This window comes from Mytilus trossulus, chromosome 6, assembly GCF_036588685.1.
Source record: "Mytilus trossulus isolate FHL-02 chromosome 6, PNRI_Mtr1.1.1.hap1, whole genome shotgun sequence".
NCBI lineage: Eukaryota > Metazoa > Mollusca > Bivalvia > Mytilida > Mytilidae > Mytilus > Mytilus trossulus.
Genome location: NC_086378.1, coordinates 52,073,670 through 52,145,758, shown reverse-complemented (window position 1 = coordinate 52,145,758; position 72,089 = coordinate 52,073,670). Strand labels below are relative to the sequence as shown.

The following is a 72,089-nucleotide window of genomic DNA, read 5'->3' as shown; positions in this document are numbered from 1 at the left end:
TTTTGTTTATTGATAACGGCAACAAAATTGCATGTAAACCGCTGTTTTATAGTTACTGTAATAAATCGATAAAGCAAAAACAAATCATGATCATACCAAACCCAGAAAACACATCAACTGCAAAAGAAAATTAATGAAACAATATAAACACTGAACTCCTATATAAAAACAAAAATACCAACATAGAAACCACAAAATAACAACGGAAACAACTCGCATGAATTTACTTATACATTTTTACTTTATAAGATGTTTGTACTGTTGAACATATACGTGTACAAATAACGCTACGGCGAATACTACTTGCATTGATTCAAGATAACAATATCTCATTTAAATAATTAAATTGCGTTTTAGCAGCACGCAGACACGCTGATCAAATTCAAGTTGCATTGATAATGTCACATATTTGTACAGACCTTTTGTTTGTGTTAATGTGTCGTGTAAGTACTGGTAAGTTTTAATGATGTAATCGCGATTTTAAGTTACTAAAGTAAAAAAATATTTATGTTTTGATTGCTGATGACGTGTAATTTTTGAACTAGGATTTTTAATCAGCCTGATTGAAAATAACACTATCAACATGATCAATATCGGACATCCGGAGCAATTTTATTGATTGACCTGTATCGGGAATGCTGAACCTCAAAAAATTGAAAGTCAAAGATGTAAACATACGACCACACGGTACCTAACAAATATCAAACTTCCTTAAAAGTCAACGTTGACTGTCGGTGAAGGACCTTAAGTGGCTTAACTTATTAGGTATCCAAGAGCTTAATGCAGCTCCTATTCAGACTTTGTAAAACGTCACCAGTGTCTGAGCAGAAAGATGATGAACCAGGGGTATGTCAAAGAACGTCTCGTCCTTTTTCTAAAAAAGTTTATCGGAAGATACCCTGAACTCGTTGATAAATATTCCGTATCAACTTCACAAATAATAAAAGATGGTCTTGAAGTATAGATTTTGCGTACTGACGTTGGTTATCATCTTAATAACGTGTTATAGTATTTTTTTTTATTAATCTTTATTAATATTACTTGTACTGTTTCTGAGATATTCTTTTGAATTGACTCTGTGGTTATATAAAAACATCATACTTTGAAAGACAAAATTATTTCATTTTCTCAAATTACTTTTACTTATGGATCTTGACATACTATGAATGACAAAATTATTTTATTCAATTATAATACTTTTTCTGTTAAGTCTTTTTTCTTATGTTAAACATTTGACGTGAAACTGTACGTATGTATCCCGTCATAATTTGAACCACACATTACTTTATTTATTATTATTACATTTAATGTTGAGTCTGTTGTTTGTTATATCAACTTTACGTGACTATGCATGTATATATGCCTTCATACTTTGAACGACAAAATTATTTTTATGTCTACCTGTGCGAATTTCAAACGCGCAATTGTACACCAGCAATGAAAACCTTCTATCCTTTACGGGTAGACTTTATATAGATAAATTAAGTGGTATAGGAAAAGCAAAATGAGTATGTTAAATTTGATGAGCGCTTTTCTGAATTCAACTTTATCAGAATAGATCAAATGAAAATATCTGAACGCTTTGGATATCCAACAAAAAATAGGTGATACCCACTAAACACATAACGTTTAAAGAACGTTGTGGATTGGTTCCTGTAAGGTTATTTCTGACCTTAACGTTACACGAACGTTGTAAGAACGTTAAAATGACACGTTACAATTACACGTTCTAGGAACGTTTTGTTTTAACGTTGTGCGGAAGTTTCAGTTTGGTTATGTTACAAATAATACGTTGTAGAAACGTTAAATATTGGTTACTTTTTATCGTTACTTTACTAACATTCTTAAAACGTTCGAATAATGTTCCTCATTTTTCTTGAAAAAATAAAAAATTATCAATTTAATAGAAAAAAATGCTAGTAAGATGTTTGCCGTTTTGCATGTTAATCAAACCTTTATTTTGTTTCACATGTTTCAGAAAGACAAGTTTTTAAAACTCAAAAACCGACACTGTATTAAGAACAAAATAATTATTTATTCCTTAAACATTTAGATTGCTTGATTAAAAGTTAAAATTCATTATTCTCATTATTTATTATAACTTTTTCATTCAACTTTAATTTGTGAAACATGATTATCAATTATAAACAGAATGATATTTGATACAGCTATTATGTTAATCAAGCATATTCTGATAAGGTTGACCTATAGAATGATGTTGACCAGACGTTAGACAAATTTCAAAGATAGTTGCTATGGTAAATAAGGTTATAGGAAATCTAAGTGTAATGGGATAGTCACTTTTGAGACGATTTCCTGTCGTGTATTTGTAAGAAAGCAGTAATAATAAAGAAAACAAAAGAGAAAATTGCATCATCTAAAGAGAAAGAAACATGTAAGTTGAGTGTTACTTTTAAAAATCTATTATACGTATATGATTATGAATGACAAATAATACATGATTTGTAACCACAAATAAAACTTATTTTATTTCTGAAATCTTTGTTAAATGTGAAGATTGCATTTATAACACTTATCAATGGGAAAGTGTATTTTCGAATTTTTCTTGTTACACACTGTTTCAGAGTGTTGTTTAATTATTTCTAGTTCATACAAATTTAAAAGAATTGGACAAAATGCACAATAAATACTTTAAGTTAGTAACATAATAGCAACCCTTAATGCCTTCGGATTCGAAGATTGCAAATATATATGCATAATTGAAATGTTAATTATTATAATACCGATAATGCTGTTGTATTTAAATTTTACTTCATATTTGTTTCACTAGAGTTGTTCATTTATTTAGATTTTTTTTTACACGGTCCTGTTTCCTGTATCCATACATGTATCTACCCTCAATTTTCCGGCTAAACTTAGCTAGCACAGTGAAGTCTAACAATCTAAATAAATGTTGGAAGATGAGGTGTGAGTACCTTATCCCTATTGCATCGCCTTGTATAGTCTAGTTTTAAATAAGAGTCTTTTAGGATTTATTATTTTCATAAGAAGTATACTTTGAGTGCTCATTTGTTCATTTCTTTATCACAGGGGCAGTGAAATAATTTTTATGAAGATTTGCTACACTGGATAAAAATTAAACAAAAGACGGATTCAAAAAAAGTACCAAAAGAAAGTGCAGCAGAAAACAGAAGGAACACTCTTTTTGAATACATCCCATGTTAGATTACAAAACTATTAAATAACTGTATAAACCTAATGAAGTAAAATTACAGAACTAGGAAGTAAGTGTATGAACATGATGAAGTGAATTACAAAACTAGGAAATAATTGTATGAACCGAATGAAGTGAAATTACATAACTTGGAAATAACTGTATGAACCTAATGAAGTGAAATTACAGAACTAGGAAGTAATTGTATGAACATGGTGAAGTGAAATTACAGAATTAGGAAATAACTGTATGAACCTGATGAAGTGAAATTACAGAACAAGGAAATAATTGTATGAATCCGATAACGTGAATGACAGAACTAGGAAGTCATTGTATTAATATGATGAAGTGAAATTATAGAACTAGGAAATAACTGTATGAACCAAATTTTAGAAGTGAATTACAGAACTAGGAAATAACTGTATGACCCTGATGAAGTTAATTACATTTACAGACATGAAACACCATGAATATACTTTTATAATTTTCATTCTAGATCTGATGTTGCAGCGTGTGTTTACATAAAATTAAACTTTTAAGAATTTACTCCTTGTCTAGATTAAATAAATTATGTATTAATTGGTATTCATATCTTTGTATTCATTTTTTGAGAAAAATAGGTAACATGGATGTGTTGATTTAATTCATTCAAATATAGGTACAACTCCTAAAGAGAAAGATTAATTGATTGTTATTTGCTAAAACGTTCATTGACAAAATGTTCATGCATGATCAGGAAGATGGAGAGAAAAACAATGTTGAACCAATGAATGTAGATACGTTGGGCCATTGTTGTGCCAACATACAAATGGTGTTTGGGACTAGGCTAAATTTGGGTTCCAGATTGGTAACACATGATTATATTTAGGTTCAAGATTGGTTACAAAAGGTTCTATAAAGGTTCCAGATTGGTTACACAAGGCATAAGACATGAATACGTTCAGAAAGAACTTTATTCCAACACAGTCAAATGTATCTGATGTCAAACTTACCTGAAGGAATTACCTGTACCAAGTCAGGAATATGACAGTTGTTATCCTTTCGTTTGATGTGTTTGGACTTTTGATTTTGATTTTGGATTTTCCTTTTTGAATTTTCCTATTGACCCAATGCGTCCAAAGTGCTTTTCTGAATTCAACTTTATCAGGATAGATCAAATGAAAATATCGGAACGCTTTGGATATCCAACAAAAAATAGGTGATAAGACATGAATACGTTCAGAAAGAACTTTATTACAACACAGTCAAATGTATCTGATGTCAAACTTACCTGAAGGAATTGCCTGTACCAAGTCAGGAATATGACAGTTGTTATCCTTTTGTTTGATGTGTTTAGACTTTTGATTTTGCCTTTTGATTTTGGATTTTCCTTTTTGAATTTTCCTCGGAGTTCAGTATTTTTGTGTTTTTACTTTTTTTTTTTATATATTTCTCAATGTATCAAAGATCAATTTAAGATATTATTTGGGGTATAAATCACGGTAGTATGACGCACCGATTACTGAATTAGTGATACTCTCAGATACTTATAGTCCAATAGCAGTGGTATCAACTCAATGCCAGTTAATGAAAATAACACTATTGACCCGATGCGTCCAAAGCGCTTTTCTGAATTCAACTTTATCAGGATAGATCAAATGAAATATCTGAACGCTTTGGATATCCATAAAAAAATAGGTGATAAGACACGAATACGTTCAGAAAGAACTTTATTACAACACAGTCAAATGTATCTGATGTCAAACTTACCTGAAGGAATTGAAAGCTTAGTTTCTAAACATAAACTACATGATTTCTTGACTTATTACAAAACAGTTTAAGAAAAGATGTTATATATTACAGAACCTAAGCAAGTAAGTTTCTATGCAAACCATCTCAAATGTGGTTATAATAATTTTGTGTCTTTCTAAATAGCTTTTATTAAAAATAAAATCATGGTTGTAAATTGTACACATATACCAACTACACACATATGCCAACTACTACATAGTGTACATTAGTTTAACAATCGTCAGTTTTATTGAGCGAAGTTGAAGAAAAAGCAATGAATACCGGATGGAATATATATCTCAATTTCTTTTTGTATTTGAAAACAAATGAATATTTTATTCATAGATTCAGTCGAATATATTTAGATTTGGTTCATTATGAACAAAACATATATAATTGTCGTATATACACATTGAATTTGATACAACTGTCATACAAGTCAGAGGTTTAGCTACATATGAAATCAGGTTCAATCCACTAAAGTCAGGAATATGACAGTTGTTGTTTGATGTGTTTGAGCTTTTGATTTTGCTATTTGATTTGAGACTGTCCGTTTTAAATGTTTTTGGAAGTTAAGTAGTTTTGTGATTTTCCTTTACAACACAAAACAATAAATAATCGTACCTTACTGTTTGATGCATTTTGGCCAAATTTGTACTAAATCCAGCTACACAGTTTAGTGTTAAATCTTTTGATACTTCCTCAACACAAAATAAAATACAAAAGGCCAAATCTAAACTATATACTAAAATATACAAAATATATATATTTAAATTTCTGAAAACTGCTAAATCTTTTAATCTTAACTGATGTTTAAGTTCTTGTTCAACCGTTTATAACTTCTTGGTCTGCCTTTTAATCTCAAAATTTAAAAAAAAGACATTAGGTTTTGAAATCATCTGTATGAATGCTTTCCTCAAAATATGAAATTATTAACATTTTGCATTATTTATCTCTATTTGAATTTTTCTTATATATTATTTGTAAAACATTTGTATAATTTTCTCCCATTTTGATGCAAGATATGACAAGAAATCGATTTAACATCATGTTCTTTGTCAAATATTGCGATTTATTCATGTTGTTATTTTTTTTATGAATAATATAATTTAATGTAAGGGAGTCATGTTGTTTTATTTCTGTTCATAATTAATGAACAATGCATAATTATTGATGAAAATAGAAACAAGTAAACAAAATGTTATGTTAATTCCTAAAACGAACACCAAGTGTACATGATATCCAGTCAACAGACTAACAGTGGGCCAACGTTGGCAAATGGTGGGCCCGTTGGTGTTGGCTTCACAACATTGGCCCAACGTTGGCACATTGTCGGTCCGTTGGTCGCAAGTTTATGTTGGCTGCACAACATTGGCCCAACGTTGGCAAATTGTCGTTACATTGGTCGCACGTTGGTGTTGGCTGCACAACATTGGCCCAACGTTGGTCTGTCGTTGTAAATTCATATTAAAATATCTCATGTTGGTTATAAATAATCGGGCACATGTTGGCCTTATGTTAGTAGTAACATAGGGCCGATATGAAATTTTGTTTAAGAATTGATTATATCATATTTTACGCTTTGTTTCTCTTGGGAGGCGGATAATTTCGATTGCAGCAGGCTTTATGAAAAGTTAATGTTGTACCGAAAGTGTTTATCAACTGAAATTACGTTTACAACTTTATGTTAGGCCAATGCTGGGCCAACGTTGATCATATATTATACTCTTTATACAAGTCAGGTAAAATGTATACTGGAATATCATTACTGTAATAAAAAAATGTATATCGTACATAGATTGTCTGGTTAAAAATTAAAATTTATTGCAATCATTATTTATAATAAATCTATTCATTAAACTTTGTGAAACATAATAATAGCAAGTATATATGCAGAGTGATATTTGATACAGCCAGTCTGTTAATCAAGCCCATTCTGATAAGGTTGACCATATGTTCGACAAATTTCAAAGATAGTTGTTATGGTAATTTAATTTATAGGAAATCTGAATGTAATGGGATGGTCACTTTTGTGATTATTTCCTGTTGTGCATTTATAAGAAAGCAGTGAGACGAAGAAAACAAAAAGAGAAAATCATGCCATCTGAGATTCAAAGAGAAAGATAGTAACATGTAAGTTGTAACTTTAAAAAATCTGATATATATATACGATTCAAAATGACAAATACAATATGATTTTTTAATCTGAGGGATGTTGTTAAAAATCAAATAAAATTGAGAATGGAAATGGGGAATGTGCCAAAGAGACAACAACCCGACCAAATAAAAAACAACAGCAGAAGGTCACCAACAGGTCTTCAATGTAGCGAGAAATTCCCGCACCCGGAGGCGTCCTTCAGCTGGGCCCTAAACAAATATATACTAGTTCAGTGATAATGAACGCCATACTAATTTCCAAATTGTACACAAGAAACTAAAATTAAAATAATACAAGACTAACAAAGGCCAGAGGCTCCTGACTTGGGACAGGCGCAAAAATGCGGCGGGGTTAAACATGTTTGTGAGATCTCAACCCTCCCCCTATACCTCTAACCAATGTAGAAAAGTAACGCATAACAATATGCACATTAAAATTCAGTTCAAGAGAAGTCCGAGTCTGATGTCAGAAGATGTAACCAAAGAAAATAAACAAAATGACAATAATACATAAATAACAACAGACTACTAGCAGTTAACTGACATGCCAGCTCCAGACTTCAATTAAACTGACTGAAAGATTATGATTTTATCATATGAACATCAGGCACAATCCTTCCCGTTAGGGGTTTAGTGTCATACCATCATAACATATATGAGAAGAACATAACCCGTGTCATGCCAACAACTGATTTTAGAATAAATGTGTTTAGTTCCGACGCAAAGACATTATCAGTGACTCAATATTAACGCCAAAATATGCAATCTTTAATGACTTGACAACCGTATCGTAATTATATCCCTTCTTAATAAGTCTATTCAAAGGTTTTGTAAGTTTCTGAGGTGAATACTGACACCTTTGTGCTTTATACAGAATATTTCCATAAAAAAATTGGATGTGAAATACCTGAACGTATAAGAAGTCTGCATGTTGAGCTATATTTACGAATGATGTCTTTATACCGATGATAAAATTTAGTAAATGTTTTGACTAGTTTGTGATATCGAAAACCCTGGTGTAATAATTTATCAGTAATACATAAATTCCTCTCGTTAAAATCTAAAACATTGTTACATACACGACCGAATCGTACAAGTTGAGATTTATAAACACCGTAAGATGGTGACAAGGGAACGTCACCATCTAAAAAAGGATAATTAACAATAGGAAATGAAAAATCATCCCTTTTATCATAAATTTTAGTATTCAGCTTTCCGTTAGTGATATAGATATCAAGATCGAGGAAAGGGCGGTGGTCATTGTTAGTATTAGCTTTATTTAAAGTAAGTTCAGCAGGATAAATTTCATTAATATACAAACTGAAGTCGTCATTATTGAGAGCCAAAATATCATCCAAATATCTAAAAGTATTATTAAATTTGTTTATCAGATGTTGTTTTGATGGGTCTTTGCTTATTGTTGTCATAAATTGTAACTCATAACAATACAAAAAGAGGTCCGCAATAAGTGGTGCACAGTAAGTCCCCATTGGAATTCCGATAATCTGACGATATACGGAATCCCCAAAGCGAACAACAATGTTATCTAGTAAAAATTCAAGGACATATATAGTATCAAAGCATGTCCAATTAAAAAACATATATTAATTTCTATCATTGTATAATGCTGATCCTGAAGTTTATACGTTTCGGGCGAAATATTTTCTAGATTTTAAATCATTTCAATCTATTAATTATCATGAAATATTTGCCACTGAACATTATTATCTTCAAACAAATTGTAAATTACCAATATTTTAATACTTTTTTCTAAAATCTATAACGACAACATGTATGATCATTACTGAAGTTAATGGAATAAAATTGTCTTAAGATGTACATGTTTCTTATTCTGTAATGTTTCAAAAATGTGGTATAATGATCGATTTCTGACTTCATTAAAATATAAATGAATTTGTTAGTTTTATTGTATTTCTAAATCGCATGCAAACAGATACGATATATTTGTGAAACCTGATCATATACACACTCGCATGTGTAACAGTGTTTTGTATATCAAATATATAATTGTTCATTAATACATATCTAAATCATTCTTATATATCATGTCTATTACGAATATATAAAGTATGATACCGAATTCTGAAATGATAACAATAACCGTTTGTTATACCAACAAATCCTTCTAATACTAATGAATTTCTGACCATTAGACAAAAAACCAATATTAAAAAAAAATGGTTATTGAAGATTTTATTTTGTATTAAATAGTGTTTAAAATATTTAGAATATACATTGTACATAAATTTATATTACATATCTAGAAGGGAGATTACGCACGCATGCATTAGGCAAATACACAATTCAAGTTTACTTATAACTTTATTACAGAGTCGGTTAGAAAAAAAAAAACATAGCTGGAAAGAGTCTTCTGATAAGGAGATAGAAGATGCAGCTAAAGATTGGCTGCGATTGAGCCTTGACAGAGAAGGTGGCAAGAAACAGAGAAGGAAAAAAAGAATAACATATATATAAATAATAATGACACTGTTGAAGTTCAAATTGAGGAGGACACTACTCGTGGTGACGACCAATGATATCAAATTTAAAATAAATAAAGTTTCATCTTCTGACTTATTTAATTTTCATTCTGGATCTGGAACCATTAATGCAACTAAAATTACATCTCCGAAAAAACTATTTGTATGATCGCCTAACCATAATCCATACGTCATTTGTTCTGTTAAAGGAATAAATGAAATTGATATGAAGAAAGAAGATGTGGTATGATTGCTAATGAGACAACTCTTTACAAGAAACCAAATGACACAGAGTTTATCTGGTCGATCCATCAAACATTGCCAAATACATATCTAAGTGTCATACAATAAATAAAATCAAAGAGGCAAAGTTCATGAAAAAAACAAGGACAGTAACAACAATTGGTAATACAAAAATACAGAATTGCTACCTTAAACTTTGGCAGTTTGGAACATAAAAAAAGATCAAATGTGTTCCGGAGTATTTATCATATCCAGCTCCTCATACCGAGCATCTAGTGTAATTTGGTTGATACAATAGACCAACCTATTGCCAACATAAAATTGAGAAATATCTACCTTGGACCAACATAGTGCCAACATAAGAACAGATATTTCTACGTTGGTCCAACGTTGTGCCAACATGGATTTCGTTACAGAGTTCGATGTACAACCGTAACGTATACTATGTGTCGAATGGAATACCATTGCTTTTTTTTTCCATTTCATTAGACATTATCTAATGCAATCTTGCTATAAAAATTGAACATTCTAAATGGAATAAAAGATTTTTTGATAATAATTTCAAAAATCTGAAAATTTAGGAACCAAATGATGTTGTGATCATAATTTAAATGAATTTAAAGTGTGTTCACTCTTATTTAATGCCTAGATAAAAAAATTATAGATGCATTTGTTTACAAAATGTATTTATATAAATTTGAAGCGCTTATCAAGACTATTGCGCCAACAAGAAATCAAGAACGTTGATAACTTGTATTTAGACATAAAGAAATAGAGTTTCAACATTTGTCTAATAATTAAATTTTGACACAACTATCCAGTTTGAAGATAAACCAAAGCATTTATATTTTATGGAATAGAACTCACTCCAATAAACCTGATTTGCAACATGTAGATACATGTATTATGTAAATTATGTCAGATGGACAAGCGCCTAAATTTTACTTTACGAGTATAATATATTCACCCTGCCAAAAAAAAAAAGATGATCAAAAATATTTTAAATATCACAATTGACACAAATCATGAAGGGACATTAAACTAACTCCCATAACTGATATGGTAAGCTTTTATACCTAACATCATAATTATTTATTGTCAAATGTGATGGCCTTGTAGTTTATAGTTCAGGGGTTGTCGGTTGTTCATATGTGTACTGAGTAAATTGTTTTGTTATAAAACTGGACGTTAAGATTCCCCATAAAATTGTTTGTTATTGTTCATACTATCACACTTAACCCCGCCACATGATGCATGTACCTGTTACAAGTCCGGAGCTAATGATTTAGTAGTTTTCCCATATTTTTAATTCGTTATTTGTTCTTTTTACAACAACAACCAGAATTAATTTACATTTGTCATTTCGATGATTTTTATGGCTGACTATGCAGTTTAAGTTTTTCCCATTGCTAAAGGTCGTATGATTATCTTTAGTTGTTTACTTGTATGCCATTTGGTCTATAGTGGAGAGTTGTAAAGGTGACAGTTATATCCCATCTTCTTATTTTTATATTGTTTAAATCATCAATTTAACTGATATAATGAGTCTTCACTAGACACTAAAGTGCAATTCTTGCCTTAATTTGTTTAATTATTTTACAAAATCGTGTTACAGATTTATACATTCTTAATGATATCGCCATATAATTTACATTGTCGGGATACGTTTGACAAGTATTGATTAATGCAGCTAAAAATATTTGATTCGGGTCAGTCCTAGGATATGTCGCTTGCAACTTTGACAATTTTGGCCACGAGCATCACTGAAGAGACATGTATTGTCAAAACGCGCATCAGGTGCAGGAAAATTAGTACCGATAATGTTATTAACCCCGATTTGTTGAATTCTGGAGGGGGGGGTCTGTTACGGGCTTAATTGTTTATCGAAAATTTACGTTATTAAAAGCGGACGTACATACGATCTTTGGTTATAATCAATAACCACAATATAAGAATGAAAGAACATATGCGTGTACCGTTTTGTATTGATTGAATGAAACTTCTTAATATGTGAAATTATCTAAAAATATATATTTTAGAATTAATTTTATAAATTTTTGCTGAGATTGTTCCATAAAGTATATATTGAACCTTTTTAATGATATTGGACTGATCCGTTATAACTTTGATTACCATTTCAATGCAAAACATATGTGAACATAGTGAGTATACTATTTTGTAAAGTCATTATTGATTTGTCGATTTGAGGAGACTTCGTTTGAATTTTACATTGCAGCAATTTAGCCTTAGCCGTTCACAGGTGTGAATGTTGTCATTTTGAATGGATCAACAGAAAGGGTATAGCGTGTGTTATACACGAAGATAAAATATCCGATGACAATAGAGAAAAATAATTCACTTGACTGTATAAATTAATTGAAAATAAACCTTCATTTCTTAATAATTCTGGAAGTGTATACAATATAACAGTAGAAAAATTTTCGATTACGTTCTATACAATTTGCATAGAATTAGAATATAAAGTTAACAGAATACTACTTTTAATCTTAAAAATTAAATGTTTCGTTTCCCAAATAGTGATAACTGCTCATCTGTTTGATTTACACCACCGGATTTCTTTAACTTGTTTTTTTAATCTGGCGATTTTAAAATGTTTACAATCTTATAACTATCTCAATATTTAAGATTTTACTTGAGAAAAAAAATACAACTGTACAACATGCGTGATTTTTTTCAATTTTCGGTTTTTAAAATATTTCTGCCATTCACCTAAATGAACTTTTTGTAAAAAATATCGTTTATTTCATTAATAGATATACATACATTATGTATGCTTGGATCAGCATCTCAAAACCTTACAGGTCTACATAACATAAAATATACACATAACACAAAAAACAAATGACAGTCACAATACAAGTACATGTAAAAGAGGGACGAAAATACAAGAGGGAGAGTCAAACGCTTAGATAGAAAATAAACTGACAACGCTATGACTAAAAATAAACTGACAAACAGAAACAAGACACATCATAAAAAACTAAAGACTAAGCAACACAAACCCCACCAAAACTGGGGTGATCTCAGGTGCTCCGGAAGGGTAAGCAGATCCTGCTCCACATGTGGCACCCGTCGTGTTGCTTATCTTATTACAGATCCGGTGTAAATAGTAACTTACTCAAACAGAAGGTACAAAAACCTATCTTTAAAAAAACCTGCTTAACACATAGGAGAAAAAATATTCTGAATAAAATTATGATTTTTTTTAAATCGGACTTGGTGGGTAGGTATTCCAAGAAATATATTTTTAAGTCGAAAAACGTAATAAGTGATTGTTTAAAGAACACTGTATTTGTCTTTCTTGAAGAGACCTTTCATCCTCATCGAATCTATATATTTTTCTTATCAACGAGATCTTCTAATATAAGGATTTTAAAGTATAGATATCGGAACTGCTAGGTATTTTGTTTTAAATAAAAGTATAATTACCATCCAAACTTCCTCGAAACAAGATTGTTGAAAATGATCTTCACACATCAACTTGTGGTTGAATAGATGCATCTATTTGCCGTTAGTTTAATGTTGTACAAACATGTCTGATACAATTCTATCTTTTTTTTTTGTGGGATTAGGAAATATTGAAACTTTTGTCAGAAACTTGTCAGACAGAACAACCGTACGCTTGACAAGACATTTTCACACTGAGTGATCGTCTACGGTAATCCGCGATTGATGATTGGAGTTTTTAACCAACGGTCGGTAAATCTCTGATTCATTTTGGACAGTGTGGTTTATAGATATCACGTGACTTTTTTGATCGAACATGCCAATAAGATGGCGATATGGCGAGTAATTCATTATGCCCCACCTACGATAGTAGAGGGGCATTCTGACTTCTGGTCTGTGCCTCCGTTCGTCTGTCCGTCTGTGCGTCCGTCCGTCTGTCCCGCTTCAGGTTAAAGTTTTTGATCAAGGTAGTTTTTGATAGAGTTGAAGTCCAATCAACTTGAAACTTAGTATACATGTGCCCTATGATATGATCTTTCTAATTTAAATGCCAATTTAGAGTTTTGACCCCAATTTTACGGTTCACTGAACATAGAAAATGATAGTGCAAATTTCAGGTTAAAGTGTTTGGTCAAGGTAGTTTTTGATAAAGTAGAAATCAAGTCGACTTGAAACTTAGTGTACATGTTCTCTTTGATAACATAATTCCAATTTTAATGCTAAATTAGAGAATTTATTCCAACTTCACAGTCCACTAAACATAGAAAATGATAGTGCGAGTGGGGCATCCGTGTACTGTGGACACATTCTTGTTTTGATCTCTTTTCATAGAGAATAAAAGTTTTTTATTATTTTTTTTGTGTTCTGAATGAACAAATTATCAAATTTTTTTTTTGCAGAGTTTCCCTTTACCAAGATATGCATGTACACACATTTTGAAAAAAAACAACAACAAAAGAAATCATTATAATTTGAAGAAAAAACAAATCCGGGTTACAAACTAAAACTGAGGGAAACATATTAACATAAGAGGTGAACAACGAAACAACATTAAAATGTAACGTAGAAACGAACTAAGCATTAAACAAAATCCGATGAGAATAACAAATATAACATCAAAACTAAATACATGAATCTGGGATTAAAAAAAAAGTACCGTCCAAATACCATACATATGAAATGCAAATGTCTCTTTTCTTTACTAAAATATATCAGTAATTCAAATAAACACTTTAGACATTGGCCTTCTTCAAAACAATTTACAGACAAGGATATCAATAAACGCTATTATTCATAACAATGTGTTGCAGAACATGAAAAAAAACAACAACTGTTAATACGTAAGCAGGTACATATTTTCATGTTAATTACGTATTCAAATTAAATTTTACTCAATGACTGTATAAGGAATTTTACATGTACTTTTGTAGTGTACTTCATGAGCTATGCTGTATCGTTTGTGCGGACTTTTAAACGAACATAAAATTATTCAAATTCTAGACACATGATTTCTCCAGAGTAGTTTTGCAGGAAAATCACCTCTCTCTCTCTGTTTTATATTGTTTTAAACAGAATATTTTTGAAATATTTAGAAAGTACAAATGAAATTCATGCAATGGAATTCGTGGTCTCTTTAAGGCTAATATAGGCACAGATACAGACAAACTTATATATTTCTTTATCCGTCGAACCATTCGAATCCACAAATCTATTCACCCTTCTACAAATAAAATGTAGTGTATAAATCTCTGCAACGGATTTGAGTTTCTAAATGATCATGTCAGGAAGCGTATTTGCATTTGATGGGATTTTGAATATATTACAAGATACGATTGTCATATCAAATAGACTATTATTATCAAGTGGGATTCATGATATGGTAAACATCTTTAATAAAATGTGAAATTTCAAATAAAATCTTAACCATTACATTATCAGCAAACTGGTGTTGATTGTCAATAACTGAGTGGAAGATTAGGGGGAAATAGCATTTAATCAAAGAGGCGGAGACTAAACACAAGCATTAATATACAATCGAAGATGGTCACACTTGAATGAAATAACCAAAACAACGATTCAGATCCCTGGATAAATCAACCGCCCACATAATATTGATCGCAAAATTTGCATACTAAGCATGTAAAATATCAACGTGGTTGCACACTTTGAATAAATTAATGATTTACATGACTATAAAAAAACATAATAGGATCAGATTCAACAATTTAGAAAAAAAATACGAGCAGGTAAGCTGATATTTATATTTCAAAATCTCAAATAATGTTATTTATCAATACACAAAAGGAGTGGTATACATGACAATACTAAGTATTCTATTTGATGAAAGCTAACTAAAATTATTGTGTTGTAATAATTGAAGTCATGCGTTGAAGCACTATTCCAGTTTCACCTTCATTTAGAAACATTCAAACAAGGAATATTTTACTCTTCTTTGGCATTCGTTCCGTGGTTTAATACAGTCGAATGCTTGGTGTTGTCTAGCATGTCTAGTGTTTGTCATTTTTTGTGAGTGTATCTTTGAGTTTTTTTGTTTTAAAATTTGTTTGTTACTACATATTTAATTTATAAGATGTTTGTATTAGTTATACATTGAGGGCTTTTAACGAATGGAAGTTTCTAATTCACGTCAAGAAATTATTGTCCATGACGAGTGATAATTTTCAATAATTAAGTAAGAGGGTCTTATAGACATTCAGCATATGTTGTTGAAAAGATAAATGCAGAGAATGTAACGACATGATACGATATTCATGTAACGGAATTATACTTGCTATGATCCAAGCTAAAACTATATTAAAGTTTATATCTATATATATAATGGTAGCACTTTTCTTCTTTTGCAGATACGCTTATCAACTGTCAATTTAATTGATGATGTCACCAATTATAACATGCATCTTGTTTGTGTTGATGTGTCGTGCAAGTAATGGAACCAGTAAGACTGTATTTTAATCATGTTCACGATTTTAGCTACAAAATGTCAATTAATTTATGTTCGATAGCTGATGGAGTTTTTTTTTAATAATCAAAATAAATCGGCCTTAAAGAAAATAAAACTGTTTTCTATTAATTACGGGTATACAAGGCGCTTTTATGACACGTACGATCAAACAGGACCCAACACATATCAACATGTCTCGAAACTCATTTAGGGTCCTTCTCCGATATTCAACGTTTACTGCTAAGCAAATATTTTGTAATCATTGATCGATTCCACAAAGTCGATATTTAAATATCGAGTTAAAACGCTTGACAGAATTATATAATTCGTAAGTCAGCTAATAAAAAAAACCAATGTCTATGAATTAAACGCTTACTGTAGATATTATAACTTTAAAGGATGTTTCAATTTCTGTCTAGATTGATACGTTATGAACAACTTAGTTTAAATATAGTGGATTGGGAAACAAGTTTTACAACTTATATTAATCCCTTTCCACTTTGCGGGTGCGAGTGCTGCATTGTAGCGGTATTCGCCTACTCTTTTTCGAAATCTACAAGGGTGTCTTTAACATGAAAGAGATATGGCTCTCTCTTAACACGGACCTGCCATTTATCGTCCCCGTCCGACGGACTATCATCGTTTCCTCAAGACCATACTCGCAAATGGTGTCAAGGGAGAGCCGAAAATTGAGTTCCTGAAATTTTCATCCCAAACAGGAATCGAACCAGGAACCTTTGTGTTAGTAGTCCGATGCACTAACCACTACACCACGGCTCTCTATGAAAAACTTGACTAGACAATTTTAGGAAACGTTCTTGATTGTAGTTGTTTCTTGTTTTTTAAATTCGTATAAATTATAAACACTTGAATATTAAAAATCTTAATTTTTGCAGATCTTTTTAACATTAATAAAAAAAAGTTTAATTTTATTTTAACAGAAATTATCTACTGCAAATAAAAAAAGCAATGCCATTTGAAATCTATAATACGTTATAGCTGTTTATCAAATTCTATATCACATTAAAAAAAACAAATCTGCATCACATAAGATTTTATAAACATAAGTTGGAAAACATTGAGAGAATTAAGTGATGCACCCAATACAAAATGTGCCTTTGTATCAACAAAACTATTATGGTAAATATTCAGAATTTATAATTATTTACATTGAACATTACAAAGTACAATAGAGAGTTTGAGTAATGTCTTTTTATTCTAAAGAACTGTATGTGCGCATATTTTTATGTGTATATTGTACCTTTTTTTACGATTTATAAATCTGTTTTTTTCAGCTGGATTTACAGCAACATTACCTTTAGGTTTTAACCCAGTTGCGATAAACAGTAAAGTCAATTACAATCAGATCCTTCTTAACAAAGGCGGAGACTATACCTCAGGTCTTTTTACGGTTAAAACGAAAGGTCTTTACCACGTGTCTGTGTCCATGATGTCAAGCCTTATAACCTCCCACCTTACTCTAAGAAAGAATAATGGTATTTTGGTATGGCTATACACTTCTAATGAATATGATATGGCTTCCCAAGTTATCAACCTTGAACTGGATGTAGCAGACGTGATAAGTGTACATGTGAACACTGGGTCGAACATTTGGAGTGTTTATAACACTTTCAGCGCAATTTGTATAGGCCAAGGTAGAGGAGGAGGTTAAAATTGGGCTACACTTACAGGTGAAGATGTAGTAAGCTAAACTATGTTACGTTTGAAACGAAACAAATGTAAGCAATAAATGCTCATAAATACACTTCTCCATTTTGTTATTGTTGGACTTTTATTTTGAACTTTGAAAGTTATAAGAAACCTCAAATTAAATAAAATATGCTTATGTTAAATGGAAAGTGTTCATTATACAACTTATGCACATATGCACATATACTTTTTTCTGAGAAAAAATCTTTAATTTGTCCACATTTAGAAGAAGTTTACTTACTTTTAATTGCTTGCTTCCAGGAAGCAATTCGCCGAAAAATGTTCCGTATGCATAGTGACCTGAGCGTAACCCTCCCCGTAAAAATCCGGTGATCGCAATACGCATGGATCTGTCATTAAAATAAACAATTATCTGATTGTACATGTTGAACACGTGCTCAATATCCATGCTTTTTGTTATTTTTTTACTATAAGGTGACAATCGTTAAACTTCGGTCTCAAAACATGGCATTTAATGAGCAGCCATATTTGTTAAATCATAACAGACAGAGAGTAAACAAATTGACGATTATACGATAAATTTGCGTAAAAAATGATAAAATCGTGCACAGAGGACTAAGTTAATGATATATATATTCATTGGTTCAAGAATTGGATTAACATTTTTTTCACCACTAACTCGTTTATTATGACTTTAAGGTGACGGAATTTGAAAATATCCGAAAAGTCCGAAACATAAAATTGTCATCTCCCCCCCCCCCCCCCCCCCCCAAAAAAAAAATAAATGTTGATATGAATGAAGTTAAATGAGTTCTTCCAATTAAATATAGTACATAATATAGATACTTCCAATTTTGGCTAGATTAAATATTACTTGATGTGTGTACATTTGTGAATTGTTCATTGGAGAAATTACAATTTATTGTTGAAATGCTTAGAAGATAAGGGTAATCATTTTCAATATTTGCAGAATTTATCATATTAATGATACCCATCTCTGTTTTTGAAAGAGCGCCTAATCATACTGCATGTCAATAGACATGAACACAAATAAAGGCAACAGTAGTATACCTCTGTATGAAATTCATAAATCGATTGAGAAAAATAGTTTTTCGCAGTTTTTGAAAATCATGCAAAATTAATTGAGAAATTGTAAAAATATTGGAAGTCTAAAATAATAATTTTGAGATTGAATATAAAAACAGATTTGGTATGATTGTCAACGAAACAATTACTCACCAGAGACAAGGCGATTAACCATTTGTTTCATTAAAAGGTATTGACGGCAATCTACTTATAAAGCAAGATATTTTTTTCCAAATCAGCTTTACTGGCATAAGTAGTTTGGTGAGAGAAAATAGATTATTTCTCGTTTCTCGTTTTGTTTATATAGATTAGACCGTTGGTTTTCCCGTTTGAATGGTTTTACACTAGTAATTTTGGGGCCCTTTATAGCTTGTTGTTCGGTGTGAGCCAAGGCTCCGTGTTGAAGGACGTACTTTAACCTATAATGGTTTACTTTTTAAATTGCTATTTGGATGGAGAGTTGTCTCATTGGCACTCACACCACATCTTCCTATATCTAGTTTTCTCGTTTGAATTGTTTTACATTGTCTGATCGGGGCTTTTCATAGCTGACTATACGGTATGGGCCTTGTTCATTGTTGAAGGCCGTGCGGTTACCTATAGTTGTTAATGTCTATGTTATTTTGGTCTTTTGTAGATAGTTGTCTCATTGGCAATCATACCACATCTTCTTTTGTTGATGTAGATTTGTAAATCATACTTTTAATTTAATCACTTTTATTGCCAATGTGACATATACCATGTATATCCAGCAAAGATCAATTAAAGTGGAAGTCAGTAATTAAAGGCAAACGTACGACCTTCAACAATCAGAAACATGCATACCGTTTAATAGGTGTTCGTTCTAATTAAAAAGATGACTTATTACCAAGTATGACTGAACGCAATTGTAAAGGTCTAAAAACAGTTTCCCCACCCTAAATTATCGCTAAGTACTCTCGGTAACCTAATATAAGAACATTACTCAGCTTAAATTAATTTCATAAAGGGCAGGTCATATTATTTTACGTATTTGTATTTCAATCGAAAAAATACACATGGGTTTATGCAATGATAAATTCATAGTTGATTCTAAACGTTTAGTGGCAAATATTTCATTACAGATCAAGATACGTGTTTATTTCGAATCAAATACCTCCTTCGACGCTTACTGTTTTTGCCATTAGGAATCACTGTTCAACTAGTCAATCGATTTTCCTGGATTCAACTAAAAACAATCAATTGAAATTGAGCCATCACAATCACGAGCATATGCAAAATTTCTTACACTTCTGGCCGTAATTTAATGAAATCTCTACAAACTTCATTATAATATAATACATATTACGATGCTAGTTTCGAAAGTTTATTTTGTTGAGAAAATATTTTGGTAGTTTTGATATTGCATGGCAAACATTATACGTCTGGAATATCCTATATCAAACTTTGCTTTATATTTTTTCTTACTAAAACACTATTACTTAACATGTTGCTTTAAAAAAAAGGACTTTCAATATAATCGGAATTCCTTTTGCATTAATTTAACGATATAGTTTCTGTTGATAAAATTGAAAATGGAAATGAGAAATGCGTCAAGGGGACAACAACCCGACCATAGAGCAGACAACAGCAGAAGGTCGCCAACAGGTCTTCAGTGCAGCGATAAACTCTCGCACCCAGGGGCGTCCTTCACCTGACCCTTAAACAAATATCTTTACTAGTTCAGTTATAATGGACGTCTTACTAAACTCTGAATTACATTCAAGAAAATAAAGTTAAAAATCATACAAGACTAACAATATCCAGGGGCTCCTGACTTGGAACAGGCGCCAAATTTAGGCGGGGTTAAACATGTTTTTTTTTAGATCTAAACCCTCCCCTATACCTCTAGCCAATGTAGAAAAATAAACGCATAACAATACGCACAGTAAAATTCAATTCAAGAGAAGTCCGAGTTCGATGTCAAATGAGGTAACAAAAGAAAATAAAACAAAATGACAATAATACATAAAGAACAACAGACTACTAACAGTTACTGACATGCCAGCTCCAGACCTCAATTAAACTGATTGAAAAAATATGTCTTCATCATTTGTTTATCAGGCAAAGTCACTCCCATTAGGGATTTAGTATTATGCCATCATAAAACATATGAGAGGAATCCGTGTCATGCCAACAACTGGTTTTAATAGAAATATTTTAATTCCGATACAAAGACCCTATAAGTGAATCAATATCAAAGCCAACATATGCAATCTTTAATGACCTGGTATATATGACTTTCTTTTTCTTTTATACTTTGACGTACAGTGGTTCTTTTTTCGATCTCTTGTTTATTTTATTTATTTTTCTTGTCATTCATTTGAGAAAATCTGAATCAATCAACAAACTAAAAACAGTTCGTATGTTCTAAAAGAAAATTGTGTATTCAACGTTACCTACAAGCCACCTTCAAAAGGAGACATAGATTTTTTTTCATTACACTTCAGCGTTGTTAACACTCATGAAGTATCCAACAGTTAACAAAGCGTACATGTTGTTTTTTTCTTGTTCATAAACTCATCATAAATAAAAGGATTAAAATTGTATCTATGCCAAACGCGCGCTTCGTCTAAAAAATACTCATCAGTGAACACTCTAACCCCAAAAAAAGTTTAAAAGAACAAAAATGGATAGTTGAAGAGCAGTGACAAAATTCCTAAAAGTTTTGCCAAATACAGGTAAGGTAATCTATTCGTAATATTTTTTTCTAAATAGGTACAGTTCCAACATAGGCAAAGAAAGATTTTCCTCCATGATAGGTACTCGACCAATTACCGACTACAACTCCTTTATCATCCTGCGAGTTGGTCTATAATTTCATGTTATACTTAGAAATACATATTAAATGCAACAATCGTTTACTTGAGATCATAAGACATTTGTAAGACAAGCATGTTAAAACCAAGACAAAGCTCTTTAAAAGTGTGCTCAGCGACCCAAAAATGGGTTCATTTCGTTAGAATATTTCACGGCTGATACATCTTGACCTATTGCACATTTTTACTGCTTAGCAGATTTGCTTTAAATACTTTTAGTTTTGAAGATGTGGCGGTAATGTTTGTTGTTGGATCCAATCTTTGGATACAATTTAAAAGCTAAGGGTAAGCAGATCGTGCTCCACATGTTGCACCCGTTGTGTTGCACATTTTATTACAAACCCGGTTAATAGTATAATTTGGTATGCCACATTCTTGGAAAGGAAATGGATTGTAGTTACGACATAAGGAACATTTCAGATATATTCATAAGGGAGTCTCAGTTTTGAATTGTGATATTTTATTAAGGAGTTACGTGTATTGATCCAAAGCGTCAGGATGTACCAAATATCAGTTTACGTTAAATGTTCAGACTTTCTTTGTTGATCTTTGTACTCATACCAATCTTTTAATTTCATGCGAGTTCTATTTCAGTGCTATGCTCTAAAAATCAAAACGCATCAAGTATTGAATAACTTTAGATTGTGTTAATCAGTGCATTTTGTAAATATGAAATAGCTTCCAGATTTCATTAAAAGAACCTACTATCTTGAACATGGGATTAAATACAAAATGAATTCCATTAATTGTACGCATTTGCTGTTGTGGTCTTGGTTAATGATCTCTTGTTATTGAAAACGGGAAATATATCAGAGGGACATTATAGATCGAAAATAAACTGATAATGCCATGTTTTAAAAGATATAGACAAACAGAAAAAATATAGAGACAACATAGAAAAGTATAGCCTTAGCAAAACGAACCCCATCAAACACTGGAAGTGATTTCAGGTTCTCCGTAAGAGTAAGCAAATCATGTGGCATCCATCGCGTTGCTCATGTTAATTCAACCCCGGTTAATAGTATAATTTGGTTTGTCGTATTCGTTAAAAAGATAACGGGATTCTAGTTAAAGCTCATGAAGAATATCAGATATTATTTGTGAAAGGGATATTCCATAATGCAATAACAAGAATAAGATTAGTTTTCACGAAACAACCGTTTTCAAAATATTCTTATTGAATATTTAAGTTATATATGTTTCAAGAATCAATAAATCAAAAGTATCATACGCCCAGAAATAATTAAAAAATTATTGAAGAAAATCAAAATAACCTTAACTAATTCTTACATCAATAAAATTTCATAATGAACAAGGAATAAATGTAAAAGGATGCCGTTACGAAGTCTCCCAACCAAACCTTCCATAGATCGTCATTCCCATGGTGGTCTTTTGGCAAAGTCCAGTACATACTGGTTTGGTCTAGTAAAGTGATATACAAATATGACGCCTTGGATATTGATCCTGTAAGTCTTTCAAATCTTCTTGAAAGACAAGCAGTATGAGATTTTAGGAGTGGGTATCTAGACCGTTCTCAAACAGGAGGGGGTGGGTTGACCCCAAAGACCCCCCCTATGTTTCGTTTGATTTGTTATATTGTTCCATACATGAATATATATGGTTTAGAGGTGGGGATCTCAACTGTTTACAAGTTTGCAAACAGGAGGGAGAGGGGTTACCCCAGGGAATCCCCTATTTATAATTTAATGTGTTTTGTTGTCCTATTTATGAAAATGTGGTTAAGGGGTTGGCATTTCAACCATTTCAAAGTTTTAAAACAGGAGGAGGTGGATTACCTCAGGGACTCCCCCTATATTTCATTTGATTTGTTGTATTGTCCCATACATGAATATATATGGTTTAGGGGTGCGAATCACGACCATTCACAAGTTCCCGAACAGAAGGGGTGGGGTGACAACGGGAACTCCCCCAAATTATTTTCATTGGCTTTGTTTTATTATCCCATACAAGTAAATATATGGTTAAGGGGTAGAGATCAAGACCGGGGGCTGCACTTAAAAGTAACACAGATATAATGGACAATGTTCTCAATTTTTTAGTTTTGGCTAGGGTGTTAGACAATGTGATCCTTTATCTCTTTTATTATCTCTAGAACTTATGAGGGCTGCACTTAAGAGTAACCCAGATATAAATGGTATAAAAATGAATGATTCTGAGTATCTACTAAGACAGCATGCAGATGAATCATGTCTCTTATTAGGCGAGAATGGGCAATCTTTAGAAAATTGTTTATTTACTTTAGAAAAATTCCCTGAGTGTGCTGGACTAAGTGCTTATTTTGATCAAACTGAAGCTATTTGGATTGGGTCAAAGATTCACACAAGGGATTAACTAACAACTGCAAGAAACTTTAACTGGAATTAGTCAGGAAAAAAAATAAACTTTTAGGAATAAAACTTTATCTGTTTAGTGTAACATAAAATGCATCTGATGTGTTGCTTTGACAAACAATCAAATACCATAATTTATGAAACCAAAATGTCTCTTTTCATGACTGAAATACGTTTTATAATCTAGATCAAAAATCACTTTAGACAGTGAACTTCTTCTAAAACATTTACAGACTAGGACATTAATAAATATTATTATTCACAACAAATATGATACGTAACATGAAACAAATCAATTTACTGTAAACATTTAATCAAACGCAGCTGTGCATAATTGTATGTTATTTCCGTGTGAAAATTCAATTTTACTGTATGCCTTTATAAGGAATTTTACTTGTACTTGTGTGCTGTACTCCATGAGCTATGTGGTATTGTTTGTGCGGACTTTAAAAGGTACATAAAAAAATTCAAATCCTAGATGATTTCTTGAGTAATTTTCCAGGAAAATCACCGTTCATTGTTTTATATTGTTTTAAACAGAATATTTGGAATCTTTAGAAAGTTGCAATGGAATTCATGTAAAACGTGGTCTCTTAATGGCCAATGTAAGCCCAGATAGAGACAAACTGATATGTTCCTTTACCTTCTAACCAACCGAGTCCTCAAATTTATTCACCCTTCTAAAAATAATTTTTTAGTAGTGTATATATCTAAAAAATAGACTTATATTATCAGGTGGAATTCATTATGTGATAAACATCTTTAACACATTTTGAATTTGTTTTTATATTCCCAATCATTTCATTATCAACAAACTGGTGCGGATGGTCAATCACTGAAGGGGAAGATTTAGGGGGGGGGTGGGGCATTTAACAGAACCAAAGAGGCGAAGACCAAACACAAACATTAACATATAATCGGAGATGGTCATCCTCGAATGGAATAAGCAAAACAACGCTGCAGATGCCGTCAAGATCAACCGCCAACATTATATTAATTGCATAATTTACATACAAAACATTAAGACATATGCGCTTTTGCACAATACGGATACATTAACAGTTTACTTGTCTATAACACTGACTGTTTTGGTTGTCCAGGAAAAAATCGCACAGGAGCAGAGTCAACAATTTAGAAATTTTTAAAGGCTAGGTAAGTTGAAATTTATATTTCAAAATCTCAAATAATGGAATTTATCAATACATAAAAGGAGTGGTATACATAACAATATTCTATTTGATGAAAGCGTGCTTAAATTATTGTTATGTTCTAATAAAAAGGCATGCTTCGGAAGCACGATTCGTTTTGGAACGTTCAAAGTGGAATATTTGTTCGTTTCGTGGTTCGATATAGTCATGATAGTAGAGGATTTGGTTTTGTCGACTTTTATAGACGTTTTAGTTGTATCTTCGAGGTTAGTTTTAAATTTGTTTGTTTATACTTATTTCATTAATAAGATTTGTGTATAAGGTTAAACATATTTTATTTGCATAAGTTACACTTTTGTAGCGTTAGACGAATGGGTGTATTTAATTTACGCGAAGATATTTATCAATTATCAGTCATTGTTTTCAATAACTAAATTGGGGTCTGTCAGCCATTAACCATATGTTATTGAATAGCATGATAAATGCAGGGTTTGCAACTTCATAACAAAATTCTGCTGAAATTCTAAAGTTTAAACATTTACGATACGATATTTTTGTAACGGCGAATAACTTTCTACAATCCAAGCTAAAACTATAGAAATGTTTATATCTACATATAATATTGAGGTAATTTTCTTTTTTGCAGATACGCTAATAAACTGTTAATTTATTTCATAATGTCACCCATAATTACATGCATATCGTTTGTGTTGATGTGTCGTGAAAGTAATGGTAATGGTTAGACTGTTCACGATTTTAAGCTACCAAAACTGTCAATTAATTTATGTGTTAATACTTAATAGCTGATATTTTTTTGATAATCATGATAAATCGGCCTTTAAGAAAATAACACTTTAGATTATCAATTTCGGGCATACTAGCCGTTTCTATGTTTACAATCATCAGAAATGCTAAACTCAATCATTTAAAAGTTATAAATGAACAAGCCATCAACAAATTTAGACACAAACGACCAAACAGGACCCAACACATATCAACATGTCTCGAAACTCATTTAGGGTCCTTCTCCGATAGTCAGCGTTTACTGCAGTGCAACTTTTCTGTAATCGTTGATCGATATCATACAAAGTCGCTATTTAAATATATAGCTAAAACGCTTGACAGAATTATATAATTCGTTTTTCAGCTAATTGAAAATAAACATTTCTATGAATTATACGCTCACTGCGTATTTTATAAATTACAATGAGGTTTCAAGATTTGTACGTTACAAAACACCATGACTTGACTATTTTTAGGAAGCGTTACTAATTGTGATTGTTTGTTATTTTTCAATTCGCATGAATAAATCTTTTTTCAGCTGGTTCTACAGAAACATTACCTATAGGAAGTAAAGTCATATAGAATCAGATCCTTCTAAATAAAGGCGGAGACGGTTAATACGAAAGGTCTTCACCACGTGTCTGTTTCCATGATGTCAGGTTGAGTAACCTCTCACACTACTCTAAGAAAGAACGGAACTGTTTTGGTATGGCTATACACTAATAATGAATATGATATGGCTTCCCAAAGTATCAACATTGAATTGATAGTAGGGACGTGGTGTGTGAACATGTGAACACTGGTTCAAATATGTTTAGTGTTTATAACACTTTCAGTGCAGTTCGGATAGGTGGAGGAACAACACATGATAATATAAAATTACAATTATAGGTAAAGATGTAAACAGTTTAAATATGTTACGTTTGGAACACAACTTATGTAAGCCATGAATGCTTTTAAATACAAGTTGTAATTTTTGGACTAATTTTTAACAGTTAGACATACATTATGTTATACTCCTCGATCTGAGAAATTCATTAGTTTTAAATATGCGATTCCTCATTGTGACTTTAAATCGTTAAAGCGACGGATTTTGAGAAAGTGCGGAATCTAAACTAGTCACCTTTTCCAAAACAATTGCAAGGGATTCAAAAATGATATCAATGTAGTTAAATGAGTTCTTTTTATATATAGTTCATAATATTGTTATTTTCAACTTGTGCTTAATTAAATATTGCTTGAAATGATTACATTTGAAAATTGATCGTTTGAGAATATCATTTTGTTGTTGAAATGTTTTCAGGATCAATGTAATAATTTTCAATATTTGAAGATTTTTTCACATTAAAACCACCCATCTCTGTTGTTTTCATAACCCCAATACATACTGTATTTCTATAGGCCACAACATAATTGTTTTAACAAAACCAGATAAGTCATCAGAAGAAATAAAGAAGGTGAAATCTTGGCTAATCAGAAAATCAAAACAAGGATTATCTAATGTCCTCACATTCTGAATATGTTGTTATTTATGTATTATTGTCATTTTGTTTATTTTCTTTGACTCGGATTTTTCTTAAACTGGGTTTTACTGTGCGTATTGTTGTTCGTTGGTTTTTTCTTCATTGGCTAGAGGAAAAGGGGGAGAGTTGAAATCCCATTTTTTCGCCTGTTTCAAGTCAGGATCTCTTGCCATTGTTAGTTTTGCATGATTTTTCATTTTAGTTTCTTGGATATAATTCAGAGTTAAGTATGACGTTCATTATCACTGAACTAGCATACATATTTGTTAAAGCCAGCTACAGAACGCATCCGGATGCAGGAGTTTCTTGCTGCATTGAAGACCCATTGTTGGCTTTCGATTGTTGTCTGCCCTACGGTGGGGTTGATTTTTCTTTAACACATTCCCCATTTGAATTCTTAATTTTATATAAATCTTTCTTCAAACTTAAACAAAAGCACAAAATATTCCTTCTACATCAATTACTTTCATAATATTTTTGATTTATAAATTGATGTTTTCTTATTTTTTTGTGGTGTTTGTCAAAAATTGAAAGTATTTAAATTTAGCAATTTTGTCAGTTTCGTGTGAGGTATACTTAGTATATTTTTCAATTATTAGAAAAAAGGTAACAATGAGGATTCAAAAATGTGAATCATAATATTTAAAAACGTTATACCATGGGCTATAATTTGATAATAGTTTGAACATAGTAAACCCGTACATTTTGGGACAATTCAGTAAGCGTATGCTGTTGCATTGTATTCCCCATGTTATCTTATGTCGGCCATACTGGAATTTGTTCTTGACATATTCAACAATGTTTATAAGTATAATAACTAAATACATGTGTGTTTTAAGTTACATGTTTTTACTTTAATGTGATAAATTATATTGATTTCCTCAGGACAAGTGCAGCTGACCTCAGGTTAATCGCTTACACGTAAACTACAGTATATTGTATTTTCAAACTAATAAAACATAATTCATTTACATAAATATAATGCAATAGTATTCGTATCAAAAATGTAAAAAGCTACCTTTTTTATATAATAAAGAGAGTAAATAGAATCATTTCTAAATATTATGCCTGAAATGAAAAAAAATGTAAATCAAGATGATCACTTAAGCGCTGACAGTAATTTCACAAGATCCTTCTACCATTGCTAATTCTCTTGAATTAAATGCAACGACTAGATCCTTTACTCCAACCTTACGCGGAAGGAACTCAATGGTTGTCATAAACGTCTGTTTGCTTTCTACAATGCTGTAATAAGAAATTATTATTCAATTTAACTCAGTTACCAGACCATATAATTTTTAAAAATATATTTTATGAATTATGAATTCGGCTAAAAGAAGACAATATACGATTGTCTTAAACAAATGTGTTCTGTTACCGAAATTATACAATCTTTTATTTTCATGTTGATTTAAAACAGTTCGCCACAAACTGCACCTTTACTTCCAGCTGTTGTCGTTATGGGTGCTTTTTTTAATTGATTTTCGTTTATTGGTTGTAGTAAAAATCAGACTGTTGCTGTTTAAATCAATAACAAATTTTGTCCATTAGAAGATTTTTTTATAATTTACTTTATGGTTTGCGCCTGCATATTGTTGAAGGCCGATTTATTAACTTGTACCGAATTGCTAACTTCTTTGTCCTTTTAGTATTAAATGGCTGGTTGTCACATAATCATACCACATATCATTGTTGTTGTTAGATATGTTACCAGTATAATCATGATAGATGTATGATACGGGTTTCAGCCTAAATGACACTTTTTTCTTAGCATTCTTCAATTTCTATCATGAGCAGAAGTTTAAAAATTAACAGTTAATTTTGGAGAATATCCATATCAACTTTAAACGGCCACTTAAATATTATCAAATGGCCTTAAGTGACCATCCAAACCCGTTTAAGGCAAACCTGTAATCTAATGCTACCGCTTTAACAGGGAACGTTAGTTGTAATGTATGTATAAATCTCTTAGGTATAACATGTTGCATCGTCTATAACGAATCATTGTTTATAACTATGGTTTGAAAAACTGCAGATCAGATGGCTGCAACTTAATATTTCAATGTACATGTATAAATCTAACTAGTAATGTATTGTACTTCATAAATCATACCTTTGTTTAAGTACACTAGGTTCCTGTAGCCCTGGTCCTTCTACCGTTAACGTACAATGTGTCAAAGTACAAGGTAATGGATTTGTAAAGGAAATATTTGCTTTGATTAGTTGTCCAATCTTCCCAGTAGCTGGTGCCTGGTGGACAACAGGTTTTCAAATTAAAAAAATGATCATTTGACATGAATAGATAGTTAATCATGGTACTTTGTACTTGAATTATTATGAATTAATAATAAATAATTAATATAAATAATTTCCAAACCAAGTAGGGTACATAACACCAGAGGGAAATAACACTCAACTGAACGTTTTAATCATAGTACATTTGCAATATCAAAATTAATGTTTGTCAAACTGCTATTATTTGTTCTAATAAAAGTATTTCTTTAGATTGTGTGGTTCAAAATTTCTTTGAAAGTTTTTTTCAGGGAAAGTTAGATAAATATCAAAATTCTAGGAAGATATACCAAATCAAATTTATTTTTGTTAAAGTGTTAGGAACTCCCTTTATAACGTTTTTTCTAGAATGAGTCATCCTGAAAAATGTCAAAAACGGACTCAAGTTATGGATTTCTGTGTCAAGAGTTTTTTTTCGTTTTATTCAACTTCATAAACTATCTGATGCAGTATATGAGATATATTATAAGGTAAGTTAATACATGTATCTTGTAGTAAAACGCTTTGCCACAGACTTCTCATATGACTAATAAATGTAACGCATCAAATACGTTAATTTCTTAATTTCTTCTAAGAAAAAAAAACATGTTATAAATGCCAGTGGAAAGATTAGAATTAGTACGACCTGATTAACAATGTGCAATAATTACTTAACTGTCCCATAATCACGATGTATATGGCTTCATAACATGTAAACAATTTCAGGTACTGATTGGATATAGGCAAGACATTACAAAAATGGATATAATAGAGCCAAAAGAAAACTGACATAAAGACAGTTTCACATTAAATATCTTTGCAAAGTATAATTGAAGAACATCTTGTATACCTTGATTAAAATGTCAGGTTTGAGTAATCGAAACGTGTCTTGATGGACGTATGTATGCTTGGTCTCCAAAACTCTACACATGCATGACATTTTCATATGGCACTGCTCTACTAGTTGAGGGAGATACTCATTAAATGTCACCTTCACGCTGATCACTTTCTCTATATATATATATAAAACGTTTCATTTATAATTAGATTTACATATGTAGGAAAAGTAATACATGTCTTTTGTATAACTCCCAGAGGTTTGTTTAGATTACATAAATGCATGTAATGAATAACTAAGAAAACAATTAACGTCAAAGTAATAAGCATAATCAACGCTTATATTATTGAAATTAATGAAATACAAAACGAAAAACAGTAAAAAAAAGTATGAAAATGCAAACCAAATAAAACAAAAACAGCGGACGATGTACAAGTATTTTATTCACAGGCACTCGTCTCAGATTTCTTTCCCCTATATAACTTTATATAACACAAGGTTCTTACATATGACTCGCGATTTTGAAAATGTCATACGGTGACGAAATTCCATGAAAAGTGCCGTGTCTCGGCTTCAACTCCACTGAAACTTGTTATGCCGTCAATCTAAATTAATTTATCTTCACAATGGTGTATAAAACGCCCACAGTTGTTGTCGGAATCATCCGTTGCAATCCTACTCATGTATGTCAATCGTAATTATTTCGTCAACCTACACAAAATTGGCAATACGCGTCTCGCATTAAATGATTAATTATGAAAATTGTTTCAGAAAAAACTGTTAGTTTTCGTATGAATAGAACTTATCTTACAGTTAGTAAAATTTTATAATATATACCGTGAACAAGATCTAACAAGTGTTGTTTGTGGTATGTCTAATATGTTACAAATTTTTCCATGACGTCAATATCATGCAGACTCTTTCTTGACTTTACGTATAAAATGAAACAAGATCAGATAACTCCAAGAATCATTTAGGCTTTCCCATAGAATTGACCAATCTGAAACCGAGATATACAAGGAGACGTGACGCGTTGCGTTTATTGCCACTTCTTCAGCGGTTTGCAAAATTATTACAATTGACATACTTTGGTAGGATTGCTACGGATAATTCCGACAACAAAGTAGGCATGTTACACACTATTGTAAAGATAAATCAATTTAGATTTACGGTATAACAAGTTTTAGTGGGGTTGACAGCCTATAAAGCGGCATATAACAGAACTTCGTCCCCACCTGACATTTTTCTAAAATGCAAGTTAATTACCTGAGTGTGTTATATTAAGGTAGATAGGAAATATCTTTCTGAGACAAGTGCCTGTGATTTTATTCATTAGTTATCTATTAGCATATGTATATTGCAAAATACAGCCATTGATATGTATCGCTCTTTCTTATTACACTGAAAAATCGCATTGGCATAGAATTAAAAACAGTGGTAAATGATATTTACGGTCGGATTAACTGGTCACATTTTCTACCTCAGGCATAGATTACCTTAGCTGTATTTGGCATAACTTTTGGGAATTTTGGTCTTTAATGCTCTTCAACTTCGTACTTTATTTGGCCTTTTTAACTTTCTTGGATTCGAGCGTCACTGAGTCTTTTGAAACGCGCTTCTGGTGTATGTACAAAATTTAGTCCTGGTATCTATGATGAGTTTATTTAATTCATAATTGAAATCAAATACACATTTCAAAATTTGTGACGGGTATTTATCAACGTCATCGAAATTGAGTAATATTAAAGTAAGTGAAAGTCAAATCGATTACACAACATTGATTAAACGGTAAGTTTTGTTTCAAAGAGTTAAAAAGTTAAAAAGAGAAAGACAGTTCCTGGAGTTTCATTGATAATTACATATAAGGACAAGTCGTAAAATGCGGAAAAGAGTAAGAATAATACAATTATCAAAAAGTTAAATACATATAGGAAAATTGTAGCTGCAATTATGTGCACTTGTCCTAAGTCAGTAGTTATTTTTTGTTGATGTGGTTAACAAGTCATTGAAGGCTCTGTCTTGAAGACCATACTTTTACCTATAATGGTTTACTTTTATAAATTATGACTTGGATGGAGGGTTGTCTTTAAGTTATTAGTACTCATACCACTTCTTCTTCCATCCATATATAAAAAAACATGCCCGAAAAATTGTAGTTAGATATACAGAAGAAAATGAAATTGAGAATGGAAATGGGGAATGTGTCTAAGAGACAACAACCCGACCATAGAAAAAACAACAGCAGAAGGTCACCAACAGGTCTTCAATGTAGCGAGAAATCCCGCACCCGGAGGCGTCCTTCAGCTGGCACCTAAACAAATATATACTAGTTCAGTTATAATGAACGATATACTAATTTCCAAATTGTACACAAGAAACTAAAATTATAAAAAGAAAAGACTAACAAAGGCCAGAGGCTCCTGACTTAGGACAGGCGCAAAAATACGGCGGGGTTAAACATGTTTTTGGGGTATCAATCTTCCCCCTATACATCTTGCCAATGTAGAAAAGTAAACGCATAAAAATACGCACATTTAAAATTCAATTCAAGAGAAGTCCGAGTCTGATGTCAGAGAAGTTTTAACCAAAGAAAATAAACAAAATGACAACAATACATAAATAACAACAGACTAATAACAGTTAACTGACATGCCAGCTCCAGACTTCAATTAAACTGATTGAAAGATTATGATTTCATCATATGAATATCAGGCACAGGTTTAGTATCATACCATCATAACATATATGAGAAGAACATAACCCGTGTTATGCCAACAACTGTTTTTTTTAATTTATGTGTTTAGTTCCGATGCAAAGACCCTTTAAGTGAATCAATATTAACGCCAAAATAAGCAATCTTTAATGACCTGACAGCAGTATCGTAACTATATTCCTTCTTGTTAAGTCTATTTAAAGGTTTTTTCAGTTTCTGCGGTGAATACTGACATTTGTGTGCTTTATAAAGAATATTTCCATAAAATATTGGATGTGAAATACCTGAATGTATAAGAAGTCTGCATGTTGAGCTATATTTACGAATGATGTTCTAATACCGATGATGAAATTTAGTATACCTACTGAAGTCGTCATTATTGAGAGCCAAAATATCATCCAAATATCTAAAAGTATTATTAAATTTGTTTATGAGATGTTGTTTCGATGGGTCTTTGCTGATTTTTGTCATAAATTGTAACTCATAGCAATACAAAAACAGGTCCGCAATAGGTGACGCACAGTTAGTCCCCATTGGAATTCAAATAACCTGACGATATACGGAATCTCCAAAGCGAACACAATTGTTATCTATTAAAAATTCAAGGGCATATATAGTATCAAAGCATGTCCAATTGACATAGTTTTTTTTGTTTATTGCTACTAAAATATGACCTAAAAGAGTTTGAACATATATATTCACATTCTGACTTTTTAAATGCCCATTTAATTTGGTGGGTGATTTTTTTCTGAATGAGAATGTGAGGCAATGTGGTATACAGGGTAGAAAAATCTAAACTTTGAACAGATTCAAAATCATCAATATAAGTATGCAATTTATCAAGTACTTCCAAAGAGTTCTTGTCAGACACTCCAAAAGTAATTGATTCCACTATTTTCGAATGCCTTATTTGAACAATGTATTATCAGGTGAAAAGTCTACTTGAAACATACCAGATATAGTTAACAATCCGAAAGATATATTAATACTTGCCTGATTTTGGTCGAACGTTTTCTGCGTTAAGCTCTACAGTCTTGATTTTATTTGCAGGCACACCGGTATAGTGTATGCTGCTCGTGCTGATACAACCGGAGATAGTGCGTTCTTCGTCACTCTTATTCTTTATTTTCAATAAGATTTCAAAATCATTTCCAAAAGGAACTGTCTCTTTGTCGACCAGCTCAAATTCTACGTCCTGTGTGTATAATTAAATTTAAAGGTCAACTATTGTAGCTTCTTAAATTTCGGCTTAACAGGGTTTTTTTATTTTTCTCAAAATATTTAAAGCAATATTTGTCTATAAAACCTTATACGCGATAAAACCATGAAATGAAAATCGTCCATAGGGGAATTAATATAATTAACACTCGTCAACAAATAGAAGTTACATACTGATATCTTCTTGTTCCCGTTTTTTTTAACATATAATAATAAATATTGACATTTACCGATTTTTTGCCTTCATCATACAGTCCTTTCTTTGTTGAGTTCTGATTTGCCTGCAAGACAGCTGATCTTTCTTCGTTAGATCCTATAATTGATGAAATATTTATGAAAAAAGATAATTGTAGTATTAGACATTTGCGGAAACTAGGTCTACACCTAGGATTACACCTTAGACTTACGATTACAGTTAAGAAAAACAAAGGGTCATCTCAAAATGAAAAAAAAAACAAAAAACAATTAAAGATACATAGTAAAATGATTTTTTTCTAATTATGTAAATTAGTCTTTACGGTGGCAAACGAAGGCAGCGCATATGGTCGCAACAGATGTTAATCGCTGTCTTGGATGCTCCACAAAGTCCCCATAACTTTATATTTTTTTAATTCTCCGATTGCGTGTTCATGATGATGAAGTGTTTAACGACCATGACTGACTACACAGCCCTCGCACGGTCGGTTGTAGTACTACGCCTTTTCCATAAATGTTTATTTTATAGTTTTATTGGGGTTCTCAAAACCCGAATTGATGCAAGAGAGCACTGCATGTAACATGTTGTGCACGGTCTAAAAATTAAGGCTTATTTTGAAGTTTAAAGCAGGTTTAGAAAGTATTTATTAGTGCATGAAGGCGCTTTACGGAGAGTTTTAACATAAACATGTGTGTTCTATGAGGAGTTCTAACGACTTGATTGATACATGCAACCCTTCATGTAGTCATCAAAACACCACACATGGATTCCTGCTAATCCACTGATGAATGTAGAACATACATGTATTATATGTAAAATGATTTTCAAACAAGAATGTGTCCAACGTACACGGAAGCCCCACTCGCACAATCATTTTCCATGTTCAATGGACCATGTTTTGGATAAAAAATATAATTAGGCATTAAAATAAGAAAGATAATATCATAGGGAACATTTGTACTAAGTTTCAAGTTGATTGGACTTCAACTTCATCAAAAACTACCTTGACCAAAAACTTTAACCTGAAACATGAACTGTCATTTTCTATGTTCAGTGGACCGTGAAACTGGGGTCAAAGGTTTAATTTGGCTCTAAAATTATAAAGATCATATCATAAGGAACATGTGTGATAAGTGTCAAGTTGATTGGACTTCAACTTCATCAAAAACTACCTGGACAAAAAACTTTAACCTGAAGCGGGACAGACGGACGAACGGACGCACATACCAGAAACATAATGCCCCTCTACTATCGTAGGTGGGGCATAAAAAAATATAGAATTTTAAAATAACGTTCAAATAGTTTTAGACCTAAACATTCTACCCAAACCATCAGAATGCATTGATATGTACATTTTACAACCTCACGAACTATTAGTGCTAGTAGCAAATGTTTCGTGTGGCTTAGTTCAGATTTGAATTTGAACTAGCTGTCTGTTACGTCGAGCAATCCTTGGTCGGTACTTTGTCGGCGTATTTCTGTAGTCTAAACAGTAAATTGTTTTAGGGATAAGTATCATTCAGAGGAGGAAAATTATCTTCAACAGATGTTTAAAGTATGTTATATTGTATTTATGCTGTAAGGCCAATGTCATAAAATAAGTGAAGGCTTAAGAACTTGTCAAAATGTTCTTTCCCTATACATTATTTATGTGTGTATCCTAACGCAAGAGCATGGCGTCAATTAATTGTTGTTTGTCTCGTTATAAAGGGACATAACTCAAGAACGATAAAAGTGACGCCACTCATATTCGTGTTTGATGTGATGTGTGTGGCAATGAGCATTGTGTGGGAGTTACATAACATGTTGAGGCAAAACTAAGGTAGAACACTAAAGTTGAAAAAACAGCAATATTACATTTGCATATAGAGTCATTTTTAACGGAAGAGAAGTGACTCCAGTCAAATTCAAACTTGGTCTGTGTTTTGTGGTAATATGATTTGTGTATTAATTTCATACCAATTGGTTGAGGTTAACTAAAGCTAGAGAATGAAAACTTATTTGGGACGTACGTACGGACAGACTTACAGACGGACAAGAGGAACCCTTATCATTTTCCACTTTGCGGCGACAATGGGAATACAAATATAAAATATGTAAATGTAAACATAACCAAGTAATTTTGGGGCCCTTTATAGCTTGTTGTTCGGTGTGAGCCAAGGCTCCGTGTTGAAGGCCGTACTTTAACCTAGAATGATTTTTTTTTTGTTATTTGGATGGAGAGTTGTCTCATTGGCACTCACACCACATCTTCCTATATCTAATAACCAAGACATGCATGACACAGTTATCATTGTTCACGAATTCATAAGAATAACGACCATGCTTACCAATCAGCACACATATATACATGTAGGCAATACATTTGTGTATTTACCTTCTTCGTATTTATACATTCGTGTTATGTCTTCTCTTTGTATGTCATAACAGAAGTGTTCGATGCAGCCTGATCGTCCTTTTGGTAGTTTGGTACTGATTCGCATCCCAACACTTAAAAGAAAAATCCATCAAATGTGCAAATAAATAGCAACAACAAAGTTACCCAATCCAATCTAAAATCTATTTGAATTCCATAAAATAAACTGTAATAATTGTCATGGACTCATATTGGTTTTATTCTTTCTAATTTTCTGTTGTTTAGATATTACAAATAATTTCTAAATTGATTAAAATTAGAGAAAAACAGGTCATAGCTATTCTTATAAATGGCTTACAAATGCGCATTAAACTTATCGGAACCGTTCGAATATGTTATAGTTATAAAGAATACAGAAGTTCGACAAAACATTGCTTTACAAATTCTATATACTAACCTACGTCTTTCCACACCAACATTATGGGTTTCATCAACTTCATTTAATTCCCAATTGACCCGATCGGCATTTACTTCAGCAAAAATAAACGGTGTATCATACGGCATGTTTACCTCTCCACGTCTGATAGCCTCTAAGGAAGCAGGACCACAACAATATACACCTATAATTATTGAACAATACATTAAAATTTTGTAAAATAAACAGTGAATTGATGTACGGGTTTAACATGCATTTGTGTGAAATTTTGCACCAAATCATGCAAGATTGATGATTGCATCAGTTTTAAAAGTGTACCAAAATATAGTGGGCTAAAAAGGATAGGATCCTTCTATATGAACCCAACAACGATCTTACAAGAGCAAAAACAACCGTTATACTCTCAGTTGGTAAAAAATTGACATTATTGCATCATGGTTGATTACATGTACACATTCAAGATTTGAACGTCAAGATTGGCGAAGTAGAAAATGGATCCAATCCTGCTGTTCATGTGTGTCCTGTTGTATAAAAATGGGCTTTCAAGAAATGCTTGAAAACAAACAGAATGTGAGTAAATATACGTCATTAGAATGCTATTGCAATACACATTCTGAGGTCACGGAGGTTCATACAACACTCGTTAACAGCGATACATAATCGTAGTCCGGCAGTGGGCACTGCATTAAAGCAACCAATACGTATACAATGTTGGCCTGTTAATGCATGAAACATTTTATTGCAGGATAAAAACCCACACACACAGAAATTATCATTGAAAATAAGATTGTGTCATTGTGTATGCCATGTGTACGCAGTAGGGTTATGATTAACTTATGTAAGAATATAGTATACCTAAAATACATTTCATAATTACGTGACATTTTTCGGATAAACATGTCTAGTCTTTTAACAAAAGAAAATAAACCTTACCGTCACTGGCTTCTTGTGGTGTGGCATCTATTGCCTACCATCCACCGTATCCAGACGGTAGATCTGGTCTGGCCATCCATACATCATTCCACACGTGGAAATTCCTGTAGGATATTCAAACGCATAATTAATACTGCAGTTAGTTCTTTCAAGTACAATCGCTTGCAAGCATATAATTTTGAATAATATCCACACCCATGATTGATTTATTGTTGTATATCAATGTCCAGTGGCCAGTAATGTGCAGGGCGAGCATGTGTCAAAATACTGTGGATTCATTTATTTTTTGTGGATCGAGGAAAGCCAGCATTTTCATGGATATTAGATTTCGTAGTTTTGCCAATCTCTGGATACAAAGCCTATAGAAAATTTGTTATTCGTTTAGCATTAGAATTCGTGGTTCACCTGTACCCAAGAAAACCTCAAAAACTGGTATCCAACGAGTATATAATGAATCCACAGTACTATATTCAGCGGTTGTCGTTAGTTCGCGTCCATTATATGTGTGGGGTATTTTTTTGTTATTTTTTTTGTCAATAGTTGGGCCGTTAGTTATCTTAATTGAAACGTTTTGTATTTTTCTTGTCGGGGCTAATTATAGCCGACCACCCGGTATATATGTTTTTCATCATTGTTAAAGGCCGTACAGTTGCCTATAGTTGCTTACATATGTCTGAACTATTTTGGATGTTTCTCTCATTGGAAATCATATCACATCGCCTTATCTTAATATAATCCGAGTTAAATATCACTGTTTGCTGTTTTACTTTTCTGTTCTTTTTTCTTACCATACTGAATCGCTGTTCAACTCTTCGATTGGTTCTCCTGATTCTGACCAAAAACTATCAATTGAAATCGATCCATCACAATCATGAGCAGATGCAAAGTTTGTTACACTTCTGGCAGGAATTCCAAGAGCTCTACAAACTTAATAATAAATAAAAAAACATGCTACAATACTTGTTTTGAAATTTTAATATGTCGAGTTATTTTTCAATATCTGTGCACCACAAAAGATTGATTTTAGATTCATCAGTTGTAATAAAAAAAAAGGAATTCTATAAACTAATAAGAAAATTATGAAAAGAAAAGTAGATCTTAGTGGAAAACAAAATTTGTTTGCAGTTCATGAAAAAACCCAGAGGACTCCGAATAGCTGGTAAAAAATCAAAAACAATAGGTCTGAACACGCTAATGTTTGTCCACAGGTAAAAAGTAGAAACGGTTTGATTGGTTTACTCTGGTGATGGTTATTTTCTATAATTACACCTTATATAAGAATCCTGGGTTTTGATTGGTTGATAGCCAGTGTATTTTTCACCAATTTACTGTTTTCAAATGAATATCGTTCATTTTTTTAACGCCACCGGGGTATTTGCAAAAAGGATATGCCTTTTTTACCCTCTCTGCCGTGGTATTTGCCAAAAAATGTAAGCTTCTTCTTAAACTGAAGTTAAAGAACATTTTGTATCCACAGATACCCTCTGTCCACACAGCAGGGGACACGCATATTTTTTTTCAATATACTTACGCGTTGTTAACACTCCTGAGAATACCCAACATTGACCAAAGCGTACAGGTTGTTTCGTCTTGAAGTATTCGTTTAAGATAGCCACACTTCCAACCCAGTCTAATGGAGATTTTCCTCCATGATAGGTACCAGACCAATTACCAACTAAAACTCCTTTATCATCTTGCGAGTTGGTCTAAAATTCATGTCATAATACGTATTAAATGCATCAAAATGTTTACTTGAAACCATACAAATATTTTTTTAATGGAGAATCAAAATTAGCGCTTCGTGTGCGGGGATTTGTTTTTGCTAACAATTACTCGGTGTTTATATCAGAGCTTAGGTGGTATCTGTTATTCAAACCTGTCAAAGCTGGGGCCATCAAACACACTTCAACATTTAAAACTGTAACTACAAAATGTACAGTGACCTTTTTAAAATGTCGTTTCTGAATGATAATAATTGATTCGAATTAGTTGACGTAGATTTTATAGTTTAAAAGTTTTAAACAAAACACTATTATTTTTTTCGAGCCAATTGACATTTACAAAATTTATTAAACTTTTCTTTAATTTGATGTCATCTACATGTTATTTTACATATGGAAAAGTGTAACCGTGTTTCTTTCTGTAACTTGTTTATGTTTCAATCATTAATCAAGCTGTTGGTTGCTTTAATAAAAATGATAGGTCCTGGGGAAGCCAACTATATGGTTCCGGTTTTGCTGATGGTTAAGGCTGTATGTTGACCGGCGATCATACTGCATTTTCTGATCTTTTTTATATTTACCGAACAGAAAGAAACACATCTAACATATACACACTGGCTGAATATGTTACTTTTATAGAAGTAACGTAACGTCAGTAACATGAGAAGAAGCGGTCGATATACCAACAACTACACTAGAACTATTAAATGTGCACACAATACATTTATACAATAGAAATACAGGGATTCGGAAACAATAAGAACAATAAGGTACATTCGTATACCTTAAAACAATTAAAAGTAGTAAATGTAAAATGCATTCTTAATTGAGATTGAACATACATGTATATATGTATTATTCATTTGAATTATAGTTTCTGGTAGACGACGGCCGTAAATACAATATTAACGTGTATAAAAAAATTAAAATAAGATGTTGCATGATTGCGAATCGTTCAACTCTCCAGTGCAAGAGAGAAAATGACAAAGCCATTTCCAACTATGGTCACTATACTATTCAATAATGAGAATAACCAATACTGCATAGTCAGCGATATTACAAATGTAAAACAATTCGAACGAGAAAACTAACGGTCTGATAAAAAACTGAATAATATATTTATATAATATTAGCAGATGAAGATTTTTTGTTAATCTTTAAAATTATAACAGCAACATAACTTACAATTGCTGACAATTTTCTGGTAACCTTAACTGGATCTCCTCTTACAGTCCATGCTAACTTGTTCCGATCCAGTAGGCACATAGCACAGTCAAGGATGTTTTCCTCAAACTACAATGTGAGGGAAACTTATACAAATCAAAAGTGTACAATATAAAGCATAGTTTAAGATATGTCAATTCGTTTCAATTTGTATTTTGCAGATTTTAGGTTACCAAATATTTACAGATATGGAAGCTAGAATTTCATCAAGGTCCGCAGTGTTCTGTTAAGTCTATCAAAAGAATAACTAATTGAATGCATTTGCAATCAATTATGTACCTTGAGACTTCTTAGTACGAATACAGTAACTGTTATGATTATATTTAAATTATATACGTAAAGCATCGTCAAATTTCCCAAACTTATCAGCTAATTAATATGTAAAAAAAAAAAATATCAAAGCCTTCCATTTTGAATATGATAAAGCAAAGACAACTTTGACTTATCACAATATCACGCATTTGCCGCTAAAACTGAAAATAGTGCAACTGTTATAATAAAACAAAAGGGTGCAACTTTGATTAATTGGTTGACTCGTCGTTTGCTAACCAGTATGTGATACAAATCTGTAAATACTCCATTCACACTATACAAGTCTACAATAGCTTACAGTGAACAGGGTTATCAATGATTTCAATACCGTAGCAGCTACGTAGCCGATATCAATTTATTATATCTATATATCAGCTAGTCTATAGCTATACGTTCAATAGTCAAAATCTACGTAGCACAACGTAGCTGCTACGATATTGAATGCGGCCCTGGTAAGTCGACAACGGGATTAAAGGACTTAAAATAAAGACTGTACTTGTAACAGACAAACATGTTTATAGGGGACACAATTTTTGCTTTAAAAATAAACAACAGTAAACAAATGCACATACGTGTCTAGACTGTTGAATAAGAAATGATTTATAATTAACGTATTCTGCGGAAGTCCATTATTTCCTGTTTATTGTGTTTTGAGATGTTAAATTGCACTTATTACTAACTCTTCCGTTGGAATACATAACTTCTCTTACATATACTATGGTTTTATATTAAAAGAAACACAGTTAATTTTACCTGGCCAAAGTTCCATTTTTTGCCATTGATTTGCTTTCTATTTCCAGTATATATTTTCCCTGTGTCGTTTAAAATATACTCGTCCAACAATTGTTTGTCTGGTTGGTATACTTGATCATCTGAACAAAAATAATCAATGTTTAAAGTCAAGTTCACCATTGCTGCGTGAGTTCTTAATACAGAATAGGTTAATGCTTGCATTTCTTTTCCAAATGATAAGAGACCAATCCTAGAACACCAATAGTAACTTTGAGAAAACCGGAAATCGCTTCTCATCAGTTATTTAGAAAATTGATTTTTAAAGACCTTCCATCGTTCCGAACAATTGATGTTTAATTACATTAATTTGTATTTTTTTTTTTTTTTTTGGCGGTTCGTGCACGTGTATTTATCTGCTGGGGTATATGAATTTGTTATAGGCACTCAGTATAAGATTGTTATAATTACAAGTTGCGATTTGAACATACATTTGTAAGCAATTCTCTAGTGTATGGTATCCTACCTTTGCACCATGGATTAAACAGGATATAAATTTCTTGATCATGGTTATACTCGAATATAACTTTCTTATTGTCAGCCTTTTGTATAGTTTCTACTTGGAGTTGCCAGATTCCAACGTAACAAGTGGGAGGAGTGTTTATCCTGACTGTAAGTTCTTTGTCCTCGTTTTTCATTATCCATGCTCCCCATTCTTTTTCTTCGTCTTTGTCGGACAGGATGAGTGTAACTCGAGTACCTTTTGGCGGCGATGGATCATCTCCTGTAGTGTAAATGTGAAGTTGAAACAAAATAAGCAATGCATAAAAGATTCCAACATTATAGTATTATATGCCCTTTAACAGACAATAGGTACTGGAAATATAATAGGGAATGCAGCTAGCTGTGTCCGATGTCAAAGTTAATAATTTTTTATTTTAAACTTCAAACAAACATCTAATATACACGATACCATAGTAAAAGTAATGGTTTTGAATTACAATCGGGAACAATCTACAGGTTAACTGTTGTATTTGTTGAGGGTTTTTTTCATTTTAAGATTCAACAGAATCAAATAACCCTTCTGAAGCATTTTTTCGCGAATTTCAGAATCAAACAATGTAAATTTAAGAAACTAACCCTTCCTTCCCCCACTAGAATAATGAATGTTCGGTGTTTTATAACTGCAAACAAATTTGCTACATATCCAAACGTGTATTCTTATTTATAATCGAAAGGATATTCGAGGGTGTGGATGGTGGCATACATAATCGAGAATGGTAAAATATAAAGAATAGAGTAAATGGAGAAAAAAATCAAGAATGATAATGAGGTGACAAGTTATTAAGTATAAAGATTAAAGACAAGTGGTAAAAAAATTAAGTATACAAAAATAAAGGATCCCCTATCCAGTCTCTCATACATGTATATAGTACGTCAATAAAACGTCTTTCAACATCAATTAAATACGCGTCTATACACTGTATCAAGCACTGGGAATCTCTTTATACCCCTATAACTATAAACATCTGATATACTTAAACCCCTAAACACTATTAAGATAAATATAATTAAAAACAATTAAAGTTGAGAAATGCACATGGACATGTGAAGGATTTTAACTAGTTTAAAGTATTGCAAGGACATATTTTCTTTTTAATATGTTCCATTTTAATTTTTTTTAAATTCGGTCTAACCATATTCATGCTGATTAAATGAAAATCTAATAATAGATAACCGAGTTTATTTTCTTTGGTTAGTATATGCACTTAATATTTGCAAATATTTACTTTTTGTCTAGGTTGAAGTCGTCAAGTATTTTACTTGCCATGATTGATATAAACCTTTAAATAAATAAGACAGTCTTGTATTTTAAAGATTTTCCCCTTATCTTAAAAGTTTAATATCCTTTATCCTTCGTGTACTTGTAAACTTTTGTATAAGACATGTTTGTTTCAACGTTTTAAAACATTTTTTTTATATCTTCTGTATTTTGTGAAATGTTTTGATAAATGCAAAATTTGTAAATAAATTTCTGTTTGACTAAATCTAGAGCTACTAGTAACTCGAAGTGACGGAAACCTACCACAAGACTTAGTGAAATAATACATACAATGTTTTAATACTTTAGTTACCTAGATGAGAAGTACAATGTACATGTAGGCCTTTTATCTTTTGATGTCGATTTTGTTGGTCAAACGCTTAGAAGTAAACATTACAGGTAACGGTTTGGCTCATTATTGAAGGCACAAGAAGTGTCCTATGGTTGATTACATTCTCGTCCTGATGTCTTTGGTGACCTTGTGTCATTGACAAACTATTATTTTTTAGTTTTATAAAGTTCTACACAAGGATTCAACCATGATAGAAAGTAAGAACTTTCATTTTAGGGTCTTTTATAGATAGACTATGCGGTATGAGTTTTGCTAATTGTTGAAGGCCGAACGTCGACCTATAGTTGTTAGTTTCTGTGTAATTTTGTCTCTTGTGGAGAGTTGTCTCATTGGTTATCATGGCACATCTTCATTTTTTTTTATTTTGTGAAAACATTGGAGAAAAAGAGCTATAAAATTGTCACAATTGAAAAGTCTACCATGGCACAAAATACCCCTAACATAGACGTTGAATATAAAATCCATTATGAATGGATGCGTCTCCTTGACGGAAAATCTGTAACTGCTCGAGAAATATATCATTCGTTACATGATTGAAAGCATTTGGACAATAACACAGGTATATCAAAATATTATTTAATTTACCTGCCAGGAAAACTAATTTAAGATCATCTTTCTTTGAATCATAGTTTTTGTTAAATGCGATGGTAATATCAAATGTTTGTCCACGTCTCACAACCAAATCTCGTGCAGTCTCGCTTATATGATATTCGTCAGTCACGTGATTTTTGCTGTTGTTATAGACATTAAAATCTATGTCCTCCACCTGAAGGTCTTGGCTGACTGGAGGTTGTTGAACTGAAACAAATAATATCAAATGAAATTATAAAAAAAAATATGTTGGTGTTCTTTTGATGTTGGGTTGTTGTTTAACCGCCATTTACCGCATAATTTTTTATTGACATAAAACGACAACCAAAAAGGTTCTATGTGATTATGGTGAAATCAATAAAGTTTAAGAACATTGATAATTAAAAATCTAAGAGCAATGAATCGTCAACTTTATAGAAAAAAGTATTAACAAAAATACTGAAATTTAATGAGGTATAAATACAAAAAACGGGAGAGTACATAAAACCTGATAAAACCGAATGCTCATCATGACGATCAATAAACGGAACGAATCCACAGACAATTGGGAAATTAACCTTGATTTAAAACATAAATACCTTTAGTGGTGCCCGTCGTTTTGATCAAGGTAAATACAAATCCTATATTTAGTGATGGTGCAGTACGAATGTTGAATCAGTTCACGCATATATCTTTATAATTATATTTAGTACTAAATACAGAAATTTGGTATATTTAATGAAGGTTCTTTTACCCAGTCTGATCATTAATCCTGTATCGCTTACCCCGTATCGCATAGCTAAACCCGTATCGCATAGCTAAACCCGTATTGCATAGCTAAACCCGTATCGCATAGCTAAACCCGTATCGCATAGCTAAACCCGCATTGGATAGCTTAACTCGTATTTCATAGCTAAACCCGTATCGCAAACCTAAACCCGTATCGCCTAGCTAAACCCGTATTGCATAGCTAAACCCGTTTCGCAAAGCTAAACCCGTTACGCATAGCTTAACCCGTATTGGATAGCTTAACCCGTATCGCAAAGATTACCCCGTATCGCATAGCTAAAACCGTATCGCATATCCCCTTTGGAACATTTCAAAATGGTTTCCGGAACTTCTATGTTGTTATTCGCTTGAATTTTCAGAAGAGAACAATGATTTTGATCAATGTCAGCCCACATCTTCCTATTATATCTTTTGTATTTGGCTATCGATTACAATGCGTGTACAGTAGTCATGTAAAAAGTGAAATTGAACAATTTTACACTTTGCCATACATTCAGATTTTTTTTTTGCACATAATTTATCAATACGGAAAACATTGACATTGACCCACTTTAAGTAGTCTATTAAAGAAGTAACAAAAATTCATATCACCTCCAAACACTAAAACTCTATATTTATCCAAAAAATTGTTATTTAAATGTTTCATTAGATTTGAATTTGTCTCAGCAGGGTTTAATGCGTATTTAAAAGTACAAAAAAACAATCTAATGATTTATTTTGTTGCTAGGTAATTGTGCAGTTTTTGAACGAAATACATGACAAATATCTACTAAGGAGGTAACATTAAATGACAATTTTTCTAAAGATTCACATAAGAATACTTAATCGCGTAACATTCAGCCGGTTTACACGTACGCCAACAGTTTGTATTCAATTTAAAAGACTTTTTTTTTTACTTCACGACAACTTTTGAAGATTAATGATCAGAATCAGACTTTGATGGCAAAAATAATAAACAAATGCGAATGCATTAAATCAATATCAGGATAGTCCAAATAAATTTGTCATTTTGAGGGCTTTTGTTTACTGAAAATATATTTGTTGTAGAATGCATTGCAAACAAATGACTAAGTGAAATAACTCAACGGTTTAATAACGTGCATACACATGTTTCATACATGTATCATACATGTACCTAAAATGCCTCTGTCTATAAGGCAAGATCAAACACGATTTCCAAAATTTTACTTCCAAAGCCTTACGAATATTTATTAAATCAACTGCTAGTTGTAAATTTTTATGTTATTTTCCGAGGTCACTTAAATATATGTAGAATGAGAAGCAAAGTTGCAAATATAATGTATGTTGATATTTCCGAGAGACGATACATAGAGGACATAAATACAACACCATGGTCAAAAAGAAAAACACCGAAAAAACGAACAAGTCTATAAAAGTTGACACTATACAGCCAACTGATGATTAAGCAACACGAAACCAACTAAAAGAAAATACGCATACCACTGCATAGAAAATATAATTGAATTGCCACTTTAAATGGGTCCAAATAAAATAACATAATCTCAGACTACTACATGTTTGACCTACCGTAAAGGTACAATTGTCATGTAAGTCGATTTTTTTAAATTGTCGAGACGAGACAAAAAGCTTGTAAAATTTTTTATGTAAGTAAACTTCACTACTCATTCATTCAAAGACTTTTGCAGTTACCGGCTAAACGATGGTCAAGGCTCTTATTACCAGATATTATAACAATGGTCAAGTCTACAGTTTCCGTGTAAACAGTGGTCAGGTCTGCTGTTACAGGCTAAACTGTCATGGTGTATTTACCGGGTAAGTGATGGTCAAGTCTTAAGTTACTGGGTAAAAGATTGTCAAGCCTGTAATTACCGGGGTCGATCGCGTTCAATATCATAGTAGCTATATAATGCTACGTAGTGCTGCGTAAATTTTTGTTTATTCAACGAGTACATATCCTAGCTGCTATCAATATCTATGTAGCATCTAGGCTAGCTACACGTTCAATAGTCATAAATCTACGCATCCCGATGTCTGTGCTGCGTAAATTTTTGTTTATTCAACGAGTACATATCCTAGCTGCTATCAATATCTATGTGGCATTGTTAAATGTACACGTGGTTTAATGCATACCATTTATACATATTATTAATGTGAATAAAAGAGGTATGAAATTAACAAGAAAACATAACGAAATACAAATTTCCATTCAAACATTTTAAACAAATAAATCATGTCAAAACATGGATTTTTTTAACCAACAATATCTGTGCATGCATTTCCATTCAAACATTTTAGTACGAACATTTTAAACAAATAAATCATGTCAAAACCTGGATTTTTTTAACCAACAATATCTGTGCATGCATTTCCATTCAAACATTTTAGTACGAACATTTTAAACAAATAAATCATGTCAAAACATGGATTTTTTTAACCAACAATATCTGTGCATACAGAACGTACATGTTTATTTGTCTGATTTTATTGTAAAATCAATGTATAACTGTAACGGAAACTTTAAATACGTACTTTTCCAAGGTCAGACGATTGATTGATTGTTGGTTGCTTCACGCCGCATGAGCACAAAATGGCTATATCGCAGCGACCAAGGTCAGACGAACCCATGTACAAAAACACATTAAAACACAAACAATAGTGAACAAAACCCAAGAAATAAAACTTCACATTCAGTGACACCAACTGAACAAAAAAACTAATATAAAGCTTTACTAAGCACATGATTACCTGTTGGTGGTACTACAGGTCTTCTACCATGACTGGTAATGGATGTGCCTGGTTCACTGTTTGGTTGTCTATATCTATTTCCACGGCGATAAATAACCTCAGAAAATGTTCGAGATATTGTATTGGTAGGTGTTCTAGAATGCCTGCAATACGTTCTTCTGTATCCAGTTGTGCTTCCATTAATATACATTCGCCTCATCTTGTTAATAATTTCTGTAAAAAAATGTTTGAATATTTTTTTGTGATTAATCAGTTTATTTTGTCAAAACATTAATATCGTTGTCATTTTACACAATTGTAGGCCGTACGGGATCCTATAATTGCTTACAATTCTGTACATCCACTTAAATTGAACTTACAGGGATAGTATAGTTGTCTCATTGTCAATCATAACACATCTCCTTTTTTATATCAAGTCGAGCAGATAAATATTATTAATAAAAGTGTCCAGACATATTCGAAGTCGAACAAACGTATAGTAAGTATTTACTTGAAAATCGATTATGTGCACTTTAAGGAACAAATGATATAAAAGGAAAGCATGGATCTTTAAAAGGAAAGAAAAAGAAAAAGAAAGGCACTAACTTAGTGTTTTTTAAATGTTTAGAAATCTATTTTGACACTCCAGCAAAATAGACTTTACAAGACTGTTCATCGTTTTGATTTATTTGATGTGTTGTTCAGCGTGTATTGGCAGGAAAGAACCGTAAACGAAAAATCAAAATGTATGAGTTAAACTTTTTCCAAATACTTTAGAAGAATTACTTTTAAAAGTCACTTGGCGTGGGCTATTGATAATTGTAAATTATCGTTGATCATCTGAACGAGATTGATTTTCTCGCTTGAGCCGAAACGGCGAAAACAAGAAAAGCAATCGAGTTGAGATGACCAATGATAATCCGTTAATGGCTATTTTACCTATGACGGCGTATCAATTTCATTAGCAACGCCACCTGCCTCATTAGTTTTTAGCGATAATTTTCCATCTCAAGCGAGTAGCATGATATGAAAAGTTATAAAAAAAACACCGAAAGAAAAATGTACAAAATAGCGATAATAGTTATAATTTATGTTTTATCATAGGAATTATTAAAATACATAAGAGACGTTCATTAATTGATTAACTGTCATATCATGGGTTAAATTTTACTTTCAAATTACTTTTACCCGGATCAAACAGTGTAAGAATATACATGTTTGAACAAGTGAACAAACTTTGCTCATATCAAAAGAAGCTACGTCAGCAACAACAAAATAAACAAGAATGTGTCCCTAGTACACGAATGCCCTATCCGCATTATCATTTTCTATGTTCAGTGGACCGTGAAAATGTGGTTAATATTAAAAGAAGAAAGAGCATACAATGTATCATAAGGATCATGTATACTAAGCTTCAAGTTGATTGGACTTCAACTTAACCAAAAACTACCTCGACCAAAAAATTTAACCTAAACCGGGACAGAGGAACGGTCGAACGAACGGACGCACAGACCAGAAAACATAATGCCCATAAATTGGGCATAAAACCGTCGATTTTTCCCGACTAGTAAAATAACGCATGACCTCCAGCATTTAAAGTGAGTCTACAAAGATATTACTGCTACCTAGAATGTTCTGTTCAAACATAAAGAACAATTTGAATAAATTACATTTAAATAGTTTTGACATTTCACACTGTCTATCATTCATTGTTGCAGACAAATAAAGACACCAGCAGAAAAACTACTGATGATACTGCACATGACTTTTATAACTAGTACTTAGGACAATTATGTAACAAATTCAGTTACTTCGTCAAATTCAAATAAATTAGATTTATCAAATGCAACTTGTAATTTACTGTAATTTAACACCAGACTTTAAATTATTCTTATAAAACTGTAAAACATATAATTACATGTAAATAGCAGCCTTAGAAAATTGCAAAACAGTAATGATGAAGGTCACTATTAGTACATCGACACACCATTATACTCTAGGTAAAAGCATCAAGCTTTTTGTGTATAAAACTTTTAGTTTGTGTATCATAGTAGCTTCAATCATTAACCGAAACAAACTGTTTTAAGATTTTTACTTACTAGAAACATGAACACATTAACTTTTTAAACCGTAATAATTATACACTGAAATGCATTAGATATTGTTTATCACAAGGAATTTTTAGTTATTACAATTTTGTAGTTTTTAACTGAAAGCTCTCTTTCAAATATATCGTTCGTTATATATGCGACAAAACTTAACCAATTAAATTCTCCTCAAAACTGTAATCAATCGTTATAGAGCTCAATTTTATTACCAGTAGGAAAGCCATTTTATAGCGAGCTCAATAGTAAAATAAAATATCAAAAATACCGAACTCCAATGAAAATTAAAATCGACAAGTCCCTTATCAAATTGCAAAATCAAAAGCTCAATCACGTCAACCGAATGAAAAACAACTGTCACATTCCTAACTTGGTACTGGCATTTACTTATGTAGATAATTGTGGATTAAACCTGGTTTTATAGCGAGCTAAACCTCTCACTAGAAACGGATTTATAAACAAGTTGGTATCAGGTGGATTTAGTGTAAAAAGTCATAACATTCCGAGAATAAATGTGCTTGCGCAAAAGAAATATTTAATCGTTTTAGAAACATTATTAACACTGCAATGCATTACCATTCAAACAGCTTGAATAGGGATATTTTTCTAACTGTTCTGCTGGGAAGTTCTAAAAGCTTAACTCTTGCAACAATCTAAATACATGTACTTTTAACAACTTGCAACAATCTAAATACATGTACTTTTAACAACTTGCAACAATCTAAATACATGTACTTTTAACAACTTGCACATAAATCTATACAATGATTTAACTTGTTTCTTGACCGTTCAGTATTTCCTTTAAACATTTTTATTTTAACATATAATATTTTTTGGTAAAATTATATATTAAAAGAACTTACCGAATTCGAAATAACAAGGTAACTTAAGATTCAATAGTTTTAGCAATTTTCCTGTATGGACTGTTTACTAGTGATATAAAAATGTGAATGTAAAGATATGCACCGCTTTCTGGAGTGTTTACCGTTTTAAATCAAGATCCACCCACATTACGAACGCCAATCGATGTCAGGATTGTCTCGATGATTTGATGTTCCCTTTAATATAACTGTATGATATTAACATTGAACTTACAAAATATCATGATCAGTTATGGTGCATTTGGTTGCAAAATTTCAAGTTTTTAAATTAAAATAGGGGTATAATTGTAAGTATATAATTTAAAATATTTTAAAGACTTTTTCATTCAATTAGTACCCAAAATGTACATATACTAAATTGCGTCTATGTACAAACAACCTTTCATTTAGTGCACACAAAAGAGTACCTAAACACCGCATGAAAATAACAATAAAAAAGCTTTTTAGAACATACTGTATTTTTCATTGTTTTCTATATATAAGATAGGTCCAAAAATAAAACATAAAAAAGATTTCAAATATTTAGGAATTTATTTAATTTCAAATCTGGGTTTTAATTTCAGTAAAATATTAAACGGGTAATATACACTTATGCACAAATCTGACGTATCTGTTATATTTGCCACTGAAATTAAACAAGCAATAGTCCTGGATTTTAATTGTTTTAAAATTTAAGCTTTTCTGTCAAAAAAATGTCAATTAATTTCGATCAAGGTTCAGAATAACCCTACAAATGTACATACTGAGTAAAAACGCTCATGTTAAACAGGAAATAATGTGAAAAGTTTGTGTATGTCAGCTGAAATAAATAAATTTGACTAGTAAAATGCAAATGGCTATGCAAAAATTCACAAAATATAACGAAGGAGGCTGCTGTATTTAATTTAGTTATAATGTTATGTATTGTGTACATATAATTTTGATGAATTAAGATTTCGTTTTGCAAGACCAAATAAATTATGTTAATTTCAATCTTTTGCCGATACACTCAGTTAAAGCACAGTGTACAAGCGGACAGTGACACAAAACGGAAGTTGCTGATCTGTCCGACGGCGATCGGCTCGTTGTTTTTCAAAAAAATATAGAATATCAACACAAAGTGTCCCATAATGGATTGTTCAGCAGCTCAAGGTAAGTGAATAACTACAATGATGTATGTTTGACCATTTAAAGCTTATTTTATGCTTTTAGCATCAACCGTCTTTTTAAAATAACTCCTGATCATGAAGAGGGGTCAAAATTTTGCGATTTTTCGAGTCATAAATCTTAACAAAACTCCGAAAATTCAAACATTTTCAAGATTTTTAATCGATACATAGTTGAATAATCATATTCCGCATACACACACAAAAGTTTGGTTCATTTTTTTTTATTATATTGTCACAATTGAATCTTTTCTATTCAAAGTGTACTGTCCGCCTCGTTGCCACCGTATGTTTTCATACTGTCCGATTCGTTGGTCATATTCATGATCGATATCTTAAGCAAAAGTAAGATTGAAACATGCAATTTATCCACATTCATGACCGATTTCCTAGGAAATATCAACATTTATAAAATGTTACTGATTATTACATATAAAAAGCATTGTTAATGCATGCACATGAAAATTTAATATACGTTTCTCTAGTTTGTTTTAGGAAAATGGGGCACGTAGGTGATTTTTATGGTATATTTATTCATACATTCATGTGGAACATTGTTATTTTTATCACTTAAAAACATAAATAGGGGTAATAACTTTTCATGAAAAATACAACCATGCAACAAAAGTTATTTCTAGGTCTTTTATAGCTGACTATGCGGTATGGACTTTGCTCATTGTTGAAGGCCGTACGGTGACCTATAGTTGTTCATTTCTGTGTCATTTAATTTGTTCTCTTGTTTAGAGTTGTCTCATTGGCAATTACACCAAATCTTCTTTTTTATATTTATAAACGTTTGACACAGAAAATCAAAACAATAGTTTTTTACACCCAGTTTGCGTCTTATTTCACCAATAATCAAACAAATCTCATGGCTTGGAATTCAAGTCAAAAAGAATCAATTGAAAAGTTACGGTGTACTTGAATGGTCCATGAGTTTGTTTTCCTATTGCCTTAGTAGAGGTAAGAATACTTATATACACACATTTAACATGAAGTATGCGGTGAAGCCTTTCTTGTTAAATTTTTTATCATAACTTGCATTTATTCTGTATGAGTTATTATTCAATTCTTATATGTACAAATCATCGATTAAATAAATTAATATGAATACATTCACGTTACTTAATACATGTATTTGTAATCGCTTAGGCAGTTGCGGATCCAGGCGGTCGGGGGTCCGGGGTTGGGAACCCTAGTTACTTTTTTTTTTAATCTTTCATCTGGGTATGAATTCTCTCTTAACAATTTCTGGATCCGCTCCTGAATTATATTTTTGTAAGTTTAAAAAACACGAATATCAGTGAAATTAACAAATATGGAAAATATGGGGCAAAAAATACCCGTCCCCATGTACCTACGATTACATCTATGTTATAGTATACATTATGATCGAAATGTTAAAGTCTGATCACGGATGCAAAGTAAGAGCGTATTTTCCTTTTGAAATGTCTGTGAAGAAAAGGACACGATAATTTTAAATTATTACATGGCATTTTCCATATCGACCCTGGTATCAGCCCTAGACTTCCATATCAAGCCAGAGGGCTTTAGCCCGAGGGCTTGATATGGGTCGAAGGCTGAAACCAGGGCCGATATGTAAAATGACATGTCATGATCTATTTATCACATATTTCCAAGTTTACTGGGGCTGATATGGATTTTCAAAAGCTAATATCGATTCTCAAGGGCTGATATCGATTTTCAAAGGCTGATATCGATTTCAAGGGCTGATATCAATTTTCAGGGGCTGATATGGATTTTCGGGGGCTGATATGGATATTGGAAAATAGCCAACTTTAACTTCCTGCTTTATCTGACCATGCAAAAGCATACATATCAGTTCAAAATGTGTGATAAAAATATATAAATGCTTTGATAATTATGCTGAACGATTGATCAAATATAAATCAATGAAGTTATCAAATATTATTATGTTCTAAACAGTACACGCCGTATACCAACATGGCAGAAGCTGAACAAAAACGGGCGTGGGCCCCCAGGCAATCCTTATCGGTTTTAATTTCATTTAAAATTTACAGAGATTGCGGGTCAACTTGTTTTGTGTCCGCTCCTCCATTCTTGATGCAAACATTAGTGGGACCCCTTTTATTTTTATAAAATCTGGATCCGCCTCTTATTGGTCATATGCTTTAAGTAAATCTTTTATGACCATATCTAAATCTATATCTTGATTGTAACCTGCGTCATCGAAGTGAAAGAAAGTCTCGTAACCGCTATACTTCGTCATTCACTCCGTCCGTCCGTCCGTCCGTCCGTCAAACCATACGAAATACTTTGGTATATTACCAAAGTTTTCTGATCATCTTTAAAAAAGAATTATTTTACATTAAATGTGGACCTTGTGATTAATTTTGTGAGTTGTAGCGTGTAAGTTATTTTCAAATCTGCATGCTAACACAGGGGCCGGTAACATACTGTTTAAAAACAAATTTTACACTGTCGTCAATTTGCCATTCACCTATTTCCTGTTTGAAAATACTTTGAAAATCAACGAAACATTGTATAAGGGAATATTGTTCGCCAGTGTTTAATGGTTGTTTTTTTTTAAAGACTATTCTTTTATATTTGCTGTGTTGAACTTGGTTGTAGCATGTAAGCATTTGTATACGCCGTACCGTTATTCGTCTGTCCGTCCGTCCGTCTATCTGTCCGTCCGTCAGTCCATCCGTCCGTCCGTCCGTCCGTCCGTCTGTCTGTCTGTCTGTCTGTATGTCTGTCTGTCTGTCCGTCGTCCACACTTCGAACAATAACTCAAAAACGCTTTCACAAATTTCCATGAAACTTTAGTGAATTGTTTATATCTATTGACTTAAGCTCCCTTTCGTCTTTTTTAAATTTCAGATTTAAAGTTTTGGATTTATGGGGCTTTATTAATAAAAAGGTTAAATTTTCAACAATTCGGACAATAACTTAACAATTATTTCACCAATGTCCATGAAACTTTGGTGAATTGTTTATGTCTATTGTTGTAAGCTCCCTTTCGTTTTTTTTTTTAATTTCATTATATGCGATAGGGATTTATGGGACTTTGTTAAAAAGGGGGGGTTCCAGTTTTCAGACTATAGCTCAAATTCCTTTTAACCTTTCCTCAGGTTATAATAACACGTTATTAGGATTGACAGGAGAAAGCTCCCTTTCAATTTAGAAAAAAATCGCCATGTCGTTTCAGAATAATAGGACTTTAACCATTTGAATAAAGGTAATTTTTCACATTTTGCACACTTACTCGACTAGTATTCCCATATTGATTTCCCTAAAAATTTACATAATTGTTGGGATTGATATTATGAAGCTTCCTTTTGATTTTTAATTATATTTTTTTTGTTCTGGAGTAACAGAACTTTAACAATTTGAATTTAAGGAAATTATTAATGCCTTCTTTTCCAATTTCTCTATGCACAATACGGGCGTATCATGCGCTCTAAGCGCAGCTGTTTATTAGATTTGATATGCATCCACTTCCACTTTGTTGAAAGTTTGAATTATATGTATAAATATTTTGTCAATATTTTCTTTCCGTCTATGAAAATAAATGATTATATATTTGGATTGGAGCTTGACGGTGTTGAGTTGTAGCGTTAAGGGCATACGATACAGTTTTGATCCTGTATTTACAAGTTCATGAACATTTGCATATAGGCTATTTTTTACCTGATTAAATCAAATATGTAATAAAAAATATACCTTCATGTGCTACTTTTTGAGTAAAATGAGGTCGAAATTTTGTATATTTGCTCAAAATTCAGATTTGTGGCCGTAATTCCTTTTTCGAAAGAAAGACACAACTTTTTTTTTTATAAAAGATAAACACAAATTGTTTTTTGTTAAATAATCGGTAATTTCTGTATTTTATAAATATTCTAAAAAAATGTGCAATTTGTTATTCAGAAATAACTCAAATTCATCAAATGTTCATGAATTGAGGAAAACATGTCATTTTTTACTGCATGTTTATCAAAATTAAAAAAAATCCTCTATTTACAGTTTTATAAAATTTGGGTCACATAATCTCCCTGCAAAATGAAACAAAATGCCGTTTGGAAAAATAGGGGTCCATGAACTCGTTTTCAAATTAAATCAGTTTGAATGATAAAAATCGGTCGAAAAATGCATCTTTTCCCGATATGTCACAGTTTGACGTCGCGAAAATAACAAATTACGTTAGCAACGTCATTACATTCCCTGTAACTGTATCGTATGCCCTTAAAGCAATTTTAAAAGGTCTGATGTGATGCAACTGCTGTTTGCAGGTTGTGCAAGATTAAGCAAATTGTTCTTGAAAAGAAATGTCTTTGTCAAAAGTGTTTTATATTTTATAAAGGGGATTTTTTTCAATGTTTTATAACAACTATATGCAGTGATTACGGGATTGGTCTAAAGCGACATATAAGGATTACTATCCGTCGTCTTGAGTCTGTGTCGTCGTCGGCGTCACTTTTTTCCTCAATAACTACATATATAGGGCACACTTCCTTTTTGGCGCAAAGATGTATTTCAATGTGCTATAACGTGTGTACCTATTGATACTTCCTGTTTAAACTTTTCCCCCTAAAAGAAATCTGGTTTTGAACTTGTCATTTAGCATATTTTTTTCTATTTTAGGAACAATGGAGCAGTCTGTATATGAGATTGTCCCAATAGAAGAATCCTGTGAAGATGTTCTCACTACATATCCTTGTAGTGAGTGTACATACTCATCAAAATGGAAGTCTAACCTCAAAAGACACAGGACAGTGGTCCACAAGCAAAAAACTAATTGCCAAACAACTGCAACCGCTATCAAGGATAAAGAAATACATGTATGTGATCAATGTGGAAAGAGCTTTACATCAAGATATGGTATGTCCTTGCACATAAAATCAAAGCACCAAGAAATCTTTCGTTTTAAATGTGGTGTGTGTGAAAAGGGTTTCCAACAATTGCATTTATTAGAATATTATATCGGTAGAGAATCTAACAACAAGGTCCGCAAACGATGAATACGAGCAGCAGACATGAGTAAAGGTTCTGGAAGAGTGACCAATGTCCCCCTTTAATTGACACGAGATCCAAGCTGTATATATAATCTATAAATATTTTCCATTATTATATAATCATAGACAGTATCTGTGTTGAATAAAGTTTAAATGTGGATAAATTGCATGTTTCAATCTTACTTTTGCTTAAGATATCGATCACGAATATGACCAACGAATCGGACAGTATGAAAACATACGGTGGCAACGAGGCGGACAGTACACTTTGAATAGAAAAGATTCAATTGTGACAATATAATAAAAAAAAATGAACCAAACTTTTGTGTGTGTATGCGGAATATGATTATTCAACTATGTATCGATTAAAAATCTTGAAAATGTTTGAATTTTCGGAGTTTTGTTAAGATTTATGACTCGAAAAATCGCAAAATTTTGACCCCTCTTCATGATCAGGAGTTATTTTAAAAAGACGGTTGATGCTAAAAGCATAAAATAAGCTTTAAATGGTCAAAAATACATCATTGTAGTTATTCACTTACCTTGAGCTGCTGAACAATCCATTATGGGACACTTTGTGTTGATATTCTATATTTTTTTGAAAAACAACGAGCCGATCGCCGTCGGACAGATCAGCAACTTCCGTTTTGTGTCACTGTCCGCTTGTACACTGTGTAAAGGATAGTTTATTGATATGAATGCATGTACTTTACTAACGTTGGATGTAATAACTTAAAATAAATTAAATGGTGTCTGTTACAAAGAATTTTTAGTTTTTCCAGTAACAATAGATAACGCAATTTAAATGTATCAGGGGTGGTGTTCTCGAAGCTATCTTAGGATTAGGACATGTCCTAAGACCATCTTTTGTCAATTATTTGTCCTTAGTCTTGTTCTCGAAGCTCTCTTAATTTAGGATATATATTTCGTTCTAACTTTAAGACACCTAATTCGGTGTCTTAGGATCATCATATCTTCATACATAGTTTTGAGTGACACTATTGTATTGCAATACTAACGTTATATAACAGAAATGCGCTCATGTTTACTAGATTATAATAATCGTATGGATCTTTTCAGCCGATACGTTCTGTTCTGCATTATTTCAACAATACTATCATACGGGTAAATTACTATTTGAAACTACTTTTCAAGTGAGGTAATGTAGTTAACAAAGAAAACCGTTCACATAGAAGCAATATGTTTTGCAACTTGCGAAGTTCATTAATGGCTCATATAAAGGCAACAACAAATGGAACTTTTAAACGACATTGACTGGCTATACAGCCCTTGCACGGTCGATAAAGGCAACAATAGCATATCGCTGTTCGAAATGCATTAATCGATTGAGAAAAAAACAAATACGGGTTACAACTAAAACTGAGGTAAACACATCAAATATAAGATGAGAATTGCGAAACAACAGAAACACAACATTAAAACGTAACAAACACTGAAACGCACTATAATATTGCAATGGCCAGTTTCCTGACTTGATGCAGGACATTTTAATAAAAAAACCAAATATGGTGGGTTGAACCCGTGTTGCATGCCATCCTCCCGCATTTACGGCAATATTAGATATAACAATAAAAATAACAGCACTTCATGTTCGGACTACAATACAAGACTAACCTGTGACGCTCTGATGAAAAAAGTTCAAAAGCCAAACAAAAATTAAAAACATTGTATTCTAATACCAACAGTTATACAGATGTATAACATAAAAAGGTATTTTTTGTTAGGTTAGCGATCAAGACACGAATTTTAACACCTTGCAAGAAAGAAATAATTGGGTGAACTGTTTCATTTGAAAACGCTGTTGAAAAAAAAGCATTAATGAATACAATAGACATGATACATCTGTTTTTTCGTATCTCTTAACAATTATATATAAATAGGTTGAAGAATGAATTTTTCCAGTTTGACCCATTTTATCTTTTCTATAAATCATTTGAGAATTCTGTTTAATCGGAGGTCAGTAATATATTAATGGAGTTTTAGTTTTAAACAGTCAAAATCATATATATTGACACATTACTAGACCACGCGATGTTTTCATAAAAGCATTTGCCTAGAAATTCATGCAATACTTATTTTTTTATATCTATAATGAAAAAACTTAGCAAAATACTTACTAGTTGGTAGGATTCACTGATAGTTGCAACTTTCTGAATGGCCTATGTTGGTTAAAACTAGTGATAAAATTTACAAGTATGCATAACAATGAAGAGTGTTGTATCGGTTATATTTAACGAACATATACTTAAAAACACAAATAGCCATATATCAAGTATCGCTGACTTGACGTATACTTTAATACATCTGATATGCAATATTTACATTGATCTTTAACACAAAGAAATCATTGTTGATTTATAATCAGATCAATGAGTTGAGTGAAAAAAAAAATTGTTATGCCAAATTTCAAATTAGTAATAAAACACTCCGTGACTCCGTACATTGTACCTATGTCATAATTTAAACTGGATAGTATTGTCATCTAATAATGTCATGTTAAGGTGCACATTATTATCTTCTATCAAAATCTTTCGTTTTATACCCGACCTGGTTAACTTACTACAATAGACTTACTATAAACAACCGAATGTTATATGAAATGGTTTTGTTTGTGGTTTTATGCCATTGTTTTTTTCGTTTTTCTTCGACATACCTTGATTGTCGCTTAAGTGGCTCCCCCCTTTTTTCAAAATCGCCCACAACAGTATAATTTAAAAAAAAAAATATACCAGTCAACCAAATAATTCTGCAAAGAAGTTGCCATTGATCATGAATTATGAACTATTCAATCTATACTCAAACATTTTTGACCAGATGTATATACAAATAAACCCCTACATTTATAAATATCATAAATAAATATCATTATAGATATTAATTTATATATAAATCGGATTATTAAAATTTGAAGCCTTGTCTAATCAGTGCAACCAGACATGAGTCTTTAGACATCCAAAATAGGGACAGGAATTCTTCACACGTCACATGACTCTGAGTGATGCTTTTTAAAAGACCAGTTTGCTTCGCATCATTTAACTAGAGGCTCTCAAGAGCCTGTTTTGCTCACCTGATTCTACTTGGGGTTTTTGAAATCATATAAAACAATATAAAATTTAGCTAAAAGTGAAAACACAACCGCATTTATAAGGAAAGGAACATCTTTAATTTCATTCAAAAGTCCCCCACTGGCGGCCATCTTGGATGACGGATCCGCTACAAAGTAACAACACTTGGTCAGCACCTCATAAGGAACATTCATGCCATGTTTGGTTATATTCCATTCAGTGGTTCTCTAGAAGAAGTCATTTGTATGCATTTCCCATAGGGTCCTATGTTAAACTAAGTCCCCTGCTGGCGGCCATCTCGGATGATGGATCGGCTACAAAGTAACAGCACTTGGTCAGCACCGCATAAGGCACATTCATGCCATGTTTGGTTTCATTCCATTCAGTGGTTCTCAAAAAGAAGTCATTTATATGCATTTCCTATAGGGTCCTATGTTAAACTAAGTCCCCTGCTGGCGGCCATCTTGGATGATGGATCGGCTACAAAGTAACAACACTTGGTCAGCACCACATTAGGAACATTCCTGCCATGTTTGATTTTATTACGTTCAGTGGTTATATAAAAGAAGTCATTTGTATGCATTCCGATAGGGTCCTACGTTAAACTAAGTCCCACGCTGGAGGCCATCTATGGTGATGGATCGGCTACAAAGTAACAACACTTGGTTAGCAGCACATAAGGAACATTCATGCCATGTTTGGTTTAATTTCATTCAGTGGTTCACTAGAAGAAGTCATTTGTATGCATTTCCAATAGGGTCCTATGTTAAACTAAGTCCCTCCCTGGCGGCCATCTTGGATAATGGATCGGCTACAAAGTAACAACGCTTGGTCAGCACTCCATAAGGAACATTCATGCTGTGTTTGGTTTCATTCAATTTAGTGGTTCTCTAGAAGAAATCTTGTATGCATTTCCCGTAGGGTCCTATGTTAAACTAAGTCCCCCGCTGGCGGCCATCTTGGATGATGGATCGGCTACAAAGTAACATCACTTGGTCAGCACCCCATAAGGAACATTCATGCTATTTTTGGTTTTATTCCATTTAGTGTTTATCTTTAAGAAGTCATTTGTATGCATTTCCCATAGGATCATAGGTTAAACTAAGTCCCCAACTGGCGGACATCTTGGATGATGGATCAGCAACAAAGTAACAACACTTGGTCAGCACCTTATAAGGAACATTCATGCAATGTTTGGTTTCATTCCATTCAGTAGTTCTCTAAAATATGTCATTTGTATGCATTTCCCATTTATGGGGTCCTATGTTAAACTAAGTCCCCCGCTGGCGGCCATCTTGGATGATGGATATGCTACAAAGTAACAACACTTGGTCAACCCCTCATAAGAAACATTCATGCCATGTTTAGTTCCATTCCATTCAGTGGTTCTCTAGAAGTTCAAAATGTAAATTGTTTACGACGACGACGACGGACGCCAAATGGTGAGAAAAGCTCACTTGGCCCTTCGGGCCAGGTGAGCTAAAAAGGAAGCTATAACACGAATGCTTTGGTTATGGCCTTGACATTTAACTTTATAAAAAAAAAGTAAAAATGTTGTTTCAAAGGTATTATCAAAGTTTAATATTACAGAATCTTACAAGATATATTCTTTACTCATACCGCCTGGAGTGTAAATTTTGTGCGTATTATTTTTTTTTTATCACAACGTATGTGTTTTTCACACATAAATCGAAATCAACGTTTAGATTTAAAACAGATAATGCTGGATTCATAAGTGACGTGTTTAGGCATTGACAGGTACAAACAATACAAAACGTGGTGAACACTATAACAAATGCGCAAACCATATAATTTGGAAATGTAATTACCATTGCAACTAATGACACAGGTCTAAGCGTCTATTCCGTAGCGGACATTGTGCACAATTATTAGTGCAGTAAAATATTTTAAGTTTGATAACAGAAATAAACGGTATGGTGTACTAACACACTATTTAAACAAATATTTAGGTGACTTACTGTATTTACAGCCTGATTCAAAATAAATACGGTATAACAGATGGGCGAGATAAGAAACTTAAAAAATGCAACGTGTTAAAAAATTATATTTTTTTTTAAATTGAATATTTTTTGTTAAATGTTTATAAAATTTGAAGATAACTTTTATATCATCCTCTTGTTTTTAATACATTGCAACATATATAGTAAACGTGTCTTTATAAATTGATAGATCGACAAGACGTCACTCTTACAGATATGCATACATTAGCATCCAAATTCACATCACGGAATATAAATCATTGTTGGTCTGTGATCAAAGTATTTTTGGGGTATTTATAGATTTTAACCGATTATTCACCATAACTGGATTAAGGATGACTGGTTGATTTTGTATACATTTGTGTATTAAGTTATATCATGTTGCACTTTAAATGCATTAATAGAAGATTTAGTTATTAAAATAGATCATTCTCTTTATAAATTTGTCTCCGTTTTATTTAGCGACAAATCAAATTGATTAATACCTTTGGTTATACTCTCTTTTTAACTGGAATCAGTGGAAAATAACGTAAAGAGATTATAATGTTTCGGGTTTTTTTTTGCTCCCTGCCTAAATATTAACTTTTATTAGGGGCCACAATAGCCTTGACCATAGAGTTATAAAACAGAATATGCCGGATTCATCTTTGAAGTGTTTTTTTTTTTAAATACATTTATTGAAAATCACCTGAATATAATTTACCATGTATAACCCAGGGAAGTATACACAAGGGGCCCTGTGTTTACAATGATCCAACGTCTAGGGATAAACGGTGGACACTATAATAAAATATATATATATATATATATTTTATATTTTTCCATACATAAGTTATTTACATTCATATTAATTACACAGTTTGAGTTTGCGTATGAAATATTTATAATATTCTACAGTGAATAAATTACATCAAAAACACCTTACAATCTTCACAATAATTTACCTTTACTTATAATTGACATTTAGTTTTTTGTACTTTTAACACCTGGATTACATTGTTACGCGTCGGTCAGTGATTTTATAGGTTAAGGATTGACACTTCTTTAACACGGTGTGCAAAGGTAGTTTCAGAGAAGCTCTTTGGGTTCACGAAATCTAAAGTTTTTATTTTAATCATCAATGAATGAGTTTAAATGTACGTGAATATTGTTTTAAAGGTAGTCCAAAGCCTTGAATAACTACTTTTTTTAAATACATCATATTTTACACCAAACGCTGTGAATATCGCATCTTTACCAGTTCCCATGATGATTTTCTAAATACGGGTAATGTACATTTTGGTATTTAGAAGAATAACTATAATGGATAAAGAATTATTTAAAACAAAATATATAGTTTTTAAGTCTTTTGTAGATGAAACAGGCGCCTGGCGTATCAAAATAAAAGCCTGGTACCTTTGATAACTATAGTATGTCGAAATGTATTATTGTATTGTTTATTTGTGTAGTTCTCTGTCCTGAATATCCCTGCATTTATTTGTACTGTATTCCTGTCATATAATGTCTTTTTTTTTTGTGTTATATTTAACATTGCCATAAAAGTACGAGGTTCGGCTAGCCACAAAACCAAGTTCAACCCACCATTTTTTCTTAAAATATTCTGTACCAAATCAGGAAAATAGCAGTTGTTATCTTATAGTTCGTTTATGCGTGTGTCGTTTGGTTTTTTGTTGCACTTAAAGAGTTTCTGTTGTTTCGTTGCTCTCCTCTTATAGTTGATGTGTTTCCATCGGTTTTAGTTTGTAAGTTGGATTTGTTTCTCTCAATCGATTTATGACTTTCTTACAGCTGTATACTACTGTTGCCTTTATTTTTGCATGTTTTCATGACTTAACACATAGTAAAAATTTTAAACTCTTTTCAGGTGTTCAAAGGCATTTGATGTTCATCAGGTCAACACAACTTTTAATTATATTTCAACATAGTTTAGAACAGTTTGCCAAAATAATTATGTTATGTTGGAATTGGCCTTTGATTTTGTTTTATAATGCATGAATGTAAATTTCATATGCATATCCATTTTTAATTCATTGATAACATTGAGAATAGAAATGGGGAATGTCTCAAAGAGACAACAACCCGACCATAGAAAAAAAACAACAGCAGAAGGTCACCAACAGGTCTTCAATGTAGCGTGAAATTCCCGCACACGGAGGCTTCCTTAAGCTGGACCCTTAACAAATAATATACTAGTTCAGTGATAATGAACGCCATACTAGTTTTCAAATTGTACACAAGAAACTAAAATTAAAATAATACAAGACTAACAAAGGTCAGAGGCTCCTGACTTGGGGCAGGCGCAAAAGTGCGGCGGGGTTAAACATGTTTGTGAGATCTCAATGGTTGTTTTTATGTCTATTATGATTTTTTCTGTTTACTGTTTTCTTTTTTGTGTTTTTTTTTTTTTCCAGTTATTTTAACATGGCATCTGCGATGAATTTTTCAAGCGATTGTTCCAGCAAAGTTCCAGCACCATTCGAAACATATCTTACCACTTCCAAGGAAATAATAAAGGAATTAACCATGTATCACACTTATCTGAATCCTGGTTTCTTTGAATTTGGATACCTCTACTTATTTCTTGTCTTTTATCAATTGTACTTGACCATTAGTTATAAAACAGAATATACACGGTTCAGTTATTATTTCTTACAGTTTAACTTATTTGACTAATTCTTTGATTCATAGGGTTTCTATAAAATAAAGATATAGATATAGAAAAAAAACATGTTTGCAGATCGAGTTTTGAACCAGTAGTAAACACTATATGAGTTGAATTGTGATAACAGAACTTCACTTTTTCCTTAAAAAATAATATCTAAAACATATATTGTTTTGGTTATACAATGAAATTTTTACTAAAACAGACACGCCAATGTAAGGTTTACTGATTTTTACAACATTCATGTTAGGGGTATAATGTTAAATAGTAATATTAAGTGTAAAGGTGCAGCATGCAACGCCCGCAAAGCTGGTTGTGATTTTGATTAAACTAACTTCCACCCACATTACGAACGTCAACCGATATCAAGATTATCGCTGATTTGATATTCCCTTTAATAAATTTGTTATACAATATTTACATTTAACTTGCAAGACAAAATGAGCAATTTATGAGATCACAAATTGCAAGTGTGTATTGGATTTCAAACTATCCTTTATTTGAAAAGATATGCTTTTTTTTGTAAATATACTATTTACATATAGTGCAGTAAAGGTTCTGTACACATTATTCTCTAAAATAAGTTTGTCGTTTGTTTCTGTAAAATAAAACTTGTTTCTCATTTGTTAGCACGTATACAAGAGTTTATATGTTCCGGACCATATTTTTTAAAGTACCTTTCTCCTATGTCGACTTTTTGCACGCAAGTGGAACCACAGACGTTTGAGATATGTATTCATTTTTTTTTTATCTCTTTTTGTTTGGTGTTTAAATTATTTTTCCAGAAACACATTTCTTTTAATTTCTACTTATTTTCACCATATTTTGACTGTTTCATTTATTATGTCTGTCTAGTTCACGCATCATTGTAGAAATAACGGAATTTAATGAGACTGTTATCAAAGTGAGAGGTTAAGCACTTTTGAAACCAGGTTTAATCCACCATTTCTACATTTGAAAATGCCTGTACCAAGTCAGGAATATGACAGTTCTCATCCATTCGTTTTTTATGTGTTTTGCCATTTGATTTTGCAATGTGATTTTGGACTTTTCGATTGGATTCTCCTCCGAGTTCAGTATTTTTGTGATTTTACTTTTTTAATGATCATGTCATCTTGCATCTAAATAAATTCAATCTTTATGTTGATTTAAGATCGTATTAGTAAAAGCAAAAGTATATAAAATATATAAAACCAATTTGAAATATTCCAGAAATCTCAATTAAACAAATACTTTTGAGTAAATTTCACTTTGTTTGATTAATTATGTAATATTGATTACCATATGATTGAATGCGTCAACATTTTATTTAAACTGTTAAGGGAACTCATAATTATGCGACACCTTTTCAACGTCAACAATCATCAGTTAAAATTTGACCTGGACCTTACACATATGATCGGACCATATCAGTTTATAAACATATGACCATGACCGTATGCATATGGTCCTAATACGTTTATGGTCCAGAGCATATATACATAGTTATCAACGGTACCAGGATTATAATTTAGTACACAAGACGCACGTTTCGTCTTAATAAGTCTCATCAGTGACTCTCATATCAAAATATTTATAAAGTCAAACAATATACATTAGCATTAGCTTCATTGAAATCTGCCTGATATTTATTATAACGCTAACATTGATGAAGGAGTGAAGTTTAGTTTATTTTTTTTTTATTTACAGTGGATTGAGAAACAAGTTATTGCAACTTAAAATAATCCCCTTCATATTTGTGGGTGTGAGTGCTGCCTCGTAGCGGCATAATCCTGCTCTTTTCGAAATCTACAAGGGTGTCGTTTACGTGCAAGATGATATGGCTATCTCTTAAAACGGGTTAGTCATTTATCGTTCCCTTCCGACGAATTATCATCATTTGTCAAGACCAGTCCCTGAAATTTTCTCCTAGAAGGGGGATCGAACCAGGATGGAGGTGTGAAGTTAACTTTAATGAGAAATTCACCAAATAACATAGCAACCAAAAACGCATTTTAGGTTAGCATATAGTCTTAATCAGAATAAAGTGTTATGTCTCATCTGAATGTCAATTCCAAATACAAAAACTGCAACATTGCCTGTCTATAAATTTAAACAAATATTGCCAAAAAAGTAGTTCCAACATTGTTGATCTGAATTCAAGACGGAAACACATATTTTTAGTTTATGCTATATATTGACTCAGCCAGTCTTTCGTCTTCTTACATATATAATCAACATAATACTTTATAAAGACTATTTGTACTCAGGGTATATCTGTTTTATGGTAATAGGAACGTAAATGGATGACAGCGCGGAATTTTATGAAAGTTTGCATACACTACTACACAAACATCGAAACTTAATATATTTTACTTTTATACTTTCTGAGATATACCAAATGAAATATTCGGAAAAAGAAGTACAAATGTAAAGAAAACACATAAATATCGATCAAAAGTTCAGCAATTTTGACTGACTCTTGTCATACGATTTTTAATTTTTGTTTCATTGATATAAACTTTATAGGGCAGCTTTTTTTCAATTTTTTGTTCAATATTTAAATTCATCTTATATGTTTGTGCTCCTTTCTTCATGTTATTCTATTTGCTATAAATCCGAAAGTATAAAAGTTACTTATTTAATTTTGATTTATTTATATGCAGTTGCACATGCCTACATTGCATGCTAAATTCAACGAGTGACCTAACAACACATTAACTCACGAATTCGCGAAGCATATGAGTTGCTTGTCATTGTTGTTCTGCCACGATATTTTTTTGTTTCAGATCAGTATTGTGTTTAAAGCTTCTCCGAAATAGGTCAGAATTAATACTTATTCTTGCAATATTTGTATTGATGATTATTGGAGATATTTTTTTAAATATAATTTTGATGAAATTTTGGAAAATATAAAAAAAAAACTTACCCAAATACGAAGGCAGAATTCACCGTTTTTCGGAAAGTCCTTATGTTGCCGACTATTGTTCTGGTGTTTTTAAATGCACAAGTACACACTTCGTCTTAGTGATATTTAGTTGTTATCAAACACCCATTAAAAAAACGACCGATATCGGATCAGTCGCTGATTTGGTGAAGTCTTTAATTTTTCTTTTATATCTTGTCGACTACTTAATTGTGTGAATGGTTTAAAGTACACGATGGCAGGATTCACCGATTTTGCAAAGTCCATATGTTGCCGATTCCTTGATTGCTTTGATGTTCTAAAATATACTAGTGCACAAAACTCCTTTGTGATTTTTAGTTATTATTTCACCCCTATCATACACGCCAATCGATATCCGGGCTGTGGCTAATTAAGTTGTAGATTTTAATAAATAAGTTGCATGATATATACATTATGTTTCCAACATTAAAGAACGCTTTGTTGCAATCAGACTTTTTTTTTGTTTGTGAGCTATCACATAACTGTTAAACAAATATGTCTTTATTTGTAAATAAATAATTTGTTGTTGAATGTATGTAACAAACATGTCTGGTTGTTGCATTAACTCGATAATGTAATATACAGCAGAGTTGAAATTAAAATGATTTCACCATGACGCTACATCCGTATTAAATATAAGAGTGGCTGTGGGTAGATAATAACACTACAGGAAGATAACGCCGTAAACATCTGCTGTGATATATTGAACTGGCCTTACGTTCTAGTGCTTCGCCAATATTAAGCTTCTCAATGATCAACAGTTATAGTTGTCAAACTGCTTTGTAGCCAATATGTTTTCCGATTCAGGTGTTTTTTTTAATATTTTTTGTTATTTTAAGAGGTAAAAGTAAATCTTTTGTCATATTTTATGACAATTAATCAAGCCAAATTATTTTAGTAAAGGTGATTTGTACGTACAACATAAATATAGGAGGTCTTCAATATAATATTAATTAATATTAATTTTTATTCTAATTACTTGGCATTCAACGTCTTCTGGATCCGTTAGCTTTTACAAAATCTGAAACAAACTTTGTTGAAGGCCGTTCGGTGACCTATAGTATAGTGACCTATAATTGTTAATGTTTGTGTCATTTTGGTCTTTTGTGGATATTTGTCTCATTGGCAATCATACCACATGTTCTTTTTTATATTTGCCGTAATTATCCTCGGGGTATCTGGTTTAAAAAGTGTCTGCCTGCCAAACAACTTGGAAGGCATGGCTTAAAAAAGAACATCAGGGTAAAATACAAGATTTGTCTTTTTTTCTTTAATTCGTACGTTATCTTTTTACTAGCATTATGTTTTCAATTGCCTGTAACAGTATGTACTATCAACTACGAACATGTTTTATTGGCGTCTAAAAATGTCTTTCTTACAGTCAACTACAATGAAATGTGTGGCATCTTTTAGTTAGATGTATTTTATGTTCGTTGGGTATGTTAACACACTCAGTTTGGGCTGCTAAATCCCAATTTTTGTCAGTTTATTTGTAAGAATATAGTTTAAAGCATTTTTTTTATAAATTCACTGTTTGCAAAAGTATAAATTATTCCAAATACTAAGGATTTTCTTATCCCAGGCATACAACCTTATTTGGGACAACTTTTTAGAATTTAGCGTCATCAATGCTTTTTCACTTTATACTTGTTTGGCGTTCTATTTTTTTTATCCGAGCGGCACTGACGAGTCTTCTGGAGATGAATTTTAAACATGCAGTTCATGGAAGAACACGATAAATTACCTTTGTAATATTTTTTCTATATGAATTATCATAAAGATCTTTTCCGATGAATCAAGGAACTCTTTTATTTTTTTCCCCATAAAAATATTTTTTTGCTTCAGTTTTGTAAAATTACTGGACAGTATTTAAAACGGTACGGAATGAATAGTATGTTGTTAATTCACATAGACTGTTATTTAGCCATTCCTTTTACATGTTTTGTTTAATTGTATTTATGCCATTTCATATATTTCCGAGATATGATACTTGAAGTTTAAATCCAAATATGTAATATTCCAAAAAAAATTATCTCTCTCTTCACAAGAAATTTTGATTTCATTTAAATTAAATGTCAAATAAAGTTCATTGCGTTTTTTTGTCCAATTGCTACTGAATGTTTTCAGGAATATCCTTTATTAATATCAAAACTAGTTCATGACATTAAGCTATGAGTTCTTAATAGATTATTATAGATATCTTAATTACTTTATAATACAGTACTTTTATCAACATAATTATGAATGGTGATATATTGTACATAATGAAATATTTAATTTATGATTCAAAGAAAATTCATCTTAAAAAAAATTAACTAGGTCATTCGCAAAAGCACCACCAACAGGTGCCACTTCAATTTTTTTAATGGAACAAAAAAGCTGCAAATGCACTTAACTTATGAATAACTTCATTCAGAGTATACATTTAGTCTCTGTCATTTTTTTCTATTTGCTACTCTTTTCAGATTATGCATAGGAACTATAAGTTTTAACATATGTACTACTATTCAGTTTGTTCTTATTTACCGTACCCGATTAGGTGGTGTTTCATCTTACAAAGTTTTAAATATTTTCTTACCATGTTTAACAATAAATTAACAGAAGAACTGTGTAAAACTAATGTGCATCCAAATCAACATATTTTGGTTTTTTTCTTCTTTGAATGTATTTCCATATTTGACAACCACAAAAGATCGAAAGATAATACTTAAAAGTACCTTCGTTATAATACAAACATTTATAAGTGCTAATAAATTAGTAAATATTTTCATCATTTTTTCTTACGTCAACGAAAGAACTGACTTAAACTGTTGAGTGTGCATAAAATCAACATATATTAGATTTTTTTCTTTCTTTTAATGCTTTTCCACATTTGACAACCACATAAATTCGAAAAGATAATACTTAAATGAACATCCGGTATAATTCAAACATAAAACTCAAACAATAATTCAAAACATTTGTAAAAATTTTCTTCTATTTTTTCTTTGCATAAGTATTATCATCGCGTACTTTAAGACGTTTTAATAAATGTAAGAAAAAAATTGTTGACGAATCAGGTTATATAGATGTGGTATTTATCTATCACGTAAATTTTTTTTTTTGTTGAACTGAAATCTCATTTATATACACCTTTGCATTATTGAATATTAAATACATTTATTTCATTCAGTAGATAGTAAAATAGAATACTTTCAAATTAAAATTTCAACTGTGAAGAAAATTAAATAGAAATGTAATGAAAAAGATAATAGATGTCTTGTTTTGCTTATCATATGTTTTGGTACAGTTAAAGATCTTTCTCCGCGTTGGAATGATTTTAATGATATATTATGGCTTTTGTTTGCCATTTCATTATATGAGTATAGTTCTGCTAGATAAAATTTGCAATTCCTTTTTTAAAAAATACTTTTGCTCTCAAACTTT

General features: G+C 31.9%; 1 long non-coding RNA gene and 1 pseudogene across 1 annotated transcript; one reads left to right on the top strand and one right to left on the bottom strand.

Moving 5' to 3' along the window:
- The first annotated feature begins 15,447 nt into the window (after nucleotides 1-15,447).
- LOC134723523 (uncharacterized) lies at nucleotides 15,448-18,052 on the top strand. The gene is made up of 3 exons (XR_010108101.1): nucleotides 15,448-15,560; nucleotides 16,179-16,270; nucleotides 17,572-18,052. It is a non-coding gene; the product is annotated as an uncharacterized LOC134723523 (long non-coding RNA).
- A 10,676-nt stretch (nucleotides 18,053-28,728) lies between these two features.
- Nucleotides 28,729-51,926, bottom strand: LOC134721505 (hemocyte protein-glutamine gamma-glutamyltransferase-like; annotated as a pseudogene).
- Between the last annotated feature and the right edge of the window lie 20,163 nt (nucleotides 51,927-72,089).